Source organism: Indicator indicator, chromosome 26, assembly GCF_027791375.1.
Source record: "Indicator indicator isolate 239-I01 chromosome 26, UM_Iind_1.1, whole genome shotgun sequence".
Lineage (NCBI taxonomy): Eukaryota > Metazoa > Chordata > Aves > Piciformes > Indicatoridae > Indicator > Indicator indicator.
This window is the reverse complement of record NC_072035.1, coordinates 5,296,976-5,369,064: the sequence shown is the minus strand read 5'-3', so window position 1 is coordinate 5,369,064 and position 72,089 is coordinate 5,296,976. Positions and strand designations below refer to the sequence as shown.

The window sequence follows — 72,089 nt, the reverse complement described above, 5'->3', positions numbered from 1 at the left end:
CAGAGAGCTGCAATGCAACTGAAACTCCTTTTGAGCCCTCTGTAGTCAGTTTAATGGGCCTGAGGTTAAAGATTTGACCCTTTACACTGTAGGAAGAAAGCACTAAGTACTTTGAAAGTAAAAAGAGTGTGTTCTTTAGTTACATAAACCCTGTTGCTGCTGTCCTACATTACTATGGGGGACTAAATAATATGTAATTGAATGAAAGCTACAACAGTGGGCTGGGGAAATTGCTGAAATAATTAATACCACCAGTCAATTATATTGATTTATACATTCAGCATTCTAGGCAGAGCCGTCCACTGCAGGTTATTATCCTCAGGAGTCAATGTATTCAACTGCTATTCAAAAAACAAAGAGATAAAGTCAAAGGATAAAATTTGCAACATTTGCAGCTGAAAGAAAGAAAAAAATAAAGGTACTGAATGCAGAGTATGTACTGCATAAGGAAAAGTCCTGCTGAAAAATGGAGAAAGAAAGAGAAGCAGATGTGAAAGATTGCTCAGCATACAGTCAAAAGTATAATGCAATACTAACTCCTTGAATATATTGTTCTTTGCAGAGTTCTTTCATTTGCCTCTCTGATATTATTCAAAATCCAAATGCAAAGACTCTGCTGCATACAACTGTGCAGATACATGTAAAAGCATAGATGCACCTGCATGTATACATATAAAACAATAATACAAGAATAACTCTTGGGTCTCAGAGGACTTCAAAGTATGAAGTGATACAGTTGCTATCTGTGCATAAGTTTATCATGGCACCAATATTGTCAGTTAAGGATAAAATAACAGTTTGCATTATTATCCACTGTAATGCAAATCCCCCTTTTTTTTGCCAGCAAATGTATGTCTGGCTTTAGCCTCAGTGGCAGGATGAATGTTAAATCAGAGCTGATGAATAATTCATAGGTCTTATATAATTCAATGGCTCATTCTGGGATTCATGTTTGAAGAATGACTTCTCCTGGTTAGATGTTGTTTAGATTCTGGGCCAGTGACACCCTGGCACGACCTGCCTGCAATGAGATAATGATCTGCTGATGAAAGGGTTGGTTTGTTACTCAGGGTGTTTTGAAGCATTAAAATTTTATTGAGTTTTCATTACACAGACATATCTAGAGAAGACTCAAATAAGTGAATAAACAAATCCAACAAGCACGTTTCACTCACAAAGATGATTTCAGGGTTATCAAGCTTGTGAAATAAAGTCAAGTGCAAAATATAGCACAAAATATAGGGAGAATACTGCACTTGGCTTTAGAAAATCTGGGTCTGTTCCCAGCTCTGCCAAGTGCCCAGGACATGACAGAAACACAGGCAAGGGAAATCCCTCCGTGCTCTTGTGTGGGAAAGAGCAAAGCAGAGATGACCAAAACCTTCACACAACAGGGACTCAAAATACATTTTTCTCTAGTACACAAGGACTTTTTTGTTGGTTTTAGGAGGGGTGGTTTTTTGGGGTGGGTGTGCTTTGTGTTGGTTTTTTTTACACTCCTTTGCTGCATGATATAAATAACTCTGTTAATTAGAAAGGTCAAAAATAAAACAAAACAGAAGGAATGGAGGATGATCTTAACAGGATTGTAAAATGCTGCTCTAGATGTTCCTGTAACTGAATATATGCTCAGACAACAATGTGCATTACAAAAAAAAAAAAAAAAAAAAAAAGGCAGCTAACCAAATTCAGCTCATCCTCTCCTCAGAGGAGTTTTAGCAGGAGAATTAGTTCATATGTCTCAAAGTACAAACAGACAAATCAGAACTGATAGACACTGATGGGTTGTCTACTTTTTGTTCCAGGCTAATCCATGCTGAGCTGCTGCACTCATTTTCTTGTGCCTTTCTTTTATACCATCTGCTATTGAACACACCATTGATCTAGAGGTCAAAACAATTACAACAGTTCCAATATCCTTATTTCTCTATGGGCTCTTTCTATCAGTGAGATGTATGGTTTGAGAGAACATTACACAGCAATCCACACACTCTCCAGGCAGGTGCAGTTCAGAGGCTTGGATCTAATTTCATACAGGCTCTGTCTAGAACTTCCCCACCCCTTTTCTCATGTCCACAGATCAGTGTATTTCCAATTTCATTTCCACACTGCATGGTTTAAGGGGCCAGTTGAAATGACTGGGTTTCCCATTGGAAGTGTTTACTCATAAGTGAAGTCATTTCTCTTTGACCTTGATGAAAATATATATAATTCCTTAGAGCTCCTGCGTTTCTCTCATTCAAAAGCATTATAAAAGAGACACATAGAGTAGGGAGCTAATTTACACATACCTCACACCTTTGGGAACTGATTTATAACCATCATTGACTTCAATAAATTCTGCCTCCCTGTAGTTTTTAATTCCCAAGAGAACCTGATAAAAGCCAAAGTGTCAAAAGGAAGGCTAATGTCTCACTGCCCATGTCACTACAACTGCTCCTGAAAGTGAGGATAAATGAAAATTGTTCTGCTAAATTTAAAATTTATTTGCCACTCAGAGATTTCAGTAAAAACCTCTGTTTCTCTGAGGCCCACACCAGTCTGGTTCTGTAACAGCTGCTGAAGTAGCTCTCTGAAACCAGCCTGTGCAGCCCAGAACAGCATCATACAGAAATGCAGTCTGGCATTCAAAAGCATCACAGAGCCATTAGTAAGTGGAAACAGGGGGCCTGCAGCCTGAGGAAGATGCTCAGAAGCAGCAGCTCTTGTACTACCACTCTAAGCTATGTCCTTCAGCATCTCTGTACCAGACCACACATCTTTCAGACATGCAAGCACTAGGCTAGGAGGCAAGGCCAGGTAAGGAGATTATGGAATGGAAGCATCCCTGGACCTTCCCAAAGAAAGAACAAACACTGACCTTCTCAAACACCATCATAAAGGGTGCAACTGCTGTCCAGATATTCCAGGCAAACATCACAGCAGAAGCAGATATTGTATCAGTGCAAGCCTGTGTCTGGAGTTATTCCCTCAATATCTCCACATTATATAGCCTAAACTAGCTAAATTATAGTCAGACCAGGTACCTTATATTGTGTTGATGCAGTTTGATCAGCACTCTGCAAGGTCAGAGCTGTGACAATTCAGACCAAAGCAGACTCAGCATTTCTAGTTTGGCTTTTAACTTATTCCACTCGATGAAAATCCTTTAGCTATTATGTAAGAGATTATGATTAGCTGATGGCATGTTTTTATTCATATATGCTGCCATCTAAGGATAAATAGGGCATGAGTAAAATAACTACTCAAAAAAAAAAAACAAAAAAAAAAAAAAAAAAAAAAAAAAAAAAAAACAAACCAAAAAAACCCCAGCCTGAACTTACTATTGATGCTGTGCTGTCTCCAGTTACACAAGAGAGTGCAGCATACTTCCAGCCCAAGGAATCCTTTGTTTTGTTTAGCAGCACATCATCTCATGATTTGAATACCAGTTAGATGACTTACACATGTGAGCAAGCAGCTGCTGTGCTGCTGTTGCTCTAGGGACAGGGGAGGGAAGATTACAGATGGATGTGGTTATGAGATGAAAAGCATATTGTTTAGGTTCAGCAATACTGAAACACACATCGTCCTCTCAGTCGTATACAATGCTCCTTCCCATTTAACCACAGTGACAAAATGATAATTACCTGGCTATGAAAGTGTCCATTTAAAAAGGCATATAAACTGACAACCAGGGAGAAAAAAACCACTCCTCTCTAGAAATGAGAGACCAGTTTGTCTAATCTGTGCAGCCTACCACCAAGGATAACAAATCACTCAGACTTCCCCACTAAGCAGAGTTAGGCAATACCACAGCATAGGCAGGAGACTCCTACATTACACCTAAAGCACTTTTTGGAGCTGATAACTCATGAGAACTGGTTAAATTACTTGCCATCCAAGTCTGGCTATTCTGTGTATCGTGCTAATGATGCTGTTTCCCATTGAATGGGAAAGTTGTGATGCCCATTAAACATCTTAAATTACTTTCACCAAAAGATCCATCAAGCCATGAAAAGACTTATATAGATGTATGCAACAGCTCACACAGTGGCAATTAATTACATCATAGTGTAAGTCCTCCTTCTAGCAAGGTCTTAAATTTCTAATTAAGACATTTACCTGCTACTTATCTGCCCACTTTTCTTTTGGATGCAAGCAGCTGTGTGAGCTCCCATGTGACATTTTCATAGTACTGCTAATAGCAGCTCAGTAGCTGTCAAGATTTGCTTGACAAGTGACACAGTTTGATAGCAAATTCATCACCTCAATATTCTTAAAGTGCAGAATGTGTTTTGAGAATCCTTAAGAAGACAGCAGACCACAGCATCTGTGAATGATTAACTCAACTAGCAACAAGGGTGGTGCTTTTTTGGAGCCTGTTCTACCCATGTGTGTGTCTGGATGTCAGTGTAGAGAGTCCCAACACAATGCAATCTCTCCTCTTGGGCACTAATGCTGCAACAACTGGAGTTTGTCTGTATATTCTGTTCTCATGAATTCAGTTACAGCCACGGCAGCAGGGAAGTGGTTAAAGCAACATGAACTGTGTGTAGGTTAAATGAAAGGTCTTGCTGAGGCAGAGGAGTGCTGCAGCCTCACAGCATGCCTGAGTCTAGGTTACCAGATGGACAGCTTATCCTGCTGTGCATAAAGCACCACGGCACTGAGATCCCTCAGCCTTGCTGGAGAAACCAGCTGCTTCCAAATTAACTGGAGCAGGGTTGCTTGTCCTGGGCCACACCACTACTGCTTCTGCTGTTTTGGGGACCTGTGCTATACAGCATTGCACCACCCTAGCCTGTCTGGAGTTACTTCTGTGATCTCTACCAATGATGCATTGCGACATGCAACTTTGGCCTTGGCTGTGCTTACACCAACTAGCCAAGAATGGTCTTCAAGGCCAGACCTAACTACCAGCTACACTGCAACAGCCTCAGACTTTAATTGCCTGTTGTATACTGGTCCATCTCTTCAGAAGCATTACTGAATATCAGTATTTGAAGCCAAGCCTACCCCTGCTGATTTTCAAGTCTTGTCCCTTCTGACATGGCTGAACCAAGAGAGTCTTCCATTATCTCTGTGCCTTTGCCTTTCTGCTCTCTTAATTCTTTTTTTTTCATTTTGAACAAATAGCCTTACTTCTATAGTCTTTCTACAGAGAAAGCCCACAGAGCTGTGTAGATTAAACACAGGTCTCAAGACAGGGATAAGGAAAGGACCATGCAGATGGCTCAGGTGATCTTTGTCCAGATCAGTTGTAGAAGCAGGTTATTCTTCTAGATATCATCCAGTGCAAAAGCATTCCAGTGCAATAGAGGAGTTCATCTCTTAGCCTGCTTCACCATAGCTTCTACCCTGTGAACAGGCTCAAGCAAAGTTTATAGAGTCCTTTGAACATATAACTGCTAAGTATCACAATTGTATTTAGGGGACCTGATTTATTTTCCTCACCATAGCAAAGCAATACTGGAGAGTCTCAGCTGCTGTATTCTCCCTTCTATGTTTTCACATGCTCATTGATTTTTTTATTTTTATTTTTACTTTTTAGAAGCATTATCCTGGCACAGAGCAGGAAGACTTAGCCATCAAAACTGAACCGTAGTGATTATAACACAAATGCTGCTTCAAAGCTGAAAGCATTAATCACTCCTGCAAATAAAGGACTATTTACTAACACTTTTGTCTGAGCTCTGAAAAAATAACTGTGAAATAGTCCTTTGTTTGCACCTCAGACTAGAGGGCAAAATGTTACTGTAAGTCTACAATTCATCATCTAGAAACATATGATCAGCATCTGAGGGGCCAGGACCAGTTAACCAACTCTCCTGTTTTCTCAACTGTTCTTACATCTTAAGCTGTACAATCCTAGAAGGACACAGAAGGTAAGTCCCCACTGTTGAGCTACAGCATGGCAATAGAAGTAGATTATTATAATACAAAACAGGCAAGTGAGGAGAGTAGAGATATCACCTAATCAATAGCAGATGAAGGTGTAAATCCAACTGACCTCTTTCACATGTATGAGATACAAGGAACAAATAGGGCTTTTGGGGAGGAAAAGGACTCCAGCTATGGAGATCATAAAATTTAATCACTGATCCCACCTTTCTATTGCTGTTTAGCTATTCCATGAAATTCAGTTCAGTTATTCCAAGGAAATTATTCAAGTATTTAGGGGTCTTTTTGCCTCCCAGAAATTTATTTATGCTACACTTAAATATGATGTTCTTCCTTCTGCTGTTGAAAATCACCCAGCACCTAGCCAGCTGAAAATCACCCATCAGTATGAAGCTAAAGGGTGCAAGACAGGAAATTTCCTTTACAGAAACAAAGCTACAAAAGTCAGTGCTACAAAACTTAGATAAAAAAAAAATTATGCCACTTTTCTGGTTCTTTTTCACTTGAGTACTGCATGCAGATGTGAACAGTTCAGCTGATAATTACTCTGTACAATACAGTGTACAATACAATACTCTCAGTAAAGATCTACCACTGACCCTGGGGGAGCTGTGAAGTTTAAATGTCTTAATGAAAATTCAGTTTGGTTCATATTTGTGTTAGTCTGCAGCATGCTGTGTGCCTGTTCGATAGCTCTCCTCTCTGCAGCCAGTAATAGGCTTGGTACAAGTCTAGCTAAATTGAGTTACTATAAGACAGGAAAATTAATAGTTTTGAAATTGCATTCATTTCTGTCTATATTTTAAGATTTTGCTGCCAGGTTTTAACACGCTGATTTCCTGGGTGCTGAGAAGCAGAACAACTTGCATTGAATTGCAGTACTCACCCTCCATATGATACCACTGACAGCTTCATTACATGGGATGCTATTTTTTTTTTCCCATGTGGTCAGCCTTAATGTTATTAAACATACTTTCTGTTTTCAAGCCATTTATTTGGAAGGAATAGTGTTTGGCTTGTCATCACATCAAGGTTATTTAACCTAATATAGTGTGGAATGAAAAAGAAAAAAAAATCCAAGCACTTCTGAGAGGTCATTAACTGATGTCATTTAGAAAATATATTATTCAAGTAATTTTGGTGAGATATTAAAGAGGTATTTTATTTGCAATCCCATACCATTTGAGTTGTGTAGAGGTGCTCTGCATATTTATAGTACACACACTTGGGACAACTCATTTCCTACTTGGAATCAGAATTCAGGTCCCACTTAAGTCAATGGGAATTTTGCCATCAACTTTAATGAAATCAGCATTTGGTTCTTTCTATATATAACTCAGAGAACCTCTAACTCCTCCAAAGTGCTGCCATGAATTAGCACCAGCTTCTGCCCTTGTTGTCGAATTGCTAGCACAATAACCAGGCTGGAGGTGTAAAAGCAGTGACAGAGACAGGATATGATTGTGGAAGAGAGTCATGGTAGCAGCACACCATATAAATACTGTGTCACCCAAGTTACGCTGTTAATCTGCAGGAATTTCTGGATTAATCCATCTTCTTTAACTTAAATCACTTCATATGGAACCCCCAGGCAAAGAACAATATTTTGTGGCAGATAAACATGCTGCTACAATCAGCATATTTTCAGGCAATTCATACATAAGAAATGTCACTGTTACGTGAATGTATAATGCAGACAACGAAACAAAGCAAAAACTTTTCTTTAAGATAACATAAATATCTGTACCTCAATTGTTACTTCAAACAATGAAATCTTTTCCTGATCCACTGCATAAACCAGTTATGCAAATATCTGCTAGTCCTTCGTCTCTCTAATGCCTATAATTGAGAGTTCGACATTGATCATAATTTGGCTGACTGAAAGCCTGTAAAAGAGGCACAAATAAAGCACCATGCCAAACAAAAAATCCATAGCCAGTAAGCAATACAATGTTCAGTAATAGCTGCTTCCTCCCAAAGGACTCCCACCAGCCAGCAGAGATCTCACCCCCTCGTTTCTGAGGAGTTGTGTACGGCTGCTGCAGACTCAAACAAACTTTCTCAGTTAATTCTGTTTCACATCAGCCTTTCAATGGTGATTATTTGCTGGCTAATCTCCTTCAGCTCATTCACTTAAAGGCAGGGAATACTGACCAAAGAAGCATTTATCATGGCTCTAACAAGCACACAAGCAAACCTAATAGAGGTTGTTGGCCAGAGCAGGAAAGTACACTATAGTCCACGTGCAGTAATTTCCACCCATAAGACATCACATCTGTAAAATGGGACTGGAGTCAGTTCTCTGAAAATTCAGTAATATCACTGTGCAAATTTCTTTGTACAACTGTCTACTGAAAGCAGGACTTGGCACTGTTAAGGACACCCTGTCCTAACATCAATGTGGTTTTTACTGTCCATTACTGCTGATAATTCTAAATAAGCATTTGTTTCCAGTACTGTTGGCTTGAAGGCTTGTGTTTCATTTTCCATCCACTATTTGCTGAGGGGGAGAGGTGATAAAGGATGCAGAACTCAGTCTTCAAAGAGCTTCCTTTTTAGGGATCCAAAAATGGGAAGATACTCATTTCCACAATAACCCTTTCTGAACTTCAGTTCATGCTGCTTGCATCTCTCTCCACTTCTTAGAAAAGGGCTGCTCTTAACAGGGACAAGAAAGTTGTGTCCAACACCAGCCAGTTCTGTCACACAAGACAAGTGGGAGAGAGAAAGATGCCCTCACTAATTAAGAAAGTCATAGCAATGATGGGAAGGAGTTAGAGAATGTCAGGGTGCACTTGAGTATGAAGTAACTACAAGCACTTCCAGGGAGCTAAGTCTCTGCCTTGCACAGACCATATGGGTCAGTGCAGATATGGAATCTGACCAAAGAGCTTTGCATGCCAGAAGCAGTGCTCAATAACTTTTTCCTTCATTTTACTTCTCTTGCAACCTGCACAATCCCCATCTCCATTTATCACAAATACTTTCAACAACAACAACAAAAAAGCACAGTTTAAAGGTCAGTTACCCATGTCACAGTCATCAGCTGTCAATCACGGCATCAATAACTAGTTCTCTTCAAGCCTTTAGTTCATCTAAAAGCAAAACTTCTGAATTGACCATAAAAATCAGCCCTCCAATCAGTCAGAACCTGTCTCTACCAGAACCAGACAAGTAGCATACCCCACAGCCTCCTCTCTAGTTACAAAGCCTGGTTAGTGTGATTACACCTGCAGCAGCAGGAGAATGGGAGAGAGGGAAGCAACACACATCAGTGACAAGGAAAAAAATTCTTCTGTCAGGTCCCCACTGCTTTTGTACACTTTCAGCTCATAATAATGCTTGGATAATGAGGAGACTAGCAGTCCTAGTGTGTTGTTATTGAAACAAAACAACTGCACTGTGAGTTCTCTGAGTAGTTTGAACAGATGATCAACATTAAAACTATCAGCAGTCCCTCCTTTTGTCCTGTCATTCCCAGCTTCCCCTGACAGGTCTCTTCTTGGCATATAATGTCTCTGGGACAGTTTTCTTTCTGTGTTCTCTGCCACTTCACACACCTCCTGGCAATTAAAGCAGTACAAGTCCAGAAAACCAATGGCTTATTTTCTACCCTATTCTATTTAGTTGAACAGAATAGAATTCCAAAATATTACACTCATAAAGTGCACATGAACTCAGGGTTGCTTCAATATTAGAACTGAACTGAAAGACGAAGAAGAGAGTTAAAAAGGGACATCACTAGTGGTGTGCTGAAACTCCAGAACTATTTAGAAAACATTTCAGATACATAACTAAATGTACAGATGTGAATGCACTGCAAAAAGCCCCTGCTGAAACCCTGCAAAGCCAGAGGTTTTCCTCAAGAGGGCCTATAAAGCCACTTCAATATCTCCAGAAGCCACTGTGCTGTGCCAAGTGGTTGATGTAAAACAAGTCCCAGTTACAAAAAGCAGAGGTAGGTGAAGTCTTCAGGCTTCTGACCTCCAGTCCTGTGATTTAGTCACAGATGATGCTATCCTTTTAGTTGCAATATGTAATCATCTATGCACTACCATAGCAGTACAGACTAATGGAAGTAGAGATGTGTGCCTGTGTTCATGGCTACAGAAATTAGGTGTTATTCTGTCCCTCAGAAGAGCCTTGTCAACTTAATCCTACAAATCACTGGGTTGGATGTGTGCTGCATTGCAAGTAAACTCACGATAAAGTCAAGCATGCCTGATGCTCCCATGTGTATACTGCAGGATGAAGGAGATTAAGGTATACTTGTTTTGGGGATATCCCAAAATGAGGTAATTTAAAGAGAAAATAAGTTAGTTCTCAACAGAGTTGCAAGGTTCATGCCTGTTGTTAGAAGCAGCATTACCTTGTCCAGCAGAGAACTCTCCTGCCCTTTGAAGATCAAGTGAGAATTTTTTCACAGGCTCTAGAGTGGCTGCTCCTCCACTGGTGCATTAACAACAAAGTGCAGAAATGAACTGATGGCTTTTCATTTCTTTCCCTAATTATGAATCACAGCAGATGCTTGGTGAAAGAATAACAAGCTTCCTTTTAGCTTTCTCCTCATTTGAGCAAAATCTTGGGCTCATTTAATGTTCATTTTTGTGCCTTTTTTTTTTTCCTCATGACACTACTACTTGCTGTTATCAAGAGCTGATTTTGTTTTATTGTTTTAGATAAGGACAATAAGGCAGTACAATAAATAGGAGAAAATTGGATACATCAGTCTTGCCTTATTAGTTACTGCTGACACACCTAAGAACAGCCCTGGACCTCAGTACCATTAGGCTGGAAGTTACACAGCATCCAGCTCTTTTGACCTGAAGACCTGCTATTCCTCAGTCGCAGTATGTGCTGTCCTAGGAACAGGAAGCCTCTTAAGACAGAAAATCATCCCATAATACCTATCCCTAAGCAAAATAATGACTAGAATAATTAATAACTTCTGGGGCAAGACTCAAGTGAATGCAGCAATCTGTTCCTCACAGCTAACCATCACTTACCAATTAATCCACCTCTCAGCAGATGAGCTGGGGAGACCTTCGCTCATAGATGCTCTCAGTGAGGCACACAAAAAAAAAAATCCCAAGCACCACTATGGTTTGAAGTAGAAATGAAAACTAAAGCCTAGGATTTACATGAGAGAGGACACCTAGGTCCAGCCCTGTGGTCAAGCTTGTGACTGGCTTTTCACTGCACTAAAGAATCAGGGCAATATGATTGCAAAACACTTTGGGGCATAATTTAGCTTTGACCAGGATTCACATTTTATCACTCAGCTTCAGTTCACAGTTACATGAATACTTTCTGTGGGCTTTCTTTGGAAAATTAGGTATTTAAATACTCTTAAACTTATTAATAATCAATGTAACTCAGTTTCAAAAACTTCCTAAGGCAAAACCTTTATGTAGACTCCACTGACGGGTAGCTTTGAAGAGTTTAAAAGTTTGGACCTGGGCTCAAAATATTGGACTAGAACTGAAAATCTGTAGCTAGTCCTCAGTTTTGCTCCCCTTTGTGCACTGACAATGCACCCTTTGTGCATTGGCAAACACCATCTTCTGACCAATAAAGATGATAAAAGTCTCCTTTCCTATAGTTAGCCCCTGCCATGTTTCTGCAGAACATGAACTCTCCTCAGCTGCTGCATCACTGCTAGTAAGCAGGTGGGAGTTATGCAATATAAAATATTTGCCTTTTTGTGTTTTCTTGGCACAATCAGGACTCTCCGTACAAAGCATCAGTACATTTTTCACAAGGGCTTAATCCCCACAAGTTGTGCAGTATCAAGGATGCAAATTATATGCTTCAGCTACTGGAACATTTAGGGTTTATAGAAGACTACAAGACATTTGTAACTAGCTCACACCACACATTATTCCTATATGAAGAACAAACCAGCACACAACCAAAGGTGCATCTGGCCCTGCAGTAAGGCTGCTTCTATCTATCACTTAAATAGATGAGAAAAGTTGCCAGTAAGTGCTGCCAACTGCTGCTCTAATAAACAATATTTCTCTCAACAGAACGCCAGCACCATGTGCTGATTTATAGTAAATGTGCCATTCTTTCCCTCTGCTATCAGTACTGAAGACAATAACAAGTAGCTCAGAGGACAAGAATGCATTTTTATAAAAACAAAAGAATGGGTGTTGGTGCAGCACCTTATCTGCTATATGGGAGCACTGGAGCATTTGAATTGCCCTGGTGGACACCCTAAGATCCTTTATTACATTTATGCTGTTGGTTTCTTGAGCACAGCTTTGGGAATGAAGTGCAATAAATTGCCAGTGAACGGTGTTTGATGATATACTTGACACGTTTGGATCTTTGGACACACGAGTCAAACCAAAGGCTGTGAAGAGGTAGCAGAGGTTATGCCCTGTCTTGGAGGTGAGGTGCATGGATTCTCTGAATCAGCCTGAAAGCACAACCAGTGGAAGTTAAGAGGTGAGCAAACACTCTGGCTCACAGATAAATTTGTAAATATTCCCTATGCATCAACTGAATGCCTGCTGTCCAATTACCACCTCTCATAAAGGGAGAAGGAGCCTCTAGAACAGCACAATCCCTCTTCACCATTAGCGGCTGACGAGGAACATCCTGTTCACAAGTGTGAAGCTTCGATGTTCCCATCTCCCATCATGTTCAAGATGTTTTCACAGTAGGTCATTAGCCTGGTAGCTGTACTAATGGTGTTTCTGCACCGTGTGCAGTATGTACATCGCTCAGCTTCCCCAAAATGCTCTTCCATTGGCTGTTTCCACACACACACCACTGTCTCGGGGCCCATCACAATTTTCCATTCACATTTGACTCCAGATTACCACAAAACGTGCTCTTCATTCAGAATTGTGCCTCTGCTTAATGCCACAGCTCCTTACTCGGCTCCCAGCCCCCTGTGGAGGCAGTTGCAGTCCATCCCCAGCCAGCCAGAGTCAGAAGGGCTAATCAACTGGCTTTGTGGAAAAGTATCAGTCTGAGATTCAGTGCAATTATTTACATTTGACTAAAGCTTAGCACATATTTTGCTAAAGTTAATCTTCCAAAAAGATACTTAAGCTTAGTTCAAAGGCATTTCAGGGCAGAGGACTATGGATTTATTGCAGCAGTTGTGATGTATGTCTAATCTTTTTTAATTGGCATATGTCTGGCTTCAGTTTCCATCTGCTGATTCTTAGGAAACAACTATTAAGGAGCCACCAGGTCTCCTCCGATGAATATACTATTTCATTGTAATTGAAATCTGTCTCAAACTCTTTAATAATTACATACACTAAAAACTGAAAAGCTCATCCCATTTCCATTGCATTAGCTATCTTGGCAATGCACATTTCCAAACCATCCTCCTGCCCCGAATTTGGATTATACAAATGTGTTTTGTTTTGCTTTAATTTCCCCAAACAACAAGGTTTAAACTGGTGCTGAGAAGCATTTACTCCAACCTTCCAACAGTTACTCCAGTGATCAGTGATAAAAGGGCACTAACTGGGGTGTGTCTGATTGACCAGATCATGCATAGAGCCAACAGTTATCTTTACAGATCATGACAGGGCATGACTTGGCAGCAGTTACCACTCTGGCAAACACTGATGAGTATTTCAGGGAAACCTGCAATTCTTTTTGTATGCCTAAAGCTGCCTGGTGACAAAGACAGAGTGGTTTCAAAATAACTACTCATTAATCCTCTTCTTCTTCATTGACAAAGATCCTGGGTGAGTTACGAGCATGATGAATGTATTTTGAAGAGATGCCCATGGAGAGAAGGGGCCAGAAGACTACAAACTACCTAGACTTGGGCAATGAGAATGACATGGAAAGCTACAAAGACGAAAAGGACAATGAGTTAAATGTTCTTTTTAGATTGTAGAGTTTAGTGAACAAATTTCGCTTCTGCTGTTGAGTTGAAAGCAAAGAATCTCTTTTCAATGGCCTTTTGACCAAGTCTAGAACGAAGAAATACTGACTTCTTCTGTGAATATTTCCACAGAATTACAGCAGCATTTGTCTTAACATAATGGTTTGAGAGGAAAAAATAATTGGAAACAGTTGGCAGCTACTGTACATAGCTTCCCATTTTTATGGAAATCCAGCCAAGGTTTCCTCCTCCCCATGCAGTTGATTAAAACCATCATGCTTGAAAGCACATGTTACCAAACACTTAGGAAGAAACAAACATTCTTAAGATTTCTCTGCTAAAAAGTGAGTATTTGTTTCACACCGGAAATGCAGATAATCAATATAAAAGTTTAAACTTCTTTTTGTTTAGCTGATTAGCGAGCAGTTTCCCAGTGAACTTCAGTGAACACGGCACTAAATACTGTGAAATTTTGAGAAGCATCATAAAGATTCAAACTTCTAGGTTTAGTTTTTACATTCCATATGTTTTTTCCTCTTCCCAGATATCTAATTCTTCCCCTTCTATACTCAGGAAAGAGAAGTGAAAACTCCATACTCTACTGTGCAATGTATCTATTAACTCAGGTTGACAGCCCCCTGCTGAGAAAATATGAACAAAGGTTTAGGAATCCTGGGATGCATCAAGAAAGGTGTGGCCAGCAGGTCTAGGGAAGTTCTACCTCTCTACTCTGCCCTGGTGAGACCACACCTGGAATACTGCATCCAGTGTTGGGCTCCCCAGTTCAAGAGAGACAGAGACCTGCTGGAGAGAATCCAACAGAGAGCCACAAGGATGATTAGGGGACTTGAGCATCTCCCCTGTGAAGAGAGACTGAGAACCCTGGGGCTGTTTAATCTTGAGAAGAAAAGACTGAGAGGGGATCTCATCAATATCTATCTGAGGGGTGGGTGTCAAGTGGAAGGGGCCAGGCTCTGTTTGGTGGTTCACAGTGATAAGACAAGGAACCATGGGTTCAAACTTGAACATAGAAGATTTCACCTCAACATGAGGAGAAACTTCTTTACAGTGAGGGTGACAGAGCACTGGAACTTGCTGCCCAGGGGGTTTGTGGAGTCTTCTTCTCTGGAGATTTTAAAAGCCACTTGGATGCATTCCTGTGCAGACTACCCTAAGTGATCCTGCTCTGGCAGGGGGTTGGACCTGATGATCTCTTGAGGTCCCTTCCAACCTGATATACTGTGAGACTGTGTGATACTGTGAGACTGTAATATTGCAGCCTGCTGACCTCCAGACCAGCAGAACTTTCTGGGCACATAACATGTGAAAAATAGCATGGAAGAACTTAATTATATTTTCAAACACATAGGAAACTATGATGAAGGATAATCCCTTTTCCTGCACCTTCGAAGACAGATGTTTCTTCTTCCACATCACTGCAGTGAACAAGGAAGCATCAACTGTCATCGATCTTCCTATTAGCTTGTGCTGTTAGCCTTGACTATTGATCAGCATCAAATTATTCTGTAAGGGATCTCGGTGTGCAATGTATATGCCAATTGCAAGCCTTCACTGAGCTGTTCAGTCCTGACATCACTGAGCTCCACCCAAACTTGCCCATATTTGCCTCATGCCCATAACTAAAACATTTTTATCGTAACAAAGACTCAGGCCAAAACTTTATAGAGATGAAAATTTCATGCCCAGCACTTTTAAGCTGAAAGTGTTACCATTTTCAAACCTGAAAATTATTTTTTTTTCAGGAGAGATTTTTAGGCAGCCTTAGAAGAAAAGCTACAGGGACACTTGAACCCTTTTTTTTTTTTAATTATTATTATTATTGTATGGCAATTTGGGTCAGATCTGGTTATTTCTACTCAGACTGTACTCATAATTCTCAGCAGTATGTCAATACCATCAGCCATTTTTGCCTAAAAAAAGGAGCCAGGCAAAAATGCCAGGATAATTGCTTAGAAAACATTTAAACCCCACACTGCAGTCTCACACTGACTAGTCACACTTTGCTTGTTAAATACACTGAGTCATTTGGGAGTTTTATTTATTGTGAATGGGCTTAAATGCACCTGAATAAGATCTGCTCTTATGGGAGTGAATTGTACTGGATTTGTAGTACAACAGCACAAAGACCAGCAAAGGAAAGATGTATTTTAACAACTGCTTTATTTTGGGGCGGGGTGTCAATAAATTGTTTCTAACGAAAGATGAGGATCAGATTCATGTGGGACTGATGTTGGAAGTGGGAGATGAAATGATTATAATTTTCTGTGTTTTGTGAGGTGTTTTGTCAGGTCTCAAAGAAAGAATACATTTATCAGACTTCCAAAAAGTGGTTAGAGCAGGTTATCACACACAAGAAAGGCACAGAGCAGAGTCATTTCTAGCACTACATGTCTGGCAGCCTGTATTTTAAGACTTGTGATAGAAAAGTCTTCCTTTGGGATAACAAAACCCATTATTTTGCTGAGCATAAACCTTTGAAAAACACTAATAAAATTACAAATAAAAACAACAAAGAAGTGAACTTTGGGGAAGTTACATCAAGAGCAAGTTGTTGTGGAGATAAAGGAAAGTGCTTCTTCACTAGCCTGCTGTGACAGAAGTGTCTCAGGAGAAAGTCAGCCTTAAATAATCCTGCTCAGAGTGCACATCTGGGACAGGTTTGTGTGGTCAGATCCTGTCTAATGGCAAAACTCTACGTGGTGGTTTCTTAGATAAAGTGCTTCTGCAGACAACTACCCATTTGAGAACACGATGCTATTTCTTCTTGCATTTCTGAAACGTTGTGTTACAACTCCTCAAGCTTCTTATTGTGGCAATAGTGGCCAAAGAAAACAAGGAAAACAACACTGAAGTGATCCAAGCAAGTAGTTCTGACAGTTTGAGTTTCTTTTAAACTAATCTCTGTTCCTTTTTCCAAACAAACCAGCAATAATTAGGAAGGAACAAGAGAGTCACCCATAGACTTCTTGTAGTTGTGAGGACTTACACTGTAACTAAAGCACTCCATTCCTAGAATACATTCCAAAACTACACTGACATTTTGCAAATACAAGTGGGACAATAATTAATTAAAGTAGCATGATCCAGAAACAAATCTTCTAGGGACAGCAGGTTGTCAGGAGTCACCCAGATAATAAACCACAAAAAAATCAGGAAGTATCTGTGTCCTGCTGCAGTACAAAGATGACCCCATTCCATCTCTGTTAAAACATGTATCTTCTCCAAGCACAGTAAATTTGGGTTGCTTCATCTTTGCTAAGACACTAGGTCTCATAGCATTAAGGTCTTGTGAGTTCACTGCTGTTTGAGCTCAAAATGCAGATTTTGTTCTTGGAGGAGTTCCAGCATTTCTCTAATCCCGATGTCCTGTTTACACAAATCGATATAAACTTCTGTTTGAGACATCTACTCTGCTGTCAAAGTTCTTCCACAATGGCTTTCAAAGCTTTCTAGTCAGTCTCTGTACTTTAAAAGAAAATATTTTCTAAGTCTTCAGTCCAATGTTTGCAGCTTGCTTAAAGTTTGCTTCTAGTCGTTCTGTGCTGTGCCTAGTTGGTGCCTCTAACCTTCAGTTCAGTGGTCAGGGTCATCTGATGCTCGTTTAGCTCAAACTCAAGCCATTCCCTAGTCTCCACGCTTGAAGAGAAGTCAAACACAGTTGGTAATTAATACAGTGTAACCCCTGACAGCCTTCCTCTAGCACTCCTTATCAAGACCCTGTAAATCTGCTCACAGATTATGAGACAAGACCAGAAATTCGAGGCAGTAAGTGCTCCCCTCTGTCCTCTTGCTAGGAAGGCAGTCACAGCTTCACGCACACACCTATACAGGCTACTTAAAATTGCAAGCTTTTCATTGATCTGCTTCTTGGCAGACAAGTACAAGCATGATTCACATAGCTGCATTATTGTCTTGTCTCGCTCAATGAAACATCACTAGCCTTTTGAAGATTGTCATCTTGTCTTGGCAAGAGGGATTTTCCAAGAAACGCAACAGGGAAAGCGGAGAAGACAGGGGGGGAAATGAAGGCCCTTCAGTGACTCCACCACCTCCCTATCTCTGGGGTTTAGGGAGGAGTTCATTACTCCATCACTGTGCTTGGGTGACTCGTTTTTCCTTGCTCTTATCATTAGGACAAAAACATAAAGTACTTTCACAATATAGTGTGTTGTGTGTGCAATTAATATTTCAATTTGCATGTTATTGCTGTCCATCCTAACTTGAATTCCTGTCACCAAAATATTGCTGCTTATGCCATAAATTAGATCTCTAAGATGTTAATTCTATTTCCCACAGCAGTTATAGCTGTTGCTTATTAAGGACATGGCACAAACTTTTACTTCTAAGTCCATATGATTTCCTGCACATTTCCTGCACATTACCAAGGGCTCAGCAGCCTCATTTCTGCCTTGTTAGGCAAACTGTCCAGGTCTGCTGTGGCAGTCTGAGCAGACTCCATCAGTAATTCTGAACATAGACCTTTCAGAAGACATCTTCACCCACACACAAAGGTGCAGTGCCAGTGATTTCTATTTGACAACAGTCAATATGACAGCACAACATCATCAAATTTTAAGTCCATTTTCCATCAAACCTAAGCAAATTTCACATCTTACAAGATGGACTGAATGTTCTGGTTTCCATCGTGGGTCAACAAAGGCCCCAGTGACAGGAATGGCAGTTGAGCAAGCAGAAGACTCTCTGCACAGGTTAATAGAATCAAGAAATTGCTATTTGTGAGTATTGACAGGAATTAAAAAGCAATTGTGAGGCAAACAACTAAAAAAGCAAAACAAAAAGTAAAGCACTCCTATATGTTCACAAACAATATGACAACAAAGGGGAAAATACTTCTCTTTGCATGCTTTATTTTCTCTCTTTACACATTCCTGTGTCTCTTCCTATGGGTTAAAGGAACCAATGAACTATGTTTATTGACATTTAACTACCAGCATTTAAAACAAAACAAGAACACCATAGCCCGCAGCATGAGAGGCTTAAGAGCTCCTCTGCAGTCTCCTATCAATGAAACTTTTCATTATGTTATCTGGAATCATTAATCTTTGGCGAAACATTTAAGAATGAAGTGCAAATAAAATGAAAATCTTCCCAAAAATAGTCTGTAGAACAGAAGATCAAAGAACATTAAAGAAGATAATAAACAACACAAACTGCTGCTGCTCCACCTTTTTCCTCTAGGAATGAATAGCAGTCTACCCAGCCCAAATCTTTAGTAATTATCTCCACACAGGAGTGCAGTATTGATTTCTCTAAATAACACAAAGGGCCAGGAGTGCTTTAACATCATTTGAGAGAGAAGCTTCAAAAAAGCAGTGGATGCTGAAGAACAATTTTACTTCATTTAGGAAAAAAAAAAAAAAAAGTCATGAATTACCAGAGCCATGAAGTGTGCAAATAAGCCTTTCCCTGGCTACTACATTCATTTTACCATATCCAATAGCAGCCATTCATAATCTGTACTTCCTTGTTGTTATTAGTAATAAACATGGCGCCACAATCCATTACTGCTAATGAATCTGTCTTGAGTTCTTCAAGCATGCTACTATTACAAATAAATAACAGTGGCTTTAATACAGGGTTACACAAGGGCAGACACTGACCTTCTGCTATTTGTACATTCCCAATGAGGTAATGTACAAAACAAAATAAAGAAGATCAGAAAGCAACTAATTTTTGTGTAGCAAACAGGGTTGTCTTCAAGCAGCAGATCAATGACCATCAAGGTTTAATCAGGAAAGTTATTACATGGTACCACTTATAGGAAAAATAAGTTTATTTTCTGTATGCAGTAAACCTGCTCAGCTATGACCTTCATGTCTTTTGCAGAGAGGATTCCTCGTACTGGCTACAAGGAGATTAAATACAATTGGCCAGACTGTAAAACAGGGAGAGCTGTTCTGTTGCGTAAAGAATTCAGTGTAAAATCTCCCTGCCATGAGACAGATACACTATCAGCTTTGAAGGCTCTTCACAAACAGGTCAGTGCTGTCTACAAAGTAACAGTTCATTTTGATTACTTTATCTGCAAGACAGAAGGTTACTTAAACCCCAAAACCAATACAAGTTACTGCCCAGCAGCACTATGATTTGCAAACAAAACCTCAACACATTCCTTATGGAACTCACACAGAAGGCAAATCTATGCTGAATGCTGAATGTAAAGAATTTGGATAATTATAAACTGATTATATTTTGAGACTATTTCGTTTTCTCTACAAATCTTCTGTACAGAAACAGAAATTGTTGCACACTAACTGAAAATGCCTCATACACAAGAACAATTTGCAGGGGAAACTGTAATAAAACAAACTACTGCTATAAAAGAACTGAAGAGCAAATCCAACACTGATTGTTAGTGCTACTCATAAGGTTTAATTTACCCTCTTCAAGCATGCAGTAATAAAAAGCCATATAAAATACGGCAGCAAAGATGGTTTTGAATAAAGAGAAAGCAAAGGCAAGGGAACAGGGACAAGCTTTGTGTATTTTTTCCTGTTTATATTTAAGCGCATTTTCACTTCTTACAACCACCCTCCATAAAGCAATCCTCTGCCTAAAGACAGTAACCAAAGAAAACAGCCATAAAAATTGGCAGGCTGTGAAATACATGAACACATAAACCTAAAACAAAACAAAAAAGCCCCACCAAAGGATCCATGGCACATCTCTGTAATGTACCAGAATAAGAAAGGTGGTCAATGGATAGAAATATTGTGGTAGAAAGAAGAGAGCAGGTTTTACTTTACTCTTTTTTTTAAGAGAATGAGATAAACAGAAACTTTACACAATTCATACAAGAGGTAAGTAACTCCCTGGGTGTAAAGTGAGCAAATAAGCTATGAATTACAGCAACCTTATAATTAAAAAGAGCTGGAAATCCTTAAGCACTTCGCTGCACCCACTCATTAATGCAGCCAGTTACACTCTGCGGTCATTAACATACTCATAAATTGTTTACCTAGCTACTGCTCTACAGCAGTTCTGTATTTAAAATGTGATTCCAATTCAATTGGATTGGAATTACCATGTGTTTTATATCTGGATGCTACAGTAATGGCAGAAGTAACAACAAAACCTGCTCAAAAAGTCATGATAATTTAGAGGATATCTTCTTCAAGAGAATAATTATGTACAATTTCAGTGTGGAAGGAAATCATGCAGATACCATGCATCCTTCCCTAACAAACACAGAAGCTGTTCTCTTGCAAGACCCCACTGAGATAAAGAAGTCTGGCAGCAGTGCAGGTTCATGTCAGGTTCCACAATGAACAGACAATAACCAAAAGAAAAACATCTTAGGCTCAGTCTAAGATCTTGGCTAAGCAGAGCCAGGCCGGTATTTCTTCTACAAAAATAACAAATCCACTTCAATAGCTTGAGAGTGCTAAAGTCAAGATTAATAGAGTGATAGGCAAGCTTTCTATTCCTAACATTAAAACGTGCTTGTGTTGATCAATAAAATCCTTTATGGTAGATCTCTCACAAGCAGTTTTGTTGCCTGATAACCAACATAGAAGACTACAAGTCTGTTCCCTGAATTTTCTCAATGATGTAAAGTAGAAAACACCAAAAAATTGCAGGGGGAAATTACTTTTTTTTACACATACTGGGGGAAAAGGAAGGGCTGAATACTGTTTTATTACAATGCAAGCTCATAATATACTCTGACATGCTTTCTTAAATATATTAAAGATCCTTGTCAGTAGTCTGCTCATGTTCCTACTTGTTTCCATCAGGTAGTCAATCATCTGAAAATATTTGTTGTGCTGCAGCCCAGTTCTTCCAGAAACCTTTCCTAATCTCTCTTCTGTTTACAGAAATTCTAATCACATGTGAACAAATAGCCTAGAACATCACATGCTGCAATACACAGTATAACACTGCCCTAAGGCCACACATTTCACTTTGTGCTCTTCCCGCCCTGCCCCCCCTCCAAAATAGACACCTGCTTCCCATTTTCCATTTCTTTACACTGTTTTCCAACCACCAAATTAGTTTTTAAAGTCTTATCCCCTCCTGTTCTTAATAACTTATCAGCACCTGATGCTTTATTTTTCCTGAGTGTTCTGGTGGCCTCTTGGTTCTTCTACAGATGGCTCAGTTGCCTGGGGAATTGCTGTTTGTTTTTCTTTATCCATTTCACTATTAAAGCAATAATTTAAACACACTCCCCATTCTCCTGTAATTGTGCTCATTGTAAGATTTCTACCTTTGTCCTTTATCTGACTCATGCAGAATTCATGTCCTCGTCTCAAATGCTCATGTCCCAGTAAAATGGACTGAGGTTATCTTATTACTCGGCATTTCAAAGGTATAAAGCTATTTTTGTGCCATGCTATCACTTTGCTGAACCATCTGCATTACCAGAAGACTTAGGGAAGTCACAAAACCCTCACCACCTACTGCTTTCTTACAGTTCCCATCAAAAGCTTTTTAATATTTTTTTCCCTAGGAATTGTTTCTCCATTTTTTTCTCCTGCTCTTTTCTTACACCATGTGTTTCCCAACTGGTCTGAAATTGTTGCACAATGTTCAAGCATGTTCCCACATTTCTCCATGGTGTTCTTGTATTTTGTTTCTCAAAGGTGAGTATTACACTTAGAACTTCTCTCTTCATTAAAACAACTCAGCCATTATTTTCATAAAAGAGAAAGGTAAGTTTGAAGCATCTACTTTTAGCAATTTTGTTCACTGGTAGCTTTCAAGTATCAGACCATTACTGTTAACTTTCACATAGTCATTGCAAAAGGTAAAGATGTTTAGTAGACTTTTAATCACATTTTCAATGACATGGAAGACCAGGTGGAACTGCAGATGCATCACAAGTACATAATAGCAACATGATAAAGTTTACACAGATTTTGTAGTTGACTTTGGAAGATAGCATGGGAACTCCACGGATTATTGATTTCAATACCATGACTCCAGATGAATAGTGTCCAAGGAAGTGTCTACATTTCTCCTTCAGTAAATTTACATGGTAGCAGGTATTTCTGAATGCTGACATAAGCTACCCCTCTCCTTTCTAGTGCTGGTGCACTGCTTTTCTCACACAGTTTTACATATTTAATTCCTCTGTGTACAATTTCAGTAAGCTGGAAAACTCCACCAGCTCTGCCTGTGTTTGTGGACATCTGGAACCTCTTGTAACAAAGGACATGGATTAGCTTCTGTTGGCAACTGCGAACCACAGCGTCTTTTCTTGTTATGAAATACACAACACCAAGTCCTCTTCACAGTTCTTGGAAGAGTGATGAAAATAGTAATCCCAAGACAAACAATATTGAAAAATTCCAGCGTCACAGCCTTTCCCCTTCCTGCTCTGGCTCCCAGGCCCAGCCTCAGACTTTCCCCAGCTCAGCCTCAGCTGGATCCCTGCTTTCTGCTACAGCTTCCCACAGCTCACAGACATTCCTGCCGAGCCCCATACCCCCACGCCCTCGGGCTCTACCACTGCCCATCTCGCCTATGACCGCTCGTCGTCAGACCCCTGTGGGTCTGCTCAGCAGGGTGACAGCACCAGGAGCACGACTCTCTGCCCGTCCAAAGCCCCCTCGTCCTCTTTCTAATCTCCACCTACACATTTCACCCTCAAACGTATCACGAAAGTGCCCAACCCCACCCCCAGCGTCGCGACAGGACCCGCGCAGCCCCTCCCAGGCACGGCGACGGCCGCTCCTCCCCTCCCCTGGTCCCGCACTTTCGTCACGACAGTGGCGTCACAGCTGTTGGTTGGCCGCTCGCCGTTGTTGCCGTACGCTGCCGGTCCGCCGATAGCGCGGAGCTCGACTCGCTGCGCCGCGTGTCCCTTCGATTCCACACTCGGGCTGCCCAAAGCGACGGCGAATCTGCCTGCTGTGGGAAGCCGGCCTAAGCTCCGCTCCGCTAGCGGAAGCGGAAGAGTCGCCATTTTGTTTCGGGTGATGGCGACTGTGGTGCTCTGGAGCTGGGGAGTTTAGCGCGGGTCCGGCCTTCTGGGGGACTCGCTTCTCGGACAGTCGTTGGTACTGCGAGTTTCCTCCTCCTCGCTGCATCCGCTGGTGATGTACGGAGGGGTCGGAGGTTCTCGACGGACTGCGGAAGAAGCAGGCCCGCCGCCCCTAATGTTGTTGTCAGGCGGGGGAGCGGTCCCCGGGCCCCCCGGAGGAGGTGGTGGAGGAGGAGGAGGAGGTGGGAATAGCCGTGTGGAGCTGCTGGTGTTCGGCTATGCCTGCAAGCTGTTTCGAGATGATGAGAAGGCTCAGTACCAGGAGCAGGGGCGACACCTTATTCCTTGGATGGGAGACCCCAAGATCATGATCGATAGGTCGGTGTAACACAACCCCCAGACTCTGCTGCGAGATCTCCTGTTATAGCCTCTTTCTGTTCCCCCCCTTATGCTGTGGGCAAGTGAGGGCGGGGGATGAACAAAGGGCTCACTCTGGCAGACGTGTGGGGCTTCGCTGGCAGAGATGGAGGGCAGCTCCTCCTAGTAGAGTGCTTTGAGTGCTGCTTTTGTAACGCTGTAGGGCCGCCCTCCGGCAGCGGGAACTTGGGGTTCCCCACTCTGGCAGTTTTGGGAGGTTCCCTTCTTTCTGACAGTGTGCGTTGGGTCTTTCTGCACCACTTCTTAGGGTAGGGTTTTTCAGAATGGAGTGGAGAATTGGACTGATCTGTTCCTTTTCAGTGCAAACCACAAACATGATCTTTTCTCACTCGGAAACCAAGGGAGCTTTATTGCAAGGGTGTACTTACTAGGTACTTCATCTGTTCTCTAAGCAAGAAGGATGCACTGTGGAGAGTGGAAATGTATTTATCTACCTTAGGTGACATGGGTTGTTTTTGTTTCTCCTGTGTAATCAAGCTGCAGGCTGTGGGTGAAAAACCCCAAAAGCAATCCTTGGCCTAATTTCTTTTTCCTTGTGCCATGATTCAGTGTGTTAGGCAGAATGGTTTTGACTTTCAGTGCTTGCTTTTCAAATTGTATGTCAGAGGTGGTGTTTTTTGGTTGGTTGGCAGTGGGTGCAGGTTCATGGCCAGAGAGAGTAATAGAATCTGCTTTGATGTTTCTTCAGGTTTCCAAGTTGTTTCAGCAGTGTAGGGTGGAATTTTGAAATAAATTAATTCAGAATGAATTTCTTAATTTCTTGGAGAGAGAGAAATAGGAGGTCAGGTTGGGTATATTTGGAGCACTGAAAGTAAATTTTTTAAGGAGTTGTGGCTGACCTGGAAACCTCAGTGGGAAAGATGGAAGGATTTTGGTTTGAAAAGGATCACATGACATACTGTAGATATTTGTTCCCTCAATTTCATTGCTTTGGTGCTGTGCATTATTTTTTATTATTTGATCTAACAGCTGTATTTGGCTTGAAAAAAATACCAGTAAGGGAAGATCTTTCATTTCTTTCCATAAAATGGAAGGAAAATGCCCATGAAAAGCCAACCATAAACATTTGTAACTATGTTTAATTGCTTACATGAGAACGGAAGTGTTGTTATGCACACTTCTAGTCCAGATCACTTTTGGAACAGTAGGTCAAAGCCTTTTTTTGTGGTCCTGTGCAGCAGTAACCCAGTTTACAGGCACTAGAGAAATTGCTGGGAGCAAAAACTGAGTATGTGCATGTATGTACATTTGATACTGAAAAAACTAAAAACCATACATTTGTAAGCCAGGGGAGCTTGTAATTACTAATCTTATAAACACCTTTGGAAGCTTAGATTCTTTTTATCTCCAGCAGCAGAAAGTCTTCATTTTCACCATTTTGAGAAAAGCATAATGCTGTCAGAAGACATGGGTTGAAGTTTGCCTGTGGACAGAGCTTGATTAACCAGACCTACGAGTTTAATTAACTTTTCACTATAAGAATATTTACTTTCTTTATTTTTGGTCTAGCAAGTTGGCACAAGTCAAGAGTTGTGTGTGGGAAGACACCTCAGCGGAGTCGAGTTTCTGTCACTTTCCGATCAGTTTCTCTTACTGATGCATAAACATTATCCCAACGCAGTGCTTTTCCTGCAGATAAAATGATTTCTGCTTAGTAGAAAGGAAGTGTACGTCATAGACCTTGGCCGTTTTTTACGGTGAACCTCCTTAAATTGCATGTATATGTTACTGTTCCTATGTATGTGTGTCTCTCTATCACATAACCCAGAACTTATTTCCTCAGCCAAATGGCTAGGGGCCGAGCCTAGCCATGATTTTACCTCCAATGGACGCAAGTTTCTATGGTGAAGATATCTCCTGAGAGTTCGGGACTAGCAGAAAGAAGCGAGGAAATTTCGACCGTTTGGTTCTTACGGATAGGTATTTATGTATTCGGGTTTGTGTGAATGTAAGCTATTTGACTTTCCAGAAAAACTTATTTTGCAAGTGGCATTGATTGGTTGGTTGAAGCACGTACGGTAAGAGCTGTTAAGGAAATGGATCCCACTTTAAAACTATTAAAGGATACTTTTGCCTTTAATTGTAATAATTCATTAGTTGTCATTGAGAGGAATTTAGCCTATTAAACAAATTATCAATAGTTGGTGACAAATGATTAGCAAAATTAAACGTAATTTCTAAAAGGAAGTATGTTGTAACATATAAGTATTTTTATTTTTTTTTTCTTTTTTAATGGGTAAGTATGTAAGTAGTCGCATAAACCCAAGCCCTAAGTGTTTTGCATTGACCAGCTGTTTCGTCTTGCAGGTATGATGGGCGTGGTCACCTACATGACCTTTCTGAATATGATGCTGAATATTCCACGTGGAACAGAGATTATCAATTGTCTGAAGAGGAGGCTAGAATAGAAGCCCTCTGTGATGAAGAGAGGTATTTAGCCTTGCATACGGACTTGCTTGAGGAGGAGGCGAGGCAAGGTATTGCTCAAGGAAACTTCCTGAGTTTAGCACATGTTTAAATAAATAATTATGAAATTAAATTTACTCCTAATTTTTTACTCTCTTTCTGATGTTATCTTGACAGTACCCAGTGGATTCGAAAAACGGGAGTCTTTGCGTATGTGAGAGGACCTCAGGATAGCTTAAATATAGATCCACACAGAAATTGCCCAGATTCTGAGGGCAGACTGGGATTTCAGACCCAACCCCTCCCCCAAATAAACACATTCTGCTTCATTTTTTAGTGTTGTGTAAATGAAATTCTGTGCTCTTGTATGCATAATTACACTAGAATGCTTTAACCCACAGCCTTTATCTCTTCAGGAAGATATAAATGGTCAGCATATGCACATGCTGTGTTTTTTCTATTCAGTTTTTAATGAAACTTAAAATGATTAGGTGGAAACTTCTCATTTAAAAAATAAAATGAAAACTTCTCATTTAAAAAATAAAGTAAGATTTTTTTCTTAAAGAAATTAGCTTTTAAATATGTTCTAATTATTGGTAATTGCATTTTTATTCAAGAGGAGGAATATAAAAGACTGAGCGAAGCTTTGGCAGAGGATGGTACCTATAATGCAGTGGGGTTCAGTTATGGCAGTGATTATTATGACCCTTCAGAACCCACTGAAGAAGAGGAGCATCAGCCTGCAAAACAAAGAGGTAAGGTAAAAATAGCAAGGGTTAATTGAGAGGAAGAGCATAGCACCTCTGTCTCTCTTACTTAGAATTGAAGATTGAAAATACATGTTTCCTTAAAAGCCAAGGATAAATTCTTCAAGCATTTCAGCACAGCCTTTATGAAATTCTGTTAACTGAGTTTTTGTAGATTTCACTCTTGCTGTGCCTAAATGTTTTTTTTTTGCTGTGGCACAGTCAATACTACAGTAGTCAGGACAAGAAATTAAGTTCTGCTGTCTTGCAGATCTTACTCAGAAAAAAAAATATTAATTCATCACATGTCTGTCTTGTTAACACTGTTTCTTGGTTGAGAAGGAAAAGGTCATTGCAAACATGGAATAGTAATTCGTGAGTATATATTTTTTTTATTTTTTTAGATTTTGACAGTATTATTAGTGGGTCTGCCTTCAACATAGCGTGCCCTTCTCCATGGTCTTCTCCATTCAGGTTCTTTTCTTCCCATCTTGAATTACAATAGCTCTGAAGTTTTAACATGAAGTCTTAAGGAAGCTTTCAAGTGTTTTTGAACTACATCTTAGTAAAATTAGGTTTATTTAACAATTGGGTTGTTTAACTATATTGATGGGTTACTGTGGTAGAAGATGTGTTTTTCTTATCAAGGTGTATGCTACAATGCAGGATCGTTTTATGTGCTAAAACTGGGTTTTGCTGCTTTGTGTGAGAGGGTGTGTCATAGCAGTGTCCATGTGGCTTGCCAAGGGTTCTAACCTTCAGTCACCAGCTCTTCAGTACTGCTGCAGATTTATGTTGTCTTTTCTGGGGTTTATTTAATTGTTTTATTCCTGCTTGTCTCTAGATTCCATAACCAAATAGTTTCTAAAATCTCTTTACATAGAATTTTTGAGTGTTTCTTGTCATGGGGTGTTTCTCATATTGTGTGGATGTGTGTAAGTAGGAATAAACCTACTGAAAAAATGGGAGGTGATAGAGAGCAACATATTTGTAGTTTGGCTCCCCCATCTCTACTGCATAGAGATTAAAAAGGTAAATGCCCTGAAAGGAATCTGCTGAACTTTATAGGGTGTCTGTATTGTAGGAGGCCTTTGCAAAACTGCATGGAAATGTGCCATAATGTTGCAGAGTTTGATCAAGTGTATAAGAAAAAAAAAATCATTCAAGTTTAATTTGGTAAGAGAGCTGTCATTACTTCAAGTTGTCTCTGGATTGCTTCACATTATTTTTCTTTCCTAGAATGATGAGTTGTCTGGAATAATGTATTTCAGCTTTAATGAAGTCAGATTTTCAGGAATAATGCTAAAATGCAATGACTTAGTGATTGGCAAAGAGATAGAGCTACCCAGTCTTCCAAAAAGTTCATATTTAGTGAATTAATATTTGATGCATCATGGAAGTGTCATGCTAAGCTATTACAAAATCTTGTGGTGTAATGTGAGAATTCTCAGTGCTGCTGACAAGAAGTAGAAAGTCTCACAGCACGCCATTGGGACATTGCTTCCGTTATCAGCTTTCTTAACCAAACTCTTCTAGAAAATGTTTTTGTGATGATGGATAACAAAGGGGCATTTTCCTAGTAACACTCGATAGTACTTGGGGCAGAAGTGAGATAGAAGCATCAATGTTATCTTTTGCTGTAACTAAACTGTATAGACTTTTAATAGATGGCTCTATGGTAACTATTTCCAGTAACCTAGGACTACAAATTCTTAACATTGGTCTTCTATAAATCATAGTTGTGGAAAATCCAGTATTGGAGGATGCAGATAACAGTAACGTGAATTACAGGCTGTAGTTCTGTCAAAGCTTCAGATGTTAGCTGGAGCTTGTGTACTGCTTCTTCCTCCTTTCCTTGGTGCTAAACATTCTGTGTGCCTGTGTGGAGTTAAACTACTTTTGAGTTCATTTAAAAAAACAATACCACAAACCAAACTGCCAGACAGCAACAAAAAAGTTAACTCTGTTGCATGGGTAAGAGTGTATATGCAGTAATTGCTATGACATCTCGAGCATTGTTAGGCTGTCTGCTGTCTGTGTCCATAGTTCCTGTTTCAAGCACTTTATGCCATCTAATTTATTAGGATAGAACTGGAATACATTTTCTCTTATAGCTAGTAGAACAGGTAATACTAAAAGTTAAACTTTTCCACTTCAATTATTACAAAAATTGATAAAGCAGAATATTTTCAGAGGACCGTTTCTGGTACACCGAATAAGAGAACGTAGTGCAAATTGACCTTGATAAAAGAGTTAACTCTTTTAGATGAGTAGTTCCTGTGTTAAATATTTGGGTATGTTAAACAGTAGAAAAGAAGCCATACCAGTTTTAGGCTGAACTCATAGGTGAATGACAATATTTATTTCAGTTATTAAGGCAGCTACTGTTTTATCTCTGTAGGTGATGAAACTGAATTTCAGCCTCCTTATTGCATTCCCGTACAAGTTTCATTAGGGTGAAGAAGCTGATGAAAGTACTTAGGTTTGTTTGCATAGGCTGAAATGATTGAATAACAGGAGACTGAATTCAGATAGCCCAGAATTCAAATAGCCCAGATGTATGAGTCTTAACAGCTGTGGAGATACTGGATGTCTATAATATTTTAATCATTGTTAGGAAAGGATTCACCCAGTGCATTGAAAATGGTTCCCCTTAATTTTGTATGGGTTTTCTTGTAAAAATAAGAAGTAATATTAATGAAAATGAGTGTTTTTTTTCTGTTTGAGTTGACACCTGTTTGTCTTCAGCACTGAGGTCAGGGCTAAAGTTTATAGGGCTTTATTATTCCTAATACTTCTGTTAAGACATAATTTATGCAATCTGAAACTACACATAACATCAGGGAGAGGAGTTATATTGAAACAGCTGCTTATCATTTCATTTGAGAAATTCCTTGATGGCAGATGCTTTTAGATCTACTTTAATAATTTTTTGTTAACATTTGAGTACTTCGACATGTCTTGTCCTATAGTGTTTTATTCTGTCACTTCTTTTAGAAACAGCTCAGACAGAAAATGTAGAAGAAAATGAAGAACCTTTTGTTGCCCCTCCGGGACTGAACGTACCTTCTGATGTGGAGCTGGTATGTGTGTACATTTAACTCAACCTACATTGCTGTCAATTTTCAAGGAGTTTATGAGGCTTTACTGAGATTTTTATTTTCCATTAACTTTAGTGTAGTTCATTTAAAATAATTCTAAAATAGTACCTTAATTCAGATGTTCATTCTTGACTTCTCGAGTTCTATCAACTATTTTGAATCTTCTTTTTCGTGCTGGAATTATTGCAGTGCTTACACTAAGTGCACTTAGTATCACTTGTGATACTGTCTTAGTGCAGAAAAAAGGCAGTTATTGTGGAATGGATACTTAGAGAGATGCCATGGTTTACATTCCAAATCTAAAGGATCATTAAGCCAAAAGATTGCTTCTGTTCAAGACCTTTTCTGGATTCTTTTTTGAGCTGAAGCGTGTAGTAAGTGATCAAAGGCTTTGCTTAAGACTAGCCTGTTCAAGGAGAAAAGCAATCGTGTATTGAAGATACTGGGAATTCAGATAACATTTTTTCTCTTGTACTGTGGTCATGAAAGTGTTGATTTGTATTTGGGTTGTTTTCTGAACTTGATAACCTTAGCCAGTAAAAATTCAAAACACTGTTTGAGTAACTAATATTGAACACAGAACGTTTGTATAAGAGTGTTTTTCTGCTTCATTAGCTTTTAACTGAAATTTTTTATCCTGTTCTCTTGGGTTTTTTTATAGGAAATAAGAGCTATTTAACAAATTCAATGTGCAGCACTACTTGTTCTAATTTTACTACCTCTACTTTTCTTTGCAATCTTATACATTTCGTTAGTGAAGTGCTTACAAACCTACTTCTGAGTTCAGGAAACAATTTTTATACATTGTTGCCTTTAAATTATGAGTTATACTTCAGTCTTTGAGTAAGAACATTGAGTTCTCAGTGAGAAGCTGCTTATTTAGCATTTGCGTGCTGTTTCCAAGAAGTAAGTGCTGGTGAAAGTGCTTGCTGATTTAGATAGCTGCTTTGCCTGAATTTTCTTCTGAAACTTAAGATATATTTTACATGTAAACTGCAGATTGCAATGTGGGGCTTACTGAAATAATTCTGTCATTCTGGAGCTCAGAATAGAAGAGTTGTGTCAAGGATGCAGGAGGTCGTCCACTGTTTAAAACTGTTGATGTCAGGGTTGCGGGCAAAGATGACTGTTCTTCATTGCACTTTAAGAAGTGTGCAGGCACTTATGGAAGTGTCTCCAAGTGGAAATTATCAGTTAAACTTTGGAGGAGAAACTGAAAATTGCTTTGTTTTCTCCAGATGAGAATACTGAGAGGCTGAGAATGCTGAAGACTTAAAATTATTTTCTAAGCTTACTGAAGGTTGAGGGAGAGTTGCTAAACTTGAAGTAAGGGAGATCCACTCATGAAATATGCTTAATTACAATACTGATTAAAGATTGGAACAAAATGTCTGACTAGATGATAGCACTTATATCATTGGAGTAGTTTTCAGAAGGGTTTTTGCTCTGGCAAGTACTCTTACTTTCGGAAGTTTTAACAGTTCTTCTCAGTTTAAATGTTTGGTGTTTTTATTAAGTGTAATTGTGAATTAGAATGTGTCTGATACCTCCATCTCTGATTGCCATTTAATGTTTTTCATTTTTTTTTTAAAGTTTCTAAAGTTTTGTAAATCAGTGAAGTCTGTAGTCTTACAAGTCAATTAGAAGCATGTTAATATTCATAGTGCCTGTTTTCCAGAGCTTATACTGGTATCGGTTTCAAATTCAAGCCCAGATAGTAATTTCAGATACAATCTTTTTTTGAGCTTCCTTGCTGATTTGCAGCTTTGTTTATGAATCTCTTGGCCTTATGAACCACAGAACTTGGGAAACTTGATGAATGATTAAATAATGAGACTGGCAATGCATAAAATGTTACCAGTTTATTGAGAATTTCATTGCCTCTAATTAAAATAACCTTTGGTAGTGTTTTAGAGGAACAAGTAAAACTTGAAAAAACAAATTATTTTCTGGATTGAACATGTTTTTCTGGTAAAGGATCCAATCGACTGAAAATAATTTATAAAAATGTGCTCTTTGATCACACTCACACTTTTTTTTCCCCCCTAAATAGAACATCACTGTCTCTTGTGCTTCTAGTCTTCTGGAAAAAATATTCTGAGGTTTGCAACATACTTGTGTGTCTAGACCAATATAAATGCAGAGCTAAAATGAATTGTTAATGTGACACTTCAATCTTTATAGGCACACCAACTATCTGCTTCTGTAGTTTATTTGGCACAAGACAAAACAGAGCTATCTGAATATGAAATTAAAGACAGTAGATGGTGAAGTTCATTCTTTCACTGTATTCTTGATCTTTTCACTTGGGTTTGATGGGGCTGTGTTCTTTAGATGGAATTTCAGGAGTGGTAGTGCATGGATGCTGCTTAACTTCATTAATTTTCTTCTGTCTTTTACTGTGAAGTCATTCAATGATTCTTTATGGTAATGTGACAGCACATAGGAGTGACAGCTCTGATATTTGCCTTAAGATGCAACATGTTCCTTACAAGCAAATGCATAGTAACAAGCATTTCCAGTTAGGGAACAAGGTTTGCACATTCAGTGATAACAGCATAAAGGCCAGCTGTTGAGAAGACCAGGTATGTTGAGTATTCACAGCACCTTGAGATATTTTAAGATAGGGACACTTTAAGTTGGCACTGCTGTCAAGAAACACTTCTGTCTTGTGCCAGCAGAAGCAGCTATATGGTTTTAAAGAATGTTTTGCTACGTTAGACTCAACCAGGATTTGTTTCTCTCTTCAGTTTGGTGTGCAATGGCAATAATAATTATGCCAGTAGAAGGAGAGTATCTATCAAAAGGAAATGAATGAGCAGCTAGGGAAGATCGGGATTATTCTTCTAGTGCTGATATGCTTTGACTAGTTGAAACTGATACGGACCTGATGGAGTGGGTCCAGAGGAGGGCCACAGAAATGATCAGGGGTGTGGAATACCTCTCCTACAAGGACAGGCTGAGGGAGCTGGGGTTGTTCAAAGAGAAGGTTCTAGGGAGACTTCATAGCAGCCTTCCAGTACCTGAAAGGGACTTACAAGAAGGCTGGAGGGGGACTGTTTACAAAGGCCTGCAGTGATAGAACAAGGGGTAGTGGTTTGGAATTAGAGACAAGTAGATTTAGATTGGATGCTAGGAGCAAGTTTTTTACTATGAAAATAGTGGAACACTGAAACAGGTTGCCCAGAGAGGTAGTTGAGGCCTCGTCCCTGGAGATATTCAAGGTCAGGCTTGACAGGGTTCTGAGCAATCTGATCTAGTGGAGAATGTCCCTGCTGACTGCAGGGGGGTTGGACTAGACCTTTGGAGGTCCTTTCAAACCCAAACATTCTATGATTCTATGATTGTGAAACTGAATTGCTAGTGAAAGCTGAGAAGAAGGTCAAGGAACCACTGCTCTCTTTAATTCTCTCTGGAGTTCTAAAACACTTTACAAGCTGCTTATGAAAGTACAAATACATGTTATTTTACTCCCACAGCCACCAACAGCAAAAATGCATGCGATTATAGAACGAACTGCAAACTTTGTCTGCAAGCAGGGAGCACAGTTTGAGATTATGCTGAAAGCCAAGCAAGCACGCAACTCCCAGTTTGACTTCTTGCGGTTTGATCACTACCTCAATCCCTACTACAAATTCATTCAGAAGGCCATGAAGGAGGGACGATACGCCGCTCCTTCCGAAAACAAAGCCGACGAGAAGAAACGTAAGTTGCTGCTTGTCAGATGGGGGCAGCTTCAGGATGCGAGTCACCCAAACATCCCCTGGTCTTTTTTTGGTGAACTGGCCACATCTTGTTGGTGTGTTGCTGTGGCAATGCTGGTAGCCTGCAGCTGACATTGATCTGATGATTCAAAATTTTGCTTAAATCAGAAGAGGTTCTTTTTAAAAGAAAAGATCAGTTTGGGAACCTTTCAGACATGAGCTGCCTTGGTGTTGGAGCTTTTAGAAACTCTGGTATAGCTGTAGTGCAGCAGAAGGGTGGTCTGTACACTAATGTTTTAGTATTACTGATGGCTAGCAATATCTCCTTGTATCTTTGTTTTGGTGAATAAAGGGATAGATGAAAACAATAAGTTTCTTTTAGAACATATGCTTGTCCTGTATCATCTTTCTCTCCTTGCAATGCAAATCCATGGGAATCCCAGATAAAATTCAGACATTGCTTTTATTTAGACTCAAGAGTCAAATCTGAGGAAGAAGATGATGATGATGACGACGATGATGGAAATTATCTGCATCCAAGTCTCTTTGCGTCTAAAAAATGCAGTCGGCTTGAAGAGCTCATGAAGGTACTGTCAAAATAACTTTCTACCTTGTAAAGCATCTGATTCATGGGCACAAATATTCTGATGTGCAGGCACTAAGATCTTTAGTTAACAAAGATTTACCATTTCTTTCCTGACTCTGTGTATCTGTGTCTGTTTTGGTGTAAATTTTCAAGTTACCTTTTTTCTAGTACATAAATTGTCATTTTTTCCATTTTTAAGGAATTACACTTCTATTTTTCCTGCCCTTTGGTATTGAGGGCATCACTCAAAGATTTATCCACAGAACCTGTATTGTAGCTCAAGAGATTAAGATATTTAATACCTTCTGTATATAAGCTGAGAGAGAATGTTTTCTTTCTAGATTTTAGTAGATAAAATATTGACATGAAGTAATAGTTTCAACAAATAATATTTTGGCAGAACGTACTATTCATTAAATGTAAATTTTGCTGGATGTGTTTGTTATTTTTGTTTTCTGAACTGAACAGTGATGGAATAATGGCAATGACAGATGGTTGTGCACATTTGAGGCTTTCAGAGAAATGGCATTGGTGCTGTGTGATATTTAGACAAGTCAGGTTCTGTGTTTATCCTAGCCTTGGCAGTAAAGGAGTAACGCCCACTGTTTTTAATGTCATGGATTTCTTTTCACAGTAAAGTATGACTTTTGTTTTGTCTTCCACCAATTTTCCAGAAAGAAGTTGATTCTGCCTCTCAGAGCTACAAAAACAGTAACTTCAGTGTTTGAACAATGTTACTGATAACTTAGCATTTTTCCAAGTTAAGTTGATGCTTTAAATATGTACTTCAAATTTTAATCTGTTTTTCTGTTTTCAACATGTTTTCAGCCTTTGAAGGTGGTAGACCCTGATCATCCACTTGCAGCACTGGTGCGCAAAGCACAATCAGATAATAACTCATCCACACCACAGTCAACAGATGGGGCAGCTGTACAGACATCACAGGCAGAATACTCTTCTGATTGTAAGTGCATTGTGATTAGGCAGCTGATGGGTGTGTCTTGATGAATTGTGTGTGGATACTGCTGGGAAGAAAATATGTTAGCTTTCTTCTTGATTGTTCGTAACTGATATTTATCCTTTTTCAATCTCCTGCCTCTCTGAAGATGAATTCTCCCACTGAGTAGCTGTCATTTTATCTGCTTAGGGAAAACAGAAATGGGGTGGAGGGGGTGGCAGGCAGGAGGCCAAGTCTCCGGCCTGTGAATGTAGTTAGCACAATACCCTTACCGTTTTTTGATAATGTCCATCGATTTCTGTTAATGAAGCCTAATGAATGCCTTCACTATTGAATATAAAACTGTCCTAAAAAGAAACTCATGAGATACCCATTAAAAAACCATACTATATTAAGCAAAATCCACTTGGTAAATCCACGTTGAACAATTTTCCTGGAGTATCTCACACTAAGAAAATTCTGCAAAGGTAAAATCCTGTAAATGGAAGGATCTCACCAAAGTGATAAAACCAGGTTTTAGTAGAATATTCTTTACTAAAATTGGAAGTAGTTTCACAGTAAATAAATTCTTCTATTAGACAGTAAATTCCTATCATTATTGATTATTTTTCCTTTTATTCTATGCACTAGTGCAATATTATAAGTAGAAAATAAAACTCAGGAATATGCAAGATTCAAAATGTAAAAGTGATCATTGAAATTATATTTCTCATTACAATACCTGAGAGGGAGTGCAGGCTTTTAAATTCTATAGCTACAGAAGGCATTCCTTAGCAAAGGAGAAGATATTAAATTTGGGGTTTTTTCTCAACAGGGACAACAAAAGCAATGATGTATTTAAATTATAAGTGAGCAGTGTGGAAAGTTGTGTTGCAGCTCATCTCCTCGCCTTTAAAATTTAACAGATCTTTATTCTGCTCTCCTTATACATAACTTATTCTTTGAAGAAAGTAAACACTGCCACATAGGAATGTTTATGAAACTTTTAAGAGGATAATTCATTATAATTTAATGCATTGATTAAACTTTACCTCCAGAAATGTAAACTCTTACTGTAAATACTTTGAAATATTTTACCTGAATTCTATTTGTTTATCCATCTTCCTGCAGAAAATCTTTAGATTTACAAGAAGTAACTGCCACTTAAAAGCCTTAAGCTAATTAAAGCATTGTAAAATGTTGTTTTTAAAGAAAGATAGCCATAAGTCTTTGCACTCTCAGGAAATAAATATTTCCAATCAGAGAAGCCTCTAGCATGGAAAACTTTCTCACATCGATTGGTCATTGTGTTGATGTTAAATCACAAAACCTGTCTATTTTTTGAGGTTTCCGTAAATAAACCTGTGTCTATGTATAGCAATAGAGTGGTTTAAGAGATGTGTGTGTATACGTTTCTAGATGTGAATTCTGAATGTATGTGCATTTCTTTCTTAATGCATCTTTGTTTTAACTGAGTTAAAGTGCCAGAGGTAAATTAGATTAGGAAGAATGATTTTTTTATTAGGCCTTTTCTGGTTCACTTCTCTATTCATACCTATTTGGCTTCCAGCTGTCCTTCAGTACATTCTGATCCTGTCCCTTAATCTACATTTATCCTGAGTGATTAATATGAACATTCTTCTTTTTTTCCTTTTTTTTTTCACACAAGAAATTAGGTAACCGTTTCTTAGTGTGTTGGGTGAATCTGGACTCTCAATGTGTTTGTACTGATGTCTTTTTTCAATTGAGTGTTTTTCTTCTAATTAAAACATTGTCCTTAAATACGTTTTTTTATAGCAACTGTGGCAGCCATGTATTATAGTTACTATATGCTTCCTGATGGAACCTATTGCCTCGCACCTCCACCTCCAGGAATAGATGTTGCCACCTATTACAACGCGTTGCCTGCAGGGGTAACTGTATCAAGCACTACAGGGGTGGCAACAGTACCTCCACCTCCTGGTACTACACCTCCACCTCCCCCAGATACAACAGATAGCAGCAGTGGGTTGACTTCTACTACAACAACTACAAGGTACCACATAGAGATTTACTTGTTTGGTGAAGGGGTGTCTTTCCTGCACTTCTGTAAAAAGTATATAGGAAGGGTTCTATTACTGATGATTCCTCAGAAATATTGCTCAGTGTCTATACAGCTTTGATTGCTTCCACGTTGATCTTTGATATTGTATGTGGTTGTCACTCACCTACTATGAAGTTTTTGCATAATCAAGTTGTTTTAACTGCATAGTGAACCCAGAGAACAAACCTCTGTGTAATGTTTTTTCTGCTAAAGCAACAGTCTGAAAGATATTTGTTATATTTATTAATATACTTTTGATGTTTTCAGCACAATTACTCCAGTGGTTGCCATTATACCTCCACCCCCAGATATCCAACCTGTTATTGATAAGCTGGCTGAGTATGTTGCTAGGAATGGGATAAAATTTGAAACCAGTGTTCGTGCCAAGAATGATCTCAGGTGAGAGAAAATGTTATTTTGACTTTCATTTTAAAAGTTGAGTTTTTCATTTTTAAATACATTATCAGGACATGCAGATCTCAAGAAGAAAAGTACTGTATTTCTTTTAATTGAAATTCAGGGACCTACTTAATGGTAATGCCAAAGTATTACTGCCCAACTCCTCAAAACAACCAACCTAACAAAAACATCTTTGGAAAGCATACTCTGAATGTGTATCCTCCAGAAGTTTAGGCATAAGTTACAATGCTTCCAAACATCACGTAGTGTTCCATTTGCTAGAGAAGGTTACATGGCAAAGGTTTGTTGTGTTCATGCGCATTTTCACATACTCAGTTTTCTTTTAACAGATTTGAGTTCCTGCAACCATGGCACCAGTATAATGCTTATTATGAATTTAAAAAGCAGTTCTTCCTTCAAAAGGAGAGCAGTGACAACTGTCAGGTACGTGTGTTTGTATATACATATATTACAGATGCAATGTGAGTAAGAAAAGAACTTGCCTATCTGTTGTGCTATCATGAGACATTTTAAAGAAGCACTGAATTATGGAGAAAGTGTTCAGCAGAGAATGTGAATGCTTTTTTGTGGCTGGTTTTTAGTTTTGTATAGCATTTAAATAGGGATATGTGAAGTGGTGTGATGCTTAGGTTTTGCTTTTCAGTATAAGCAGCCACTCGATGTGGTGGTAATATAAAATGGCAACCTGAAAATCTTCTGGCTTTCTGTATGAGAGAAGGTCTTCTCTGTGGAGATTTAGATCCTGGTGGGATTGGGCTGAGTGTTCTATTGTCAGAAAGGTTAGGTATAGCTTTTTTATAATCATGCCACCTTGTAAGCCTCATGGTTCTTTGTAGCACAGCAACTGGACTAGTTTTCTGATGTGCTTTTTTCTGAGGGAGGTTTTGTTAAAGAAGAGTCCTATCATGATTGACTGAAACAGTTTTGGAGGTTCATAATCTGACATCAGTTTCCTACTTCCTTTGCTTCTAGTCTGTGTTATTAGATGATGATACTCAAATCTGGCATCCTTTCTATGTTTTTTTTCACTTTTCTCATGTTAACTAATCTCATTAGATTGTTCCCTTACTGAAAAGAAAATTGCAGATAGTATCAGAAATACATTACCTGATGATAACGTTTCATGGAAAAGAGCTATTCTTCTTTTGTGCCCATTTGTCATCTCAAGGTTTAAATTAGGAAACCTTAAACTAAAGAAGGTAGGCCTGTGGGTAAACTCCTCAATATCACTTCATGGAAAATGAAGGCATTCAGTACTAATTGCTGTTTGAAACATTTGTGTCTAATATTTGTTTTAATCATGAATAATGTTTTGAAAACGTTGTTTTTAAAGATAAGCTGTGGTAAATATGATCTTATTCAGTTGATAAATGACATGCAAAATTGCCCTGTACCACAATGGTGACTGTTACTCTAGAATTTCTAATTTGCAAACCAGTGGGTTGAGTTCATAATACTTACATAATTAATAAGAACTTGTTAAAGTTTGTTTTGGGTGGAAATCGTGCAGTCATTGAAGCTTAATAAGAAAGAATTCATTTTAAGTGTTCAATGAGTACAGCTAAGAAGCAAGCAGAAACTGGTTTAAGTCCCTTGAGGTCATATGTAGCAATACATATTTTCCTGCTGCATGGTTTTGTAGATAATGCCATTCTCTTTAATTTTTTAGAATAATGATTTCAATATTATCTTTATGTTTTAGTAATGTGCGTATAGGCAACTAATGCAATTGATTGTTCTCCTTTCGGCCATTAAAGTTAATAGGGAATTGTACTGCTGTCTTCCGTAAATACAGGCTGAAGTCCTTTTTTTCCTTATGTTTTTGTCCTTTGAGGATTTTCATAAATTAGTTCTGTTGGTTAGGGAATGGCTGCAGGGACCAATGAAAGTATCTCTTCAATACCTGGTATTTCAACATTAAGTATACTTAACGGCAGCCAGTGGAAAGCAACCCTTCTGTTTGAGAGAGGCTCGTTTGAGTGTTAAATTACATAATGTCATTGCCTGACTCACCATGTAAATATTTATAATGTTCTACAATACCCATCCTGAAATTTTTATACTGTGAATTTAGAGATTGTCTTGAATGATTCAGTCATGTTAATAGTGGAACCAGTAGTTTCCTTACTTTGGAAAGTCTCTCAGCACATCCACACTGTATCCATGACACAGAAAACATTGATAGGCCCAGTTTTCTTCAGCAAAATGTTGGAACAAATCAAGCGCATTAACTCATCCCTGTGCTCATCCCAATAAAGGTACCATGCAATTGTACATTAGCAAAAACTGTCACAAGTTTTCATTCTGTAGCTATCAGTTAACTTTGGTGAGTTTTGTCCTGGACTCTGGAGTTCAAGACCTAAAAGGATATACTTTGGGAGGAAAAAAAAAGTATATAATTTAAACTCCATAATTATTAAAACAGCTGTTGGCAAAAGTGTACCATCTGAAAAATAATTTCTTCACTGTTGCTGTAAGTCTGTTGTTTTTGCAGCCTGTGGGTTTGCATGAGGCAGTGCATTATTTGTAAGAGGCAGACTTTGGTCCTGAGTGCTTATTGATGTAAAATCTGCTGTTATGTGACTAGCTGATGATGTGATTTTTTTGGAAGTGGCTGACAAAATTGCAGCTCTACATACAATGCATTAATTGTTTCATGAACTAACCACTTAGTAAACTTGCATGTTTCTTTTGAAAAAGGGAGCATCTTCATCTGAAGATGTTCCAGCAGATACTACTGGCGATACACCGAGTGAGACTCAATTCACAGATGAACATGCACCTGAAGATGCATCTGAGCCAAGTGCTAAGGGAGTTCCAGGAACTAAAAAGGATATTCCTCCTAAAACTGTCAGTGATGGCAAACTGGTGAAAGGTATGCTAGCATGATTTGTTGGGTGTGAAAATGTTTGTTACCATATGTTTAAAAGGAAAAAAAAAATGCAGGGGGAAGGTAGGGAAAAGAATTTCATCATGTGGAAAATGTTTTCACTGGAAGCAATAAAAAAAGGACTGAAATAAGTAATTTGATTGCTCTCATTTCTTTCTTATCAGACTACTAGGTATTTATGGTCTGACAGAATAAATTGTTTTATTTAAGTTTGTGCAAAGTTGAAGGCTTTTATTATTGACCTCAGTATAATCTTATTTTTGTCATTTTAACCTTGACAGTTACAAAGCTTTGTGCAAGAAAGAAGTTATTTCTTCTGAATAAAAGCAGTAGTCTTGATTTAAAACCATGCATATGGAGGAAGTACACTAGGCATATTACTCAGTTCTCAGTCTTCCTGTGTTGAATATTGCTCATGCAGGAAAGAAGACCCTTTTCATGTCAAAGGGGAATGTTTTTCTCCCTGCAGTCATAGCAGCAGAGAGAGAAAATGCAAGGATCTCTTGGGAGCCAATCCAAGTCAGCTAACACATTATTAGTATTAACAATTGCTTATACTGGGAACTGACTTCCTTGTCTATCAGGAGAAGATATATTAAATTTTCTTCTCTTCTCTAAAAAAGCTAGAAACTGAAATCTTACAACTAGAACTGAAAGCTACTAAAAAAAAATAATGAAACTGAAAAAGCACTCTTGACCCATGTTCCAGTGGATGGGTGCTGCCTTCCTGCCACTTCAGTGGCTTTCTCAATTGCTGATAAATTCATCTACTCCCCATGGGCCCCTGGAATTTTCTCTTCCTGCTCCTCACTGCAGTTTCATTCTTTCCACGGACTGCAAGCTTCAGGCCTTTGCTGTAGTTGTCTGGCTGTCCATACTCTGCTGTTTCTTTGGGCAGGTCGAGTCTCTTCCTTAGGGAAGGAGCAATCTTAAAAGGTGCCCTATAAAGAGAATGTCATGTACAGCAGAAAAGGGTGTTGTTTCTTCCTGTTGTGTTGTTACAAATGTCAAACTGGAACCTGTGCTTTAATAATAATAATACGCTCAAATTTAGATGATGGAATGTGACCAGTGAGTCATTTCGTGATAGCCCTATTCCTATAAACCTATTTTAATTTCCTTTAGTATGGGACAAATCCTACTGCCTTGTAACCTAAATACAGTACTTGGCTGCAAGACAACATCTGCACTAGATTTTTCTTTTACATCTGAGGGAGTAAAACCCCATCTTAGGATTTGTTTTATCTTACGAAAAGGTGGGAAAATCGCTACTTTAATCTCCTGTCTCTTGGAATTGTTGAGTTCTTTATTTCTGAGTCTGTTTGAAAGGAATCGTTGACCACAAATCTTGCTACAGCAAGACCAGCCAAGATGTTTGGGGAAAAGTACTTAGCTTTTGCATTTATATCTCCAGTAATGAAATGTTAGCTCCCCGAAGTAATTAATTTTCATATGGATAGAAATAAGTCTTTAAATACTGTTCTGTGAGCCTGCCAAATGCTATTGTTGTGCACACCGTTTATTTAGTGCTGAGGAAACATAAGGGACCATATCATACTGTAGTGTGCCAGATAGGAGCCTGAGCAGAATGTTTTCATCTTAAGCCTGGAAGAGGGGATTGTTCATTTGGGAAAATAAAAACTAGAATTTATTTGGGACAGAATATGAGATTATGTATCTCATCTCAGCAAATGTAATTCCTGTGATGGTTTAGAGTACCTTGATTTTTCCCCTGCTGCTACTGAATTATTAGAAAAACACTTTGAGATAGATCTTTACAAGGCAAGTGGAGTTTCTAACATTTGGGTTTTTGGAAAAAAAAAGGAAGTTGTCCTTTTTCCCAAAATAATTACCGTAGCCTAAGGATGATACAGCATTCTTTTTTTGTTGTACAGTCTGCATTGAGTAATAGATAAAGTCAAGAAACCTACTTTCTGTTGTAGCCTAACGATGTGTAAAATCTTACCCGTTCATTCACAGCATCATTTGCTCCAATAAGCTTTGCAATCAAGGCCAAAGAAAACGACCTTCTTCCTTTGGAGAAAAATCGTGTTAAATTGGATGATGACAGTGATGAGGAAGAAGAAGAAGGCAAGGAAGGCCAAGAGAATCCTAATAGCGCTTCAAATCATACTCCAGCTGTTACCACTCCTTGTACTACTACTGAAGAGAAAAAACCTCAACTTACGCAGGAGGAGTTGGAAGCTAAGCAAGGTATCCCATCTCAAAGTGAAAATAAAATGAGGGGTCAAGTGCTTCAGGCAAACTACACAACTGTCATGTCCATAAGTATGGCACTTGGGTGTTCTGAATCTTTACTGTGTCATGTTAACAGGAATCAGAATTCTTTTCTTTTTCTACAGTTTCCTGTTTAGCATTAAGAATGAAACCTTCATTGTTTGCTCAGCTAAAATCGAACTTGTAACACACTGGAGTGCTGTGCCCTGATGCACGATCTTTCTGAATTTTATTTTGCTTTTCCATTGTAACCCCCAAGTAAAGCACTGAACTTCTAGTGTCCAGATTGCATTAAGAGCGCCCAGAAAAAGGCATGTCCTTTTCTCATTTCTTCAAAGAACAGTGAAATGCTTCAAGCTATGTTTTAGTTACATAGCACTTCCACACAGATCAATATCACCTTGTTGGTATTTTATTGCTCTTATGCAATGCCATTAAGTTGTTGTGTGGGTTTTTCCCCTTACTATGTCTGTATACGTAAGGACAGAATGGTATACTGTGTGAATTTGAATTAAATGATTTTTTTTTAAGGGATCAAATTTTCCCCATTCCTCCCCAAGGCCGTTTCACAGGCAGGGAGTGTTCAATAAAGTGGAGATGCTGTCAGTGTTTACCAGCTTAGAAACTTAATATTTCTGCTACAACTATGTGTATGCCACAGGAACTGAGGTTTTTTTTTTATTTTTAAAATTACTTTTTCGTTTGTTTGTTTCTGAGTAGCAGTTCCTTTGTAAACTTCAGTAGCACAAAGTATGCTGTGGTGCTAAGACTCTAAAGCAAATCTGAATTATTTTGTATGACAACAAAACTGAAGTGTAAAACATGTTTGGAAAAAGTTGTGTGTTGGAAAACCTGTGCAATTGAATAAAAAAATCCAATTGTACGTGCACAGAACACAGAAGTGGATATTTTGTCTGTCCTCTGTCCGTCACTTCCATTAGGTGCACGTTAGATTGGCTTATTCTCTTTCTGTAATCACATAACAGCAACTGTTGGGTATAACAATGGTAAAGGAGTTTCTGAAAAATTCTGGAGCAGCCCTTTTGTGTAAATATTTTAATGGGGCATGTAAATAGGGCTGACCTAAGGTAAAGATCAGATCTGTAGAAGGAGCAAGATAGAAGGTTTACATTGCTTTAACAAGTGCAAAAAAAAAAAACTTCTGAGCTTGCCGTGCTACTTTTTTAGATAGCTTTTGTAAATAGGAAAGGGCAAGTATCCTGAAACTTCCAGGATTGCATTTTCATGTCATTTTCTTTAAGCTTAAAATCTTTACTTCATCTGGATTACTTTTAATCAAGCAAATGCTACATTTATGGATTAAGATACTTGGAATTTCATAGTTTCAAACTTGTATGTGCTTGTTACGTCTTTGGATGTAGTGGAACAGCTTGAGAAGGGTTGGGAAGGGCTGTTTGGTTGTTTGTGTTGGAGTGTATTTGTTTCAAAGAAATCCAAGTTCCCCAAGTGACTCACTCTAAACTTGATGTTTAATTATCTTTCTTAGCAAAGCAGAAACTAGAGGATAGATTAGCAGCTGCAGCAAGAGAGAAGCTTGCACAGGCCTCCAAAGAATCAAAAGAAAAGCAGCTACAAGCAGAGCGCAAAAGGAAAGCTGCACTGTTCTTGCAGACCCTGAAAAACCCTCTGGCAGAGGCAGAAGCTGAGAAAATTGAAGAGAATTCCTTTAATAATGAGGTAAGCAGGAAATAAATTTCTCTTTACCATAAAGCTAGCAGAAAACTTAGTTGCAGAGTGTTGAGTCAGACAGTATGTTATGGAGTTGGCTGAAGTGATGGAAGCTCTTTGAAATGCAGAGAAATTTGAATTTTAAATAGTTAATATTTTCAGTCATCTTACATATGTCTCCCATCTGCCATTAAAGAAGTGATAGGGAAATGTAATGCATAATACAGAGATCAGTTAGCCAGTTTCAGAAAGGAAATTGAGCTTACAGGTGGTCCATACTAGTGGTCCTTAGAATCATAGAAGGCTTGAGATTAGAAGGGATCTCTAATCATCTAACCAAACCATGAATTAGAATGTTTACCTTTCAAGAGTGTTGGGATATCTGTAGTAAAATGTAATTATTTATTTAATATGTGTTTTGTTCCAAAGGAAATTGAAAACTGATTTCTTGTGGCCATACATTACATTACCACAATTTATCAGAAAGAGGATTTCTCCTGCAGAAGTAACTGCTAACCACTTATTTGGCATTGTTGTCTGCAGCCAGCAGAACCATTACTAGTTGGTCTGTTAATGAGTAATAAAAATGATTTCTTGGGTAGAGCCTCTAGAAACCAGTTCTATGAAACTAAGAATTTTTGACTTGACAAAGTTAAAGAGGAATCTTGGGCCAAAACAGTTGAAACTTCAATAATGAAATGTAAATCCAAAGTCTCAAAACCTGTATTGATCAAAGACACACATTGCCTTTATTTTTTTTTGCCTACTAACAAGCAGAAAGTGCTGTTTAAAACAGCTAAGAAATAACGTGTTTCACATAAACCCTTTCTGATTTCAGTAGAGTAACTACAATTTTTAAAGCCTAAATGAGGGATTTGAATTTATTATTTAGAAAAATCCTTCAAGTATTGATTTGTTCATGCATCATAGCACTGTCCTGAAGCTTTTCTGTCCATCTGCAAGTTTTGGCAGCAGCACTGTGTTCGTTATTGAAGAGTCACTTTCCCATTTACGCTGTATATTTAAGTTACTGATTGCTCAGCTTCATCCACAGAGGAGGAGAATAGGCTATTTTTATACTTGGTTTCTGTTCTTTCCTTTTTCTTCTCCCCTTGTTCCAGATTTTTCACTGAGCTGTTTTCTCTTTCTGCCAGTATTGTGCTTAAGAAGTGATCATTTACTTCCAGGATTGTCACTCATTTTTATCCAGCCTAAGCATCATTTTGTCATAAGCACATCCTATTCCACTGTGATCTGATGTGTGCTTGCTAAAAGATGGGGGAGTCTGTTTCCAGCACCTGTATGGACATCTCTAACAAGTCCAGACAATCTCTTGTCTTAATAGAAGAAAAACTGCTAAAATTCATTTTCAGAAAAGTCACCTTAGACTTGTGTTTTCATTGCAATATCTGTAAACAGTTGTAGAGAAGAAGTAGGAATGAGATTTGGTGTAGACTCTTCAGTTTCCTGAAATTTAACCTATATTGGACCAGAAATTTCTGCAGCTTGAGGATCCTGCATCAGGATCCTTCATAAGCCAGATTGAAATTCCTGTGTTTGTATTTGTTGCAGCCAGACCTTTCCTGCAGATTGTAAGTACAAATATTTTGGGAAGTAAAACCACAGTTTCCCAATTCTAAAAACTGTATTGCTTCCCTAAAGCCAGTAAATCACTCTTTGTTGCACTAATCAAGCAAAGCTTTGTATCTTGGTACTGAGAAAATTTCAGATACAGACTGGTTGCAAGATATGGCTTTCTACTGTTTCCTTTCCCACAGAAAGAGTTCCAGTACATAGCAAGAAGAATTCATTGCTGACTTCTTGAGTTTTTCCAACTAAATCGTGAATTGCACCTCAAAACACTTTCAAGAGAACAGACTGCTTGGGTGATCTATACTAGCATAGAATAGCAGAAAATTGGGTGCAGTCACATCCCAAAAGAGATCTTCTTTGGGATTCTCATTGCTACTGCTGCTAAAGTTTCTTTGACTGAGGCAAGAGTTTGGTACTTTTTATTAGATATATATTGAAGAGTGAATGCAGAGAGACAATGACAACACAGAACTCCCCAGCCTTGCAGTTCAGCTCCCCTTCCCAAGGGGATTTGTCAAGGACATAGATATTTCTAAACAGGATTCTTTTGATATTTTTTAAGAGAATGCCCAAAATAACCAGTAACTCCTCGGGAACAGCTGAAACTTTTTTTTTTTTTTTTTTTTTTTTTTTTTTTTTTTTGTTCAGAAGAGCAGATAAGTGTGTCTCTCTCACATCTGAACTTATTGAAGTTCTAAGATGAACTTACTTAAAAGCAAGTGTACTTTCCAACAAAAAACAGACCCTAATCCCACTTCTCAGTGAACTGGTTTGCTAAAAACTTTTCTCCTTTTCACACATATGTACAGTTTAAGACAAGGCATCTCTTTTTCTCACACAGAAAAATGCAGTATATTTAAGAAATGTGAAATAACCAGTTTTACTTAATTCTTACCAAGAGAAATGGTTTGGAGATGTGTTCTTTATAAAAAGGCTTATTTACAATTTCAAATATACATTTAAGTGTTGCTGGTGTGACCTTACTTTTTGAGATAAAATTAAATCTTATGCTTAAAGTGCAGTACTGTGTTAATGAACAGTCTAAAATGCTATTGTGTCTTTGGAAGCAATACTCCTCCTAAGAGGAGTTTCCTTATTGACATGCTTGTATATGTTGATATAGATACATATATGGGTTTGTGTGTGTGTATATATATATATATATATTTGCATGTAAAAGTTTATTTTGAAAGGTGAATATTTTTCAAGCTCCTGTCTTTCCATTTACCTTATTTGAAAAAGCTTCCTTCTACATTCATTTCAATTCATGAGCTGCCCCTTGCTCTCCTTGCCTGGTTTGCCTGTCAGTAACAACCCATTTGATTGAAGAAATTATATTAGAAAAAGATAAGTGAAATCATATTGTGGATTTGTTAACCTCTGGTTTTATATACACTGAGAATCCAGTAAGTTGCATCCTGATGTCTAAATATGTAGCACAGGAGGTTTTTAAAACCTTTTCAATCATGTTTCAGAAAGAGAAAGATAATTTTGAAAACACTGAGGGCAAGAGTGACAAGAAGTAACTCCAGTGGGTGTATTTTAAAGAAACATATATATATATATATATATATAAAGGCAGAGAGAGTGATGTAAAACTAGTTTTGTAGTTCGGTCAATGGAACTAATTGGAGGTGTTTCGGAAAATGAAAAATATTCAAGACCAACAAAAACATGACTTAACCTGTTTCATTTCCCATTTTGAGGGAAGGAGCATCTGATAAGGACTCCAGGAAACACAGATTGATGTGCAGTGGTTGTAGAGTTAAGATAGTGGAATGATTTTTGTAGCTCAAAAATGTGTCTCAAAAGATGGAGTCATGACTGAGGTGTGTAATGACTGAGAATGAAGAGGAGTTTAGAACGTCCATAGGAGGTGCATAATTTCCCTAAGATTGCCCATGTCTAATAACTGTATAAAAGCTAGAGATGCTATTTATGTGCATGCACAGTGTACTTTTGTGCTGCAAACCTGCTTATCACACTGTGTAGAAATGCATTAAATGAGCAAAGCTTTTTTGACCTCTCTCAGATTTTCCTGATACCTGGTATTTCTTGAAAGAAATGCTGGTACTGAATATAGCTTAATCTTTGAACAAAATTGATTCTACTAACTGCATGTAGAGGACAGTCAATACCACAGGATATAGCACTTCTAAGCTTTTTTTTTTTTTTTTGCTTCAGCTGAATCTTAAAAATAGTCAGATCCAGTTTTTCCATAGATGAATTATTTGTTTTGTATGGTTTTCCTTAAATTGCAATCAAGCAAGAGGAACAAAAGGCTGGGAAATGAGCTTGAGCAATGAAGCAGCAGAGCTTTTCACTAATGGCTCCTCACTGTTCTTGCATGCATTACAGTGCTACCAGTTGGGCATGGTGTTTCCTCAAACCACTGCTTGGAAAAGATTTAGCTTAGCTCAGTTTCCAAAAAACTGATCAGCTTGCAGTAGTGCTGATGCAGCTAGTGAAGTATTTGCCCTTTGTCAGGACACGGGTGAACAGTAACTGGGTGGCAGCTCGCTTTGTGTGTTTATGTATATAATTCACAAGGACGTTTTTGTTACAAGAGGATCACACCAGCTGGCTCATCTGTCAGGTAGTGTCAGTGGGGAAGTTGCATTCCACAGTGAACACGCAATCTTTGTCCTACAGCATCACACCACCTGTAGTTTTAACAACTGCAGTTCTTCCAGACATGCAGAGCATATGGAATGCTGCATTAAAGTGCTTTTCTCGATTTTAAACAAATGAATTAAGGTATTTCATAATCTGAAATTCAAACTTTACTCCAGAATTATTAAAATACAGTTAAATTAAGAAGGTATTTTTATATGAAGTAGCATAAAGGCTAGTTCTGCACATTCCTACATTTGTTTACTATATTAGTATATTAGACATTGGGAGAGATCATTTTAAGATCGTAGGTTTGAATTTGTTTGTTTGTTTTTGCTTTCAGCTTAATAAAGCAAGTATGCTGGCTCTTGGCATGGGTTGAATTCTGAATACATCACCTTTGGTAGTAGGCTGTGGTATAATACACTTGGTATAAAGCCTGTCACATTTTTGCCACCTTTTCCAGGAGGTTAAAATATTGTTTGTCTCCAAGTGTGCCACATAAAAACTTGTCATTATCTATCTGAGCAGTGTTGTTCTTAGGTGCATCTGGGAGCAAAAGGTTGAAAAAGAGAAAATAGTATCTTTTGGAGCCATGGATCTCCATTTGTGTGCAGCCAAGCCTCACAGAAGAAGATTAGCGGGGTTCAGTAGCCAGCACTTGCTTAATGTTTCTGTTAACAGTGGTTGATAATGATGGAGGGTTGTAGGAGTATTGCAGAGGGAAAATCTAAGTTGCCAAGTTATTCCTTCCAGCCACAGTGTTCACAAGTGTTGGTGAATATAATTTGCGTAGGTAAAAATCTCCTCTGTGCTGTGCTTCTGAAAGGAAGGCCTGGAGACCTGCATTATTTATCAAAGAAATTGGTCATAAGTGGCCATCGAAGTAATTTGGCTGATAATGTATCTCCCAAAATCTGCTGGTGTTGGTAATATCTGGCAAAAATAGAAGAGGCCAGCACTGGTGGTTGGCTAGACAAGGCACAGTGTATTTAACTTATTCAGAGAACTTACTTGATGTGGTGACAGGTGTTCTGCAAGTGTCATACTGTCCAGTTTTTGCCTACAAGGCATAATAGTGTATCTGATGGGTTTCTAATGTGGATTATTCTGCTAATCTCATATTTTATCCTGTGTCAGAAGTGCTTCAGGGGTGCTACTACTTTGATAAGCATGTGAAAGAGAGCTGGTTATAGCCAAACAGTTACCTGTATAAACCATTGTATCCAATTTAAACAAGGAGAGGAATACACAATCATAATACTGCAAAACCAGACAAGCACATGATTTGAAAGTAACTCTATTTTAATGGTTTGTCCCAAATGTCATCTTCTGTTGTGCCTCAGAATATAAAGATTCTATAGGACAAAGCAAAACTTCTTTTGTCTCTTTCATCTTCCCTGTTTTGAAGCCCTGTTTTATCATTTGTTTCTTTAGATGGCTTGTCCTTACTTTTGTCCTGTATGTAACAATTATTTTTATTCCTGTGAAAAGAGTCTGTTTACGGGTGAAATAGAAGCATGCAGTGTTTGAAAATAAGATGCTATTCAAGTTTTGCCAAGCGTAACAGGGTTAGCAACATCTACATCAAGCTGTAGATAATGGACATCTTTTATACTTGCTGCTAGAGTTGATCCTACTCTTTTCAGCACTAGACTGTGGATATTGCTGCATGCCTCTTTGAGGTAATGATGTATAACATAATTTTCTGTTGGCATATTTTCTTAATGTTAATTTGTGAACAAAATGCAATTGTCTGATGAAAACTATCCAAGAAGTATTTAAAGAAAAAAATGCTTTCGAATAATTCAGGGCCATTCATGGCTTACTTTCCTGTTTTCAAAATGCAGGTATCTAGATCTCATGTTTAGCATGAGAGGGAAGGAGTTTGTAAATTTCCCTTATCTTGCCTTTTCAAAAGGACAGATGAAAACATAAACCAAAATGTCACATACTAATGTGGCATTTGGGGGCTGGATAGCTTGCTGGCATTTGGAACTCTTTTTATTGCAAGAACCCTACTGTCAAAAACTACATGAGCTGTAATTCCTCATACCATAAATACTTTTTAATCACTATTTAGCAGGAGGAGGAAAAAAGTAAGTATCAGTAACTGCCATGTTAATTAAGATAGGTGAGGGAGCTAAGAATGTTCGATGCCTTGATTTTAGTCTTCAAAGTACTCAAGATAGGAAGGTTTATTGATCCATACAGCAGGGAGACTGAGAATGCAGAATTCTGACTCTGAAGAATTTTTCACGGTCAGTGTAGTTTGCATTTTTGTGCAGCAGCTAAACTCTGATCAAACCGTGGAGTCTTTGAGTAGTAAATACTTATTAATTCTATAGGAACTTTAATATAAAGGAAATGTTTGTTATCACTTCTGTTTATTCATCTTGGGCCTGTTTATTGAGGTGAGGGCTGACAAGACTGTTGTAGAAGCAGTAACTGCTTGCTTTGATGCACAGAGCAATCATAAACTTGCACTGCTACTGAACAGTTGAGTATTAATTCTCAGTCAAGTAGTACTTCACTGTAAGCTTTGGGGAAGCTTCCATGGGAGAAAAGAATCTGGAGTATTTTCAGATCTTGATGAAGTAGAAGAATTGTTGATTGACTCTTCACAGTTCTGGTATTCTTCACTCTTTCCAATTTTGATCTAAAATAGGATTTAAATTGATGCAGAATTCATCTGTTCAGAACCAAAGAAATATTACTCAGTTGTAGAAGTGTATAGATAATGTTCTTTACCAGTTGCTTTTGTTTGTACCATGAACAGTGCTAGATTTTTTTCTGTTGCAGTAAGAACCTTTTGGTTCATTCCTAATATTGGCTTTGGATGTTGATTAAGTAGTGCAACCCCAGAATAACAAATATGTGTTCTGGTCTTATGAATACTGCAAATATGCAAATGTCTTGTAGTGCACCGAAGTGCTCGTTTTTGTTCTCGTAGAGCTATCAATTCTTCCTGATAGAGAGCTCTTTCCTAACCCATTCCTGCTAAAGGAGTTTTTAAATCATCTTTTTTTCCAAAAAAGGTGTCTCTGGAACACTTTTTTTTTTTTTTCAGCAAGTGTTTACTGTAGGAAGTGTTATTTTAGTCAGATTTTCTTCAGTCATGCAAATAAAACGCTGAAGAACAATTACCAGTGGAATTATCTGACATCGTAGGGTTTAGTAAGGACCAAAAACGTGGTGTTACCCAAAATGGACGGAGAAGTGAGATTCAGTGAATGTTCTCTGAATCTTTGCAGGGTAAAATCTAAGAAGAGCTTTCAAAAACACAGATCTCTCATCCCTTAAGATACATAACAAAATTCATCAGCTAATCAGTTTGTTGCCCATGCTCTCCAAAGCTGTTTTCTACTGGAGCGTGGTCAGTAAGAGTGTTTCTGCCTTTTGGAAATGTTTCATAATCTCCCAGTGTCTGTTCTAGCTTAGATATTTTTTCTTCATTTGTGCCTCCAGTTTTAGTTTCTGTTACCTCATTTTGCGTGGATCAGTTTTCACTAGTGAAGACACAAACTCTTAGCCAGCCACTGAGGCAGTTTGTGAATATTTTTATTCAGTAGCATCATTTATACGCGTACTCATTTTATTTGTGGCCTGGCAACTTGGTGATGTTAATTAAGCTCTTTCACTGAGCTCTGTCCTCTGCTCTGATGGTGAATCAAGTCATTTTGCTGGTGACTTCTATCTTGGATGCAACCAGATTTGCCACTGAGGAGGTTGGGATATTTATCCACAGTTGATTCCATTGCAACCTGAAAACTGTCACTTGAGTGCCTGGTTGCAGTGGTGTGTTACGTAGGTTTGGACAGGTAGGTGACTTCTGGCCCTGTCATGGCCCTACTATGACAACCTCTCCCTGTGTGTTAGCTGTTGTCTTGAACTTCAGAACGTGTATGTTCATTTGGGGGTAGCTACAGTTACTTCTGTGTGGCTTTCTGAACATCATGATTCATTAGTAACCTGAAGCAGTGGTGTCTGAATCTACAGCCAGCCAGCCTACATTTCTGCTTCTCCCAGAGGTGTCTGGACAGTGCTGTCACTCTGTAGTTTAAGCATCCTGAAAGTCAAGGAGAGCTCATGGTTTCAGCATCTTGTGCTCTTGATGGATACGCAGAGGGGCTTATCACTGTGGGTTTGTTAATTCTGATTGTTGAGAGAATTCACTGCATGTGAGCTAAAAGTAAATATCTCATTTATTAACTTCCTTTTTGGCAGCGGTGTGATAGCTTGTGTTTTATGCACCTAAATGAACTTGGGCACTGAAAAGCCTCGTGTTTTTTCCTTCACTCTTGTTTTCCTGTACTCTATTTTGCCTACAGCTATTTCTTTTCAAGCTGTTAGAGGTATCTATTTCAAGGCAAACTGGTCTCTTACATATTCAATAGTGTAATGTTCAAAGTGAAGACTAAGATGCTGTGCAAAGAGACAACAACATTGTCAAGCAACAAAAGTCAACTGTGGTGGTCTCTTAGGAAACTGAAGTTTGGAAACAAAGTGTCTGCAATTACAGATTGTGAAGTTAGTGGCAAACTCATGAAATGATCACGCTGTACAATGTTTGCAATCATTGAAGCAGACTGTTTTAGTCCTGCTTTACTGCTATTTTTGCAAATGTTGTGATAGCAATTATCACTTAAAGCTCAGAAAAGTGTTATGATGCTCTAACTTGAAGCAAAGCTGGATTTCCAATTATTCAAATGTGGTCAGTTATTGCCTTGTCATTCAAAGTGAGAGAAAGGTAAAAAGAAAATATCCACCTGTTTCTAATTTGGTTATTTCAGATTTTAATATATTACTTTTTATTCTGACCACGGTAAGCATCCTTGTATCAAACACTGAAAGTGTCAGACCAGGTGGAGCAGAAATTACGGCAGAGGGAAACTGATTTCTCCAGTTGCCTTGAAATGGCAGCTGGGGGAATGACAGGTTTGAAATGAGGATCATATCTGTAGTGCCTGACTTGAATTGTTCTAAACAGGATATTGAGCAGAATTCTCTGAGGTATGAGCTGATAATTTGAAAATTTTGGGGAGTATGGTATGTTTTGCTTAACTGACTGCAGTGGGTATTACTCGCTGAGCATGAATTGTTCATGGACCTGTTCTGTCTTTGAGATTAACAATTTTTCTGTTATTTTTTTTTTTCCAAACCCTTTACGTGCCAAACATTTATTTTGCAAAGTATAGAAATAATTTGTATCGACACCAAGTCATTTTGCTGTTTTCCTTGAGGCTATAATGAAAACAGCACAGTTCAGGGATGAGAGTGACAGTAAAACTGAAGTTTGAATGTCAGTAGTTCCTGATTGTATTTTCAGGTTTATCCTTTTTTAAATAAAAGGGATAAATAGATGAAAAGATACTGGATGGTACCTGTTTTTTAGAACACATCTCTTCTAACAACTAAAGATAAGAACTTCAGAAAGATGTCCTAGTTAAGCTGGCAGTCTTAGCATGCATATCCCGACTTGCATATATATCTTTGGGGAACTGTATGGGCCTCCATCAAACACTATTAGATGCTTGTTTTTGAAGACGTCAGCCTTACTTATGCACAATTTGCATAATACTGATGCAGCACAGTGAGGGCTTTTTTTAAAGCATTCATGGGAGGTTAGATTATTATTGATTTAACAACTGCTTTCTTAAGATGGATGTATTTCTCACACACTTTCATGAGTCAAAAAGTGTAAGGTAGTTGTCAGTTATTATTTTCCTTACTGTTGTACCAGCTTTTCTGCAATGTCTGTACTATATGTTGGCAGGACTATCAAGCAGGATACCTTCTTTGGCAGAATGTGCATGTTGTGTGGCCTGCACAGGAGTAGATGTAGCCCTCTGTTTAGTGTAAGGGACTAGAGGTGCTGATGTGTTGTCTGTGCTGACATTACTTTCTCAAATTAAAAATTTGCTTGCAACTTTGAAAACTGAATACTGGTCTTTACCTTCTGATTTCAGAGTGTCAATAGTATACCATGTCCTGTGACTGCAGTCAGAAATTTACCCAGCTTAGAAGTTAAACAAGCAGAAAGGCCTTCAAGCAAAAGCAGAGACCCTCCTAGGGATGAAGAAAAAGAAAAGAAAAGAAAAAAACACAAGAAAAGATCTCGGACAAGATCTCGATCACCGTTCAAGTATCATTCATCATCAAAGACCAGATCTAGATCACATTCAAAAGCAAAGCACTCACTTCCCACTGCTTATAGAACTGTCAGGCATTCAAGGTGGGTTTGGAAACCAAATATATTCTTTAAGAGTTCTGTGTGGGCTAACACTTAAAACATTTTTGCACTTCTTCCATTACAGAAGCGTCTTCATAGCCATTACAAAGAGTATAGTCACGTTGAAGACAGTAAATACCATCGAATGTGGAAGGTCTTTGAAAATAGTTTTAATGAAATAATGAATCATTAATTTCTACTTACATAGTGCAGAATGTGTACCAGTGAGTGCTTTTTCGCTCTGGTCTGTGAAAGACCTGGTGATAGTATGTAGGAATGCAATTACAGCAGGAAGAGATTTTGCTAGTAAGTCTGTGTCTGTGGTGGAGCAAAGTAAGCAAACAGTATTAAGATAAGAAATAAAGGCAGAGAATAATAAAGCTCAGAAGGAAAGGAAGCATCTGGGTAGCGTGTGAAAAAAGATACCATGGATGAGTGACAGGAGAGCTGTAACAGGAATCCAAGAAGGGTGAAAACACATTTGATGAGGAAGAGAAACCATAGAAGAGTGTAGTCTGGTACACTTAACTCTATATTTAATCATTAATGAGATTAAATTTGCTATTAATTATCCTGTTATAAGATAATATATATTGTATTATATCATACTGTTAATTATATCTAAGACATTTGGATCTAGGCACCTTTAAAATTTCCTGTCTGTAAAATTTGTCACCTGCAAATGCCCTGTCACAGAGCAGCTACTGTGGACAGTAGGAAGGACCTTCTTCTTGAGGTTACATTCCCTGGATCACGCTACAGAGCAGTGTTTGAGTAGCTTGTAGTTCAAACATATGGTGCATATCAATACTACCACAGCCATTTATGTGTGCTGCATGCAAAATCATGCATTCCTTTGGTTTTGTGGCCATGCCTATGACACCTGCTTCTTCCTGAGCAAGCAGCCTCCAGCCCTCTACGGTGGTGTGATAAAACTTCTCATCGTACATTTTCCTGATACAATTATATGTTTTTTTGTTTCTTTAACAGTCTCTAACTACGCTAATGTGATGAAATGTTAACACATTAAAACTTTTGATTTTATACTAGATTTTTAAGGTTAAACATTGCTGAAGGCATCTCTGCTACTCAGGGATGCATGATAATGTGCCTAACTCAGGCTAAAAGGATCAATTTGAGATGTTGCTTACTTGCCTGCCTTTGACAACAGGTGATCATGAGAGTCTGTGCATAAGGCACATTCCAAAATACTGTGTGCCATTCCTTTTCTGTACTTGAGCCTCCCATGTCACTTCATCCAACCTACACTGCATATATTTATCCATGATTTTAACTGATATATGGTAAAACCAAAGAGAAACATGATAGTGATACTAAAACAAATTTAAATCGTCTTCTGTGGTACCTTGAAAAGGACAAGGAGTCATCCAAAAAGGTCCTTACCAGTACTTGGATGTGCTGCTCAGTAGGATAAAGATAATCCTGCATGTTGCATGAGTTTGCATCAGGCAGTAACCAGATTAATGGGAACTTGCAAGTTCCGTTTGATATATACTGGGATAGGTCTTCAGTGACTTCTGGGAGATACCTGATCCATTGTAGAGGCTTGAATGCTCCCACTTTGATTTATGCTCTACATTTGATTCTGATGGTGAAAAGACAACAGTCTACTGAAGTCTACCACACATGCAGTGGGTAGTCTTACTATGTTTGGCTTGGGTTGGGTTTTTTTGGTGGCCATAGTTCAGCTGGTGGAGAAATTACACATAAATCACCATGAATGGTTAATCTACAGGAGCTAATCCATGTGTGCCACCTTGGGCATGCCTCTGGGCACAAACCAAGTAACAGCCTTAATATGATGAATCAATACAACACCTGATTAAATCTGGGTGGTTATTTCTTAGATTATCTGTTGAATTCTACAGCCAGAGAAGTCCAAAAGTTTTTCAGAACAATTGCATCATATCTTGCACTGAAAACATTTTGCATGTTATAAAAGGTGACAGAAGTTAGAGCTGAAGGGGAAAGGGCATTCCATTCAGCACATGTTTGTGTTTTGTGAGTACCAGTCTAAGCAAAGGGCTCAGGAGGGTTTTTCTCCCACTCAGAAATCTGCTGTTTCTGGGAACTGAGGGCAGTATCATCAGTGCTGAGTGGGTGCCCATTCCCTTTGAGCTTTTTGCAGGCTGTATGAAATGCTTTTTGTGGCAATTATATCAGGTGGGAGACCTGTTAGAAATCCGAATGTGCCTTCCTGTCTTTAGCATTTCACAAGAACGTGGCTAAATCTTAACTTCTGCCCAAGGACCTCTTCTAATTCCACTATACTGAATACATTTCTCCTGCATTTGATGCTTAACATAGTGACTGTATTGATTTACTTTAATGTAATCAGTAAAGACAGCCAAGCCTTATGCAGGATGCATCAAGTTGTCTCCTCATCTGGAAGATGCTGTTCTGTTTGGCGTCAGCTAGAATACTGTTTCCAGTTGTGTGCGTCCTGTAGCATGAATTAGACCAGCTGGAGGAAGTTTAGATGGAATCATCAAAAACTGTTAGAAGTGAAAAAGAAGAGAGAGTTGGAATGACTGGGAAGACTAAAGGAAGATGAAATGAGTCTTCATATACTCCAAACACAGAGGGAAGGACTTCTTCAGTCCTCAGAATTTGGACAATAAGTAATGGATTTAATTTGGTAACAGAGAGACTAGAAAGTTTTTCATGGTGTCTCAGTGGTAAAGGTAGTTAATACAGCTTATGAACACTGCACTGTGGGAAGTTTCTGTGTCAAGAATTGTAGTTTGGAGAGTATTGAGTAATCTTACTTCTTAAAGTCTTTTCTAGCCTTACCTTTTAAATTAGGGTCCGTCATGCAAGAAATGATGGTTGACTGAAGGTTTGTTTTATTGGAAGCGTTTCCTATGTCATAGCATACTCACTGTATTTCCCAAATTAAAGCTCTTGCTCCTGAAAACATAAAATTTGCAGAGTAATCAAGAGTGGGAGGGTGATTCATAACCCAGTCAGATACTGACATGTTTTGTCTTTCAGGTGTTTAGACAAAAATAATGTCTCATCTTAGTAACTGCAGAAAGAAGGCAAATGTTGCCTGGCTAGAAGCTATGACTTTTTCTTTCTTTTAAAAATGTGTTTATATATTTACTGTTGATTCAGAGAGAATTATTTCTATATATTGTCTCATCCAAAACCTGGCACCTTTCACATCTCTTTGCTTTTCAGCTTTGCCACTGCTTCACCAAGAACAACCTTCTATTTTTTTCCCCCCTGTATTCCCCAAATGTTGGATATTACAGCTTGCTGTAATGAGTAGTTACGTGAAGATAAAGTGTAAACTATTTGTAAAGATTCACTTTGTATCAAGTGGATGGCACTTAGGGATAGTTTTTCTTGTGTGGATATCGATTTTGAGTGTTTTTTTATTTCAATATCTCAGTCTAATGTTGTATGTTTGAGGTTTTGCTCCCTTGTTTTACTCTGTTCAAAATGTATATTCTAACCTGCTATCCATATAAAGTGAAGGGGTTTTCATGCTTTATTATTTATTTATAATCTTGGAAGTCTTTCCCAGCTGAAACAATTCTGATTCTATGATTTTACCTTGAGTGGACTGAAAGCAGCTGGAATTTTCTTCACTTCCTGTTAAGTAATTTAGGATAGCAAATAAGATCTTTTCTTAATAAACAAACCTTCTTAATATTTTTTTTTTTTTATTTAGAGAGTAGCTTATTCAGTTTGAAGTATCTGCACAATGAAAATGAAGCATTTTGGATTTGAAGTTATTGAAACTTTTTATATTTAAATTAACTGCGACAGCCGAGGAGGAGCTATGCTTGTTTTGTAATTTTTTGTTAGACTGTGTTGCATTTAGAGGCTAATGATTTGTAATCTCTAAATTTTAATAATGGCCTCTGAATGCATGCCCTGTGATTGGGAAACAGTCTTAAAGGCTTAGAATTTGCAAGGATTCCATATAGGCAGTATTTGAGCTTCTGTTTAAAAAGACTTTGAGTAGCTACTAAGTGGTGCAGAGTTGTTTGAAAGAGTAAGATCAAAAAAATCACCTTTACTTACATAACTATGACAAGTTAATAAGGAATGAGATATGACAAGAGAAGTTAAACAGATGTTTGCAGTAACCTTCTTTGCTCTTTATTCAAGTGATGTTCAGCATGCTTTTCAAGCTCACTCTTTGTTTCTCTATTCAATTTTTTTTTTCCCAAAATGCATATTGTGCTTACAAGTCCTACAGATGAACTTTGCAATATGCTTCTCTGTACTGGTTTATGTCACTTATTTATCATTTATTTTTGCATTATCAGAGGTCTAGAGGCATTGCATATTTAGTCTTTGGTGGTAAGATACAATTCTTGTACTGGTGCATTTTTAAGTATTTTTTTAATGCGTTTTCAGCTATAAGGTTGAAAAATTCTGTTGGAATAACATGAGGTTAATTCAAAGCATGTTTTGGATATTCATTTTTGTGAGTAGCACAACCAAATCCTCTTTTGTAGAAGCAAGGTAACAAACATTGTAGCTATGTAAGGAACCCATATATCTTGGCGTAACTGTGGGTGTGGTGTGCTAACAGCAGTTCTCTGCATAAATGCATGTGATCTTCTGGAACAAAACTTCTGTACCAGCATTAGTCCCATAGAGCTCTTGGTGGTGTACAGTTTTCGTTCTAGATCAACATGATGATTCAAAGTTAAGCAAGAGTCATGGAAACGTTTGTAAACCATGTCCAAAAGTGTTGTAAGGTATTGCAGCGTGGATCGCTGTGGAGTTACTAGTCTCAAACAGATGATTAGTCATATGTAATAGACAGTCAGTGTCAAAATGGGGCACATTTGTTAAATCTGTCTAGGAAAACAAATAGCCTTTGGTACCTTTCAGTCTTCTGCAGTAAATGTTTCATCAGTGTCTTTGTTTTAAGGCACCATCACAAAGTATGGTGTGAAATGTCCCTGGCAGTGGTGCTTTTAAAGTGCAGGTTGTCAGTTGCTGGGGTTTTCAGCATCTGTGTTCTAGCTGAGAAGTTAGGTTGCACAGCTGGTTGGCAGTAAGTGTAAATAATGACAATGTTGATCTAAATCTATGGTTTCTATCAATAGATTTTTGTGGTACATGATCTAAGCTAATGATGTATTGGTATGTGAGTGTGGTGTGTGTGAGAAGAGAGGAAAGGAAGCAGAGGTACTCATTACACACCAGGTGATGTAGTGATTTGGTTAGATGGAATTTGAATGTTCATTTTGATCTAGAGGTGGAAAGCCTGAATTTCTCTTTAGTACTGATTCTTTTTTTGTTGTTAATATTTAGTAATAGAGCAATAATAAGCCACAGCATTACCAAGGTATAAACAGTAGTGCATACTTCATTAGCAGGTTACTTTGGATAGAGTACACCTGTGTGTATGTTTGTGTGAGACTTTTTGCCTCAATGTTAAGAGACTTGGAAGTAGATGTTCTTTGTAAAAGAGTTTGTTTGCTTGTTTGCTTTTCTCCTTCTGAACTGATTTTCTTATTGTTGAGGCAATGTCTGTTCACATATTTTTAATTCCTATTTTCTGATGAAACATGCCAAACTTGGTAACCATTTGAGCTTTTGGGGCCCTACTAAACATAAATGATACTGACTTGGAAGGAATAGAATGCCTTTTGAAATAACAGTCTAGGGGAAGTAATAATTGATATGTTGCAGTAAAAGTGTTGAGCTGGTTTTAATTGTTGGGAACTGATGGCCGAAGTTCTTAACACTTGGTGATAAAAGAATGTTGTAGAACCACTAAAGTAAATTCATGAAAATTAAGCTAATGCCTTTTCTTTCTGATTGTTTGGACTTTTTTTAGGCTGGTCCATATAGGCATGTTTTACTAAAGTTCAGCTTTTGGTTGAGGGACTGAGCCTTTTCAAGATTCTAGTTAATACCAAAACTAGGAGATGTTATTCTGAATGTGAAGTGTGTGCCTCCGTATCACAGACTCACAGCATCCACAGGGACACTGAGCATGGAGCCGAGTCTGAGCAACTCATCAATGGCAGCAGCAACAGAGCGGGAAAATTATCAGGCAACTTCGACCACGAAAAGATTTGACTGCTGGAGCTCTTTAGAGGGAAATCCTGGTAAAATGTCAAGGTGTCTGACTGACCCCAAACTTTATAATCTGTTGGTTTTTTTCCTTTTTTAATCTTTCTGAATGGCCTGGTAAAGATGAGATTTCTGAATGACAAAGCAGTTAATTTGCAGCACTTAATTGCCAGTGCATTACTTGTTTTTTGGGTTTGTTTTTTTTTTTCGCATCTTCAATTGATCTCTTTTGTTGTAGGTGTAAGAGAAATGACTCAGGAGTGAGTGTGTGTGTCTGTTACATACATATATATAGTATGTGTGTGAATCTGGAGAATATCAGTGATTCCACAAATGACTTGCCTTTTAGTCACAGAACATTAGGTATTTTCAAAGCATGAGTGTTCAGTATATATGGAATGACATTTCTAGAGTAAATTTAAAAAGGAAGACCTTAAATAAGCAAATAGAAGTAAAATTAATAGAACTATATCTTTTAGTGAGAACAATACTAACTTACTATCAGGAATTTTGGGTGGATCTGGGGTTTGTGGTTTTTTTCTTTCTTTTTTTCCAAGCTGGATCCCTGAATTGCCCTTTTCTCCATCTTCCCCTTCTTCCTTCCTTCTCTTAGGACTTCTCTCATTCCAGTTTTTTTGTTACTAAGAAATACTCAGGTTTTACTTGTACATCCACTTAATTCCAAATCATAGAGAAAAATAATTAAGTTCTGGAGTTTTTCTCTGATCTTAACTGGGCATGCTTTCTTTTTCCCCTCTTGATCACTTTCTCACTTTTCTAGGGAAAGTACCTCAAGTTGAAGTGCTAGTGCCAAACAACACCAGTCATGGGTTGTTGGTCACTCGCACAGGTGAAAGTATTTTGTCTCTGCTAGGATTATTCTGCAACATCAGGGACAAGATTTCCTGGACTTGTCAGTGTTGGAAAGCTGAAAACAAAAACTTGTGTTTATCCCTGTGACACAGCAGTTCTAAATACATACCACTAATTTGAGAAGTCAAGGTCAGGCCTGACAATCCCAGGCATGAAGCCAAATTGGACTTCTGCATAACAATGTTAGTAAACTCTATTGCCAAAAAGGTGACTGGACTTTTCTGCTTACTAATACAGAAGTCGACATTAGCACACAATACCAAAAAAATAATGGCTTTCCCACCCTCCCCAGTTGGGAGTGAAAAGCAATGGATGATGACATCCTAAATGTCTTGGCTAGGTAAGAAATTTTTATGTAGCTGACAAGTCTTGGAGACTGGATAGCCCATGTGGGTATAAAATAGGCATGTGAAAGGTGTTATATTTGTACTTGGTGACAGCACAATTCCACTGAAATAAAAAATAATGGAATAAATGACAAAAAAAGCAAACTTTTGGATATTTTTTCCCTGCTCAGGTCACGCTCAAGGTCACCTAGAAGAAGGGCTCACACACCAGAAAGGCGGAGAGATGACAGAAGTGTTCCAACAGCTTACCGCATTAGTAACAGTCCTGGAAATAGCAGGAAACGCCCACGTTCCAAGTAAGTGTGCCTGGTCCTGCTGAAGGATGTGTCCTGGCATTGGAAGAGACCTGAAACATTGCCTGATGTGTTGTGTACTCCCTAGGTGGAACTTACTGAGAGTTTTATGTTCTGGAGGTTTATTTTAATAGATAAATACTGCTGTGGGAAAAAAAAAAAAAAAAACACCAAACAAATCAGAAGTGCTTGTTCTTCCCTCAGTCTTATATATGTTCAAACACTAAATTTACAGCCAAATCAGTGAACTTTAATATGCTATTATCTCCTGACTGCAAGAGTTCAGGTTTTATTTGGGCTTTCATGTTTCCTTCTTGTTGGGTCATTTTCTCATGCTCTGCTTGTGCAAGCTATATGGCCACTACACAAAGATCATAGAGAGGTATTACATTATTCCTACTGGTATACTCCAGTTCAGCAGTGAGTATGCTTTGCACTTAGCTGTTTTTTTTACTGTCAGAGTGGAATGTGAAATACAAATCAGGAGGTGCCTTTTTTAGAGAGCAGTTTGTATGTAGTTGCTCTGAACATATAATCAAAGCACAATACTAACCATTATTTCAGCTTGCCAGCAGCAGAAAAAAGACATCTGCAAAGCGTGTGCCCAGAAGGCTTTGAAATGTTTTGTCTCTCACAGAGCATTCTCTGTGGCGTGTTGTGCCTTGGACATGCAAGAAAGTGAACGTTTTTCATGCTTCTATGTATAAATACACCTAAATTGTACATAAAATCCAAAGCGTTCAAGTTACTGAACTGAGCCTATGGAATTTTTTCTCATCATCAGTGAAGATGTCTTCAACCTGTTCTTCCATATCTCTTGTGCAATAAAAAGCAAGGAGATCACTTTCAACTTCATTAAAAATCTCTTGTTTCTTAAGATAACTTCCCATCTCTTGACAGCCTCTAATTAGTTGATGTGTGGCGTGTATAATTGAGAACTTCGTCAGTATGCTTTAACTGATTCAGTTTTTCACATTCATCAACTCAAGATAATAGAGGCTTCTGTGGAACTGAGCATGCAAATTTGGTTAAGCAGAAAAGATCTGGAAGCTTAAAATGGTTTTCTTCCCATAAAAATACAAAAGATTTTTTTTACCCAGCTCGTGCTATTTTTAATGCAGTTTTGGTGAATCTGCTGCTTGACCATTCAGTGTTTTAAGCTATGAATTATTTTTGGAGCTATGTCATGCCAAGTGGTAAATTATGATGACAATTGTGAAGCAAACTAAACTCTTCTTTAAACAGTGTTATTTATGGATAGGTAGAAACTGTAAATTTTTTTTAGGTAGGAACACTACACATTAAAATACAGCAATAAGTGCAAAAAGTGTAAAACCCTGAAGACTAAGAGAGGAATGTTGTAATTAAACAAGGATTAGAATATTTTGAGGCTCTAATTATAGAATGCCTCCTGGTTTAGCCCTGTTAGGATTGACATGTTAAATTTTCAAGTAAGTATGTAGATGCTGTGGTGGACCAGTTTTCATCTACGATTATGGAGTAGATTCTTCACAATGGCATAAGGAAGCAAGGTTTGGGTTCAAGGTCTGTTTAAAGTTTATCTGGGCTTTCTATGAGTGAATAATATATTTTGCCTGATAGCTGAGAACAGGTTACAGTCTTACATGGCAGCAGTCAGCTGGGTAGTTTTTATTAACCATAGTTTGACTAGGAAGCAGGCAAGCATCCAGCAGTGCCATTAGGGTTGAAAATCAAAATAATTTTAATATGCTGTAATGTTTCACTCTTGCTCAGGGCACTAATCTGATACCAGTCATCCTGCTGAATAACTGGCATTGCTGGTAAATATTTAGGTGTATTTCCAGAAGAAAATAATGTAAGAACTTGGAAGATGTGCTTTACTTTTGTCTTGTTTGGAAAGCTTACTGCTTGTAGAACAAGGTACACTTCAGAATAAATACAATTGTTTTTTCTTCTGCTTACTCTGCACTTCAGTTGCCATCATAGTCTCTTTAAAAAAGAAGTTTAATGTAAATTCATGTTTTAATATGGCTGCATTGAATTACTTTTCACAGAGAATATGCATAATTCTTTTATGCTAGCTTTTGTACCTAGAAAAATACTTAAAAATAAGCCTAGTTGTAGCAAATGGACTGTTCTAAAAATAGCAAATTGATAGACACTTTCCTTCAGCAGCTGTGATGTTTCTTCATTATAATCTGAGATGAAAAACACTGAGAAGCCTTACTGTAAAATACTCCTTATGCATGATAAATCTTTTCTGAGATTTTAGGGAGTTAGGTATGAAATATGTTCACAGCTTGATTACATTATGATGTTTTAAGAAACTGAGCAATTACAGTACCTAATTAGCTAGTCAAGGAATAACTTTGTAGCTGATGTTTTTTCTACAGTCATGGAATGGTAGAGGTCAGCAGGGCTCTGGGGTTTTTCTTCTGCCATTTAGTGATTAATTATGGAAGAAAAATGTAAGGAATTTTTGCAATTTTAGGTCTAGAACGTTAAATTCTGTGTAAAAATGAGATATTTGTATGATGAATTCTAAGCATCAGATGTACACAATATTTATATGGGAGTTTAATATTATATTGTAGCATAGCTGCTTTTAAAGTAGTAAATTCCTAAGAAGTAAAGGAACCAAAAGCCCCATGGAGACTATGAGGGTGATGAAGGATCTGGAAAGGCTGAGTGACCTGTGGCTGTTTAGTCTGGAAGAGACTGAGAGGGAATTTTCTTAATATTTACAGTGGTGCCCTGTGATAGGATGAGAGGCAATGGTCATAAGCTGGAACACAGGGAGATCCACCTCAACATGAGGAAAAACTTCTGTACTGTGAGGGTGAGAACAGGCTGCCCAGAGGGGTTGTGGAGTCTTTCTCTGGAGGCTTTCAAATGTGTGACCTAAACATGTTCCTGTGTGACGTGCCCTAGGTGATCCTGCTTTGGCAGGGGGGTTGGACTCAGTGATTTCCAGAGGTGCCTTCCAGCCCCTACCATTCTATGATTATGTGAATATAGGGACACTTGATGGCTCATGAGTTTTACAGTATTTTTAAGGTGTTATAGAAGCTTCAACAACATTGTTATGAATAGACTTCTAGCAGTGCATGCTAGAGAGAAATGCCTTCAATGATGTGTTGCCTAGCTCTAATTAAGGCATTACTCCAGTAATTCTAATTACAGTAACATCAATGCTGGCATGTAAATCCTACAGATACAAATTCTTGACCATACATAAAGATTTTGTTGGTTCCGTCTCCAGTATATTACTAATTGAATTCTCTTTGAGCTTAGTATTACTTATAAGGAGGCTACCTCTGTTTTCCCCTCAGTCAATAAGGAGTGCATAGCTACCTGTAAGCCCTTAATTCCAGCTCTTAGAGTGACAAACATTTGTGTTTCTAATTTCCAGCTCATAAATGGTTTGCACTTAAAACATGTTGCTTCATCTGGTTTTGTTGCAGTGGCATGTAAGAGCTTGTTTAGAATTTTGAGCCTGCAATTGTTGCCTTATAAATTGGATCACAAGGAAAGGGGTAATTTATTTTAAAAAGCAAACAAAGGAAGCATGGATTTGCCTTGTAGATCTTTTGCATAGTTGATTCAATAGTTTGTTTATGAGCTAGGAAATTGTAAGGGTATAGACTCTTCATATTATATTCCAAATGTCTGCTGTTGTTTGGAAAGGAGCTTGCCTCTAGCAAAGTTACTCTGCAAATCACCAATGATTTTTCATTGCCATCCTTCAAACTATCAAATGCCGGTCAGTAATTCCTGGGTACCAAGGGTGTACCCATGAAGCAGCATTCCTAGTGAAACCTCAGGTATGAGATCCCTAATGTAATGTGTTAAAAAGAGCTACTAAGAAAGGACTTTGCACAACCATGGAAGGGGAGTATTGGGTTAAGACTGGAACGTTGCCAAATTTATGAGAAGTATCCTGTGGAAGAAGGCTACATAGTCTTTTAGGAATGTGAAAACTTAACTTCAACTGAGCTAGTGTAATACTGCTCTAAATATCCTTCATTAAAATGTTTTCTTATCACAGAAGTCCCCATGAAAAGAAGAAGAAGAGGCGGTCTAGATCACGTACCAAGTCCAAACCTAGGTCTCCTTCACCATCCATGTCACCAGGCAAACCATCCACACACAAAAACTCTGTACATTCAGCTAGTGTCTCTCCTGTGGAGAGCAGGGAATCCAGTCAGGAACGCTCCAGGTAATCTATTCTTTTATTATGATACTGCAGTGCTGCTGTCTCTTTACTGTGTCTTTTGACCTAACTTGTGTGGTGAGGAGCTCTTTGTTGCATGTGTGCATATTAAAAGGAGGAGACACTGGGAGGATGCCACTACATGCATCAGTCTAATGAAGACATTGGATCTCTGTTGCCTGCTGGAGTAAACATCTCAACATACATGAAAAATTCTGCAACCCAGGGCTAACCTAGGAACTCTCACTAAATGGCATAACACTTAGAAGAAGACCTTCGAGATTCATAATGAAATAATTTCTACAGAATCTAGAACATTCCTGTTAAAAATTCCTGGGCTGTTGTTCAGATTCCTTGTATCAGTTGTACAAGTGACCCTTCTGACTGGGACTCATCGTGGTCTCTGGTTGAATGAGAGAACTGTTGACTAACATATGAGAGACTTGTACAGTAAATCCCAGAATTGTGATTGTGTGTGAAATGCATTTTTAAAACAGTCACTCTGAATTTCTTAATTCTAATTCTACCTTTATAGGGGAGTTTCTCAGGAAAAAGATGGCCAAATCTCTTCAGCAATCGTGTCTTCAGTGCAGAGTAAAATCACTCAGGTACAAATAAGCCAGTTCAGAGTATTTTGCCTAATTAAGTGTGTCCATCCTACTATTTTCTTCTGTTACTACTGTATACAATTCTGAGCTTTGCATCTGATCTAGAGGCTTGTTCATTGTCATTCTTAGCCTGCTTGCTTATGAAAAAAACAATTTTGTTGCTTCTCTGGCTGCTGCCCTTTCAAGTTTAATCAAGCCCCTAAAGACCAAGCTAAATTCGTTACGCTGCAGTATCTCCACTGCTCAGATGTGAGAGTCCACTTTATGCTACAGTCACCCAGTTAGCAACAGTAGGTATTACAGAGAGCCCATCTTACCATGTAGTGCTCTTAAGCTTCCTGCAAGAAAGAAGGAAAGAGAAATGCCTTGGCAAAGGCTAAGTTTGTAGTGTTGGCAGAAGAGGGAAAATACATCCTCATGCAAACTGGAGTTAACTGTTTGCCTTGCATTAAGCAGCATCTTCAGCTCACTTAATCTTAGCCTTGGTGCTGTTTATGTCTCTGAACTGTTGTTATGATTTTGTTGATACATTCAAGTCTGCTGTGAATCATGGCATATGGGGTATGTGCCTCCACATGGTGTGCAATAATCTAAATGGGTTCAGCTTCTCTAACACAATTTTAAGATACCCAACCTTTGTCAAAGTAATTCCATTCCTTTTTTAAAAGCTACTGCATCATATCACTAAAATTTTTTATTTCACTCATCCACTTAGAGTCTTTATGAGTGTTTAACTTTCTTTCTATTGAATATGCCTAGTTTAAAAGAGGAAAGCTCTTCACTATGCTTTTGAAAATTTGAAATGTAAAATCACTTTTTTTTAATATTCTCTTTTTTTTTTTTTCCCAAGGGAGAGATTATTCTTTCTGTAAATTAATTCCATTCAAAGATTTGCTTGCACTAGGGAATAGTCATGGTTGGGAAGTAATACGAGTACCTTGCATACCATATTCGATCCATTTTTCATACCTAAAGCAAAGAATATTAAGGGAAATGGAAAATAGAAAGAAAATGAATTTCTAATGCCATAGCACTTCTTAGGCTACCAAGTAAATACTTGGAAGCTCCTGGTATGAAAACCAAGATAGGAATTACACCATCGTCTTCAAAGTAGAGTAAACATCCCTCTCTGAAAGCATAACACTTTTCAGACAGAGGTCATTGCCTTGTGCATTTCTTGGGTTAAATATTGCTGATGGCATAGCATTTGCTAGTTTAATATTAGTCTGCTTGCTTGAAGTGCAGCTGTAGGAGGAGGAAAGATTGCCATATTAAAATACACTTCTTAGGTACTGTTTGCAAAAAGTAGAGTAATGAAACTTCTGTGAATCTGCAAGGTATTTCCCAGTATAGATTGGTTTAGCATCCTTTTTTCTGTAAGGACCCAAAGAACTTTAATTTGCCTAATTATTAGTAAGATTATTTGACTGTCAGTGTGCTGGCTTACCCTGACAATTCAGTATGTTTTCCCATTCAAATCGTTCCATCTGTAAAGTGGAACAATGATACTGAATTCCCCTATGAAGTGTTGGAAGAGCTTCAGGTGAAAAATGCTTTCAAAAGAACTCAGGATTTTAAGTCATTTATATTGCATTTGCGAAGAAATGTTTTAAGTAGCTTCAATTCATTCTTGATGTGTGCTTTTTATTTTGTGATCTCTTTTTTTTTCTTCTTTTTTTTTTTTCCAACCCAATTATTTGATGCCACTTACATGAAATTTCATTTCCTTTTGTAATGTTGTTTCCGCTGGATACTCAGACAAGACTGAGAGTTGCTGTTTGGTTTCACAGCAGTCTGGTTTAGCCACAGTTTCAGTCACTGTGTGAAAATACCAGTGCTAGGTAAATTTTCAGTTCAGGTTTACAAAGCAAACAAAACATTTCTGTTACAGAGTAATTGTTAGAACTCTATTCCCAGCTATTGTCTTTTACTTCTTTTCTCTTTTAAACCTTCAGTGGTTAGTAGTTGTGTGTCCATTACAGTTTTGGAGAGGATATAGTCATAGTTCCTTTCCATTTCAGTTGACTGATTCCTGTGTTCTGTTGTATAGAAACTCCTCTGTCAATATTTATGCAGAACACTTTGTAGCATGTAGTAAAAGTAGACTTCAATTGCTGCCCTAGGAACTTTGTCCAGGTTGTCCCCAGCCTAGGGACAGTTAATATCTGTTGACCTATGTGAATCTAAGTATTCCATGTTGCTGGAGCATAAACCAACCCTTTCATGCAAGTTTTTGCAATCACATACTTTAGCTCCCTTCAAAGCCCAGACATGTCTGATCATTTTCCTTTTACTTTCTACAGGATCTAATGGCCAAAGTGAGAGCAATGCTTGCAGCTTCCAAAAACATACACACGAGTGCCTCCTGAGACCTGTTGAACTGACCATCAAGCAACTGTATGAAAAGAACAACAAAAAAACTGCCTCATCTCAAATGTTCAGCTGGGCTTGGCTCACTCGTTTCACAGCTCTTCTAATACTCCCAGAACTTGAGGAGCTAAAACCTGTCTTTGTGTACAGAAGCATCTCCTTGAAGTTCCATTAAACTTTTACAGCCAGAGTATCTTTGGAAAGTTTTTGGGTTTTGTAAATTGATTTTTTTGACTAATTCTTCAGTAACATTTTATGATCAGCAGTCTATATGTGTATATTTGTAAATACCATGTTTCTGTGAAAGTATTACACAATAATAAAGAAGGAAACATCTTTCATTAGGCAGAGTTTTTATGGAGTCTTTCATTGATTGGGATTGACTTTTGTTGTAAATTTTTTTTTTTTTTTTTTAGCACTTTCTGCTTTTTAAAAAGCCAGCTGTCTAGCCTGCCTGACCACCTTAAGCTGAGAAACACTTTTTATCTTCCTTCATGCACAGAACAATCTGAGAATGCTTGTTTGCAGTGAAGATTTCTGGGACAAGGGACATGGTTTTCTATCCATCATTTAGAATGATCTCTGAGTAACTAATGGTCAGTGTCCCCTTTGTCTTAGTGTGCCTTGCACTCCAGTTAGCTACAGAAAAGAGAGTGTATTTTTGTGATCATACAACAGAAACCCAGCATTCTGATTTCACATCTTTCATACAGTTGAGAAGGGTGCTTAGTGACTTTTGTTTTACCGACATATAGCAGATAACACTGTCCAGAAAGCTCATGGCCTTGGTATAGCTGCACATCTATTTATTATGCTTTCTTTGTTGTACATTGAGGCTATTTATTTTTTTTAACTGAAATTTTCTTAAAATGAGTACACAAAGGTATGTGTGGATTCTTCCCCAAGCCTGCTTTTAACTGTCAGGTTTTGTAGTAATTGGTGTATTCAAAAGGTGCCCTTATTGCCAGCTACCTGATTTCACAGAGTGGAGTCAGGGCTTTTATTGACCCCTGAAAAAAATCTATGGTCTATGATAAGAAAGGTTATGGTTCTAGTGACTCATGTCCTACTTTTTCTTAAATTTTATAGAGAGAAGGTGGAGGTTGGACATGGATTTGAGAAATTAGTGTGGTAAAGTTGCACTTTCTCACAGTCTACTTGGTAAGTTCATTACATAGAGCTGCAGAGATTAGTAACTCCAATTTTTCTTTTGTTCAAAGCAAGGGGAAGAGGAAAAAATGTCAGCCTTTGAGTAACACAATCCAAATGGTAGTTGGTTGCCACTGGCTGGTGCTCATTTGGAATTGCAGGAACAATATTTAAACAATTGGGAACAATAATCTGGTTTCTTTTCAGTTTTTGGCCAGTAATAATTAGCAGAATTTTTACTCCTGCAGACAATCTAAAACGCTGTGTCTGATGCAGAGAAGTTTCACTGTGCACATAACTTGTGATGAAACAGAGCTATCTAAACAGTAATGCAGAATCATGTTATCTACCATTTACCTAATTATTTCAAAGTAACTTGTGATGTTTTGACCAGGACAAAGTAGCTTAAAACCAATGTGAGCACGTTTTCCCTGTATGTGTTGATAAAACAGTACTAATAGAGACAGATAAAAAAAGACATCAAGTAAATTGTGTAGGCAGCTGGTAGATTATTGTGCAGTGTTACATTTCCAGCAGCTGTATTTTCCCCTTTTAAATGGAGTTAAAAGTCTCAGCATGGTTAAGTAATTGGCAGCTTGGATGTCAGTTGTTTGTCATGTAATAGGAAAAAAAGCCCAACTCTGATAAAATAGACTGGGCAGCTTGTTTGGCTGCTGCTTTGTGGATTTATTCTCTTTGGGAAAGTTGTTGCTTTAATGACTTCTTAAAATATTTTCTCTCCTTGTGAGCAAATTTTCTAGTCTTTCTCTCCTGGGTTTTTTTTTCCCTTTT

General features: G+C 38.3%; 1 protein-coding gene across 2 annotated transcripts; it reads left to right on the top strand.

The window, feature by feature from the left end:
- Nucleotides 1-23,816: 23,816 nt before the first annotated feature.
- SFSWAP (splicing factor SWAP) lies at nucleotides 23,817-70,467 on the top strand. 2 transcript variants are annotated; one of them, XM_054392514.1, is made up of 19 exons: nucleotides 23,860-24,092; nucleotides 26,460-26,629; nucleotides 27,176-27,313; nucleotides 30,302-30,387; nucleotides 33,885-34,110; nucleotides 34,581-34,696; nucleotides 35,524-35,659; nucleotides 37,430-37,667; nucleotides 37,983-38,114; nucleotides 38,465-38,558; nucleotides 40,836-41,010; nucleotides 43,006-43,239; nucleotides 44,771-44,961; nucleotides 55,128-55,393; nucleotides 61,355-61,510; nucleotides 62,853-62,978; nucleotides 67,006-67,176; nucleotides 67,706-67,778; nucleotides 70,082-70,467. In XM_054392514.1, the coding sequence occupies exons 1-19, from the start codon at nucleotides 23,890-23,892 to the stop codon at nucleotides 70,145-70,147; spliced, it is 2,997 nt and encodes a 998-aa protein (XP_054248489.1). In that variant the 5' UTR covers nucleotides 23,860-23,889; the 3' UTR covers nucleotides 70,148-70,467. The 2 variants fall into 2 exon arrangements, with proteins under 2 accessions (XP_054248490.1, XP_054248489.1); XM_054392515.1 differs by lacking the exon at nucleotides 61,355-61,510 and having other exon boundaries at nucleotides 23,817-24,092.
- Nucleotides 70,468-72,089: the final 1,622 nt, after the last annotated feature.

Excerpts from the sequence above, each read along its gene's own strand:
- SFSWAP (XM_054392514.1), top strand. The coding sequence starts at position 23,890 with ATGTTGTTGTCAGGCGGGGGAGCGGTCCCCGGGCCCCCCGGAGGAGGT. Across the intron at positions 24,093-26,459 it reads CCCAAGATCATGATCGATAG|GTATGATGGGCGTGGTCACC; the intron begins GTCGGTGTAACA and ends TTCGTCTTGCAG. Across the intron at positions 67,177-67,705 it reads TCCAGTCAGGAACGCTCCAG|GGGAGTTTCTCAGGAAAAAG; the intron begins GTAATCTATTCT and ends CTACCTTTATAG.